Here is a 72,089-nt window from a genome sequence, read left to right on the forward strand (position 1 = left end):
AACTCGTTTTCACAATGTTCATGGTAAATCATTAACATTAATGTAAAAATAAAAAAAAAGTTTCAAATTAGTTCTAGTACTCCACTTTTGTCACCTAAATGCATTTTATTCAAATTATTTTTTTTTCCAAATGGAAATGCATACAGCTGTTTTAAATCGTCGATTTAAAATTTTTTTTTATCGTAAACAGTCAATATTTTACACACAATTGATAGAAACTGCCATTGCTCTCCTCCACAATTCTTAACATTTAAATTACTCTGATAACTAACAACATAATCTACAAATGCAAAGACGTGAAATTTTATACGACAAAAATTAGCCTTCATCTTTGTGTACGAATAGGAAAAATTTTAGAATTTTTTTTCAAACCGAAGCATACGATAAATGTTATAAAGAAAAAAAAATCACATCAAGCTGGGAAAAATAAATTCTAATGCTACTAGTGAAGTAAAATTAAAACGCATAAACCACACTGTGTGTTAAAATGTGAATAAGATGAAAAGGTTGAAAAACCTAGACATTCAAGTTTAGCTAATCGCTGATCTTATTTTAATAGTTAATCAAAAAAGTTGAAGTTTGGACGTAATCACTAAACCATTTAAAAACGAATCAAAGATAGATTTAACAAATTCGAGCTATACCGTAAACGCGGGCTACTTAGGCCCAGGTTTTGAAGTTTTTCTTCTTCTTTTCTCAATAATTTTACAACTATTCATATTTTCAAGCTTTGGAAACTTATTTTACACATCTAGACATCTCTTAATTTAATTTTTGAATAGTGATCAGTTGATTTCCAAGCATTTTTACCCTTTATTATTGTTTTTCATTTGGGCCAATGTTACTCTTGCGTTTGGGTTGCTTTGGTCCGAAGTGATTTTCCCTATTTAAAATCATTGTAGAACTAACTAGAGCCAAAGAAAGAAGTGTGCTCATAGAGAAAAATATTCATTTGAAAGAAAAATACATTTTACACGAAGTTTGAGTCACACGTTGTTGTTTTGAGGAAAATCGTTATTTTTTTTAATGTGTGTGCATACCTAGCTATTGTCTCGGCAATTATCGACGGAGAACAGTCATATTTTAATTACTTTTGGAGGTTGAATAATTTTATTAAAATAACATCATTCTTAAAGTAAAGGATCCTAAATTTTCGGTCACTTCCAAAACTTTTTGGTGCATTCCATTCTCTCAACATTCGCTCCTTCTTCTCTCGCATGAACAGCAAGCTATCTTTGGAAGTCTGAGCTCATTCCATTATACAATAATAAAATTTCGTAAACTTTCCAACACATCTATACATATAATAAAATAAGATGTTTGTGTGTGTGTGTGTGTGTGTGGCGCGCTTCCCGGGAAAACGGTAAGGCCTAGAAAGATGAAATTTGGTATACAGGTACAGTTTCTTCCGAAGATGTGCACCTCGGGCTTCGATTTTTGATATTTTAGTTGGAAAAAAGTTATTTAATGTTTTATGTGTTTTTTTGCACTTTTTAGTACTTTTTACCTCACAGACCCCAAACCAATCGCACCACACAAATATTTTTTGTACTGTAGTGTTGGAAATTTAATTTTAAATACAATGAATGAAAAAATTTTGAAGATAGAGGAATTTTTGTATTTTTTATGAATTTTTGAAAAAATCTTCAATTTGCATTTTTTCCCGGGTTTTAAATTTTTCTAATATCATCCTGTGAGAAGTATCACAGCCTCATTTCTAAAATTTAAGTTGGTAATAGTAAAAAGATTTCGCCCTCTTCAGAAGAAAGAAGTTTTTAAAAATACGCAATAGTTTTTTGTTTACAATTTTTTAAATGCTGAACACATCATGTCTTTCTACGCATCGGTCGAAAAAGGCGTTCTTCAATCTTTTACGCTTCTGACGTCACTTCTTGGATTTTGATTCGATATTTACGACGGAATGTTAATCGGAAACAATGTTAATTTCTTTTTTGCTATATAGCTTACTTCTACATTTTATGACGTGATGACCACGTGTTTTTCCGGCAGCGCTTGCTTTTTTCTTACCTTTTTTTGTTTAATTTAGGGATTGCATTTATTTCTTTTTCCATTCCCTCCCCCCAAGTTGGACCTTTTGCTGTATCTATATTACATTACATTTCATTGATGTGCGCATTTAATTCAATAAAAACAGCGAGATTTTTTTTTCTTCGTCACTTACTTTACTTCGTTACTTTTTGCACAATACAGGAAATTTTGGAGATAATTTTTTTTTTGCTCTATTTAAATAAAAAAAGCGGTTTTTTGAGTGATCTTCGTTTTTATTAGGAAATGAGCGGGGAAGTTAAAATAAATAGAGATGGATAAGAAAACTTAGAGATAGATCGTAAAGGTAGATAGCCACCGAAGGCGGCATTAGGTAGACACAGAGATTGAGATTTAGTGGACAAAAAATGTCTTTTTCGAATTAATACTTATATAAATAAAAAAAGTTTGTTAATTACTGTCAGATATAGATATGCATAGATCGTATAGATAGATAAACAAATATAGAGGTCGATACTGTAAATGGACAGCAAAGAAAGAGGCATGCCCGTCATTTAAGGAACTTCAACGAGGTGTCAATGCCCCCCCCCCTCACACACACACACACACACACACACACACACCATGACTTCGAAAAAACAATGCTTTCACATAAAAGTGGAAGTGCGTTTTGTTATTTTTCGACAAAATTTGCATGAAGAGTACGCCGTTTGTGTCTCCCCTCCCCCTCCTATAATAATATTCCAAACAACGGAACTGGAGATAGATCTAGAAAATATTTTATTCAAACTACTAATGATATAGATAGATATAGATTGATTGATACCGCCACAAAGTTTATTTAAACAGCCGCCGAAGGCGGCAACATTGGCGTAAAAAGACGAATGATAATATTGATAATATAGAGAAAAACATTGATTAATACCGTCGCTAAATTTTCCAAGCAGCCGTCGAAGGTGCCAACCCTGGCGCAAAAAGGCGAATGGAGTTAAAAGGCGGACCAGCTGGTCGCCGCAGGCGGCTAGTTTAATAATATTTGTAAGAAGTACCTGCAACTGGGTAAACCTTTTTCTTAACCTCCTGCAACTTTTAATTTCTCTTCATCTTCCGTAATGAAAGCCATGCAACCGAGCCCTGTGAATTGAGTCTGCAATCTCTCTCTCTTTATCTGTTGCTGAGAATTCCAGAGTTTTTCTTGTTTAGAGTCTTAGTTTCAGCTATACTTTACTTTTCCAAATCTCTCTGGCGGATTTTTTCAAGTTTTTATGCTGTGAGGTAACTTTTTGGGTTAAGGGATATGTTGTCATTGTCATCAAAAAACATAAATGAATGATACAACTATACTACGGCATAGAGTATTAAATAAGACTCATAAATTGCCCTGTTTATTAAAGAAGTAACTACAATAAACAGACACAAAATATATTAAGCAATTTAACTTCCATATTTTTAAATGACAATGTTGACGTTGATTAAAAATTGAGTATTCCAATGTGTTAAGATATCAACTTCTTTCAAAATATCAATCTTCTCTTTTGTGGGGAAGATACACCAATTCGGCATTTTTTTTAATTTTGTTCAACACTTTATTAGTAATAATATTTCCTCAATATCAAAATGTGTGGATGTTCGATAAATTCTGTACCTCAGAATCAGAATGACTTAAGCCACATTATGGTAATTTTACAAAAGAGAGGAAAAACTTTTTTTCTGACGCATACTAAGGATGGGACGCGCGCTCTTTTTACCCTGATAAAAAATTGAAAAGGATTTTTTTTAAGAACTACGTTTTCGTGGCTGGATGCGGAACAAGCTTCTGCATACAATGCATTAATAAACGGGAAATCGCAATTTTTGGAAGTCAGTCTAGCTCTGAGGTACAAAATTTATAGACTTGTTTTCCCTTTATAACCTAGAAAAATCCATTTTCAAGGTAAAAGTTAATCTTTTTTTGTGGCATTTTGCCTTTAAGCTTTGGTTTAACGCTGTAATTTTTTATTTAAATAAATGAGTTGTAATTTAAGGGTCCGTCTGCAAATGACGTCATGTTTGAGGGACGAGCAGGGTTCCTAAAATTGCGACAGTTTGTGAGAAGCAGAGAAAATAACATGAAGTGTGATATCGCGCAATTTTTGATAAACATTTGCTAATGAAAAACTGTCAAATGTGAAGAGAGGGACAAGGTAAACGTGACTCTGAAACGCTGGGGGAAATGGGTAAAATGCTTCGCAAAGAATTTGACTAATATAATTTATGGACAGCCCCAAAACAGAATAAGTTAAAATGGGCATTATGCAAGTAATTTTTCACCGCCATATTCGGGATTTATGTGAAAATTGGGCCTAAATTGGAATTAAAAAAAAGAACTATTTATCGATTTTCTTTCGAACCGGCCTGCAAACCTTTTCCAGACTTAAAGAAGTAAACTGTGAAAATGTCGGAGAAATCGGCCGGGTAGTTCTCGGGTTTTGCGCGTTCACACACAGTCGCTTTTGAAGACTTCATTTTATACTATGTAGAGATGCATTTCCCAGAGAAATTCAGAATTAGGTAACATAACCATCTAGTTTTTATGTCAACCAAGTTATTTTAAACTCTTTGTGGCGGATTGTTTACTACATGTTTCACAACAACACTTTATTTACAATTCACACCGCATAACAACAATAACAACAGACATCGCATCAAGCGCATGCGAGTTACAAGCTAGTTGCGTCTCAACTGATTGAAGGTGGCGCTGCAGTCCGCCTCATCTTCAATAGTTTGATTCCATCGAAGATCTTCAAGTCAAACTCAGAATTAGGTAACACAATCAACTTTTTATGCAAACTAATTTATTTCAAACTCTTCAATAGTTCGATTCCGTCTAAGACCTTCAAGTTTCTTGAAGCAATGATTACAGACGTACGTTAATTTATAACGACTTGCCAAATGTAATATCTCGAGGTAATGTAGCACATCAGTCGAACCGACCTTCGTATCACTTCAAAGACAATGGACACTGTAACTGTTTTTCCACTCATTTGTGCAACGGCATTGTCTATCGCCATTTCATCTTCTGTAAGGGTGGCCTATGAGGAGGAAATGAAAAAAGGGCTTAGCCACACACATTTACCTGGCTTCATGTTAATATTACTATTTGTCAAAAATCTTTTTAAATGCTTTTCACTCCAGCTTTTGCACTCGGATAATTTACTTCTGTTTCTTCGTCCAGTGGCATCGTCGAGTGGCATGTCATCGTCGGTGGGCGCGGCCGATGAAGAGGAGGAGGAAGAGGGTGGAGACTGCTCCGTGTTCGAGAACAAGACGGGGCTAGCTGAAGACCTCAAGTTCCTGGCCTCAATGCCGGAGCTCTGTGACGTCACCTTCCTGGTCGGGGACACCAGAGAGCCAGTCTGCGCCGTCAAAGCCGTCCTTGCCGCCAGAAGCAGGTGGGTGATACTATGTCTGAAATGAAACGCGTATTACATAAAGCAATTCTAACAGCGTTGATCAACTAAAGTTCTTTCTCTGCGCTCTCAAAAATTTTTGCACAATGAGTGGCACGAAGGGGATGACATCACAGTTTCAAGCATTCGTAGCTTCTTCGTTATCTTTTGCATGTATTCTCTCCATAAAACCAAAAACATGAATCAACTTTTTTTCTGCTGATTTGGCGTGGCCTTGCAAAGCTTCTATTTTTTCTCATAGGAATAGGAAGCAGCAGCTCTTAGCACTGGGGGTTCAGCTACTTCGTGTAAAATTAATGCACTATTCTTAAAGTTTATACTTTCTTCATATCACACTACATGACATAACTCCCCAAAGTCCCCTGCACCTACCATTTTTATGGTTCATCTGTTTTAGAAGTCGGGGAGTTCCCCCGACAAATGAGACTTCAGGAACAACACCACACTCCACTCCAAGGTTATATCCGTGACTACCATTACACGTGGTTTAAGCGGTTGAATGGGGCCCTGAAGACAGCTCCGTTTTTTGATCCAGAAATGGATCTGATTGAACACTTTCCGAGGGATGAATGTGGGATGAAACTTAAAGGACCTTGCGATCCCGACAGATTTAATGTGCACAATTCACTATTAGCGCATATCTGAATACCTTCGATCGACAAGCATCGAATCCACGACTTTCCAGTTACAAGTTCAATATCTTTTCGATTTATATTCTCTCTCAGCATCATCCGCCCACATTGTATTCAAACATTTTATGAATAAAATGTAAACCATTTCAGTAATCTTTTCAGTTAATGAATTATTTTTGAAAGTAAGTATTTGAAAAACAACTTCTTTTCATGGCTTATGAAAGTAATTAGTGACGTTTATACCTTACTAGGGGGCTATCGCCCCCTGCTCGCTATCGCTCGCCAACCCCCGGAACTGCTTACGCAGTTCCCTGTGGATCGCTTCGCGATCCATGCTCGCTTCGCTCGCTCGCTGTATGCCAATACATTAGCCTAGCTAAAATTTTCCGTAAAAATTAAAGTTGGTAATTGCATTTAGGTCACCATCCATTTAACCAATATGAAAATTACGTTCATAATGTTAATTTGTCTGCTTTAGCCAGATTTTCGACAGTTTAACTTTGCTGTATGTAAGATGACTGCCTTGGCAATGTGCACAACTTTACCATTATAGATACAAAAGTGTCTGTCATTGCTTTGGAGAGATTGCACTTCTACCTGTTGGTCCGCGGAAGGTATTTTATTTCCCTTCTACCACCCATTGGAAAACCAATGAAGGCATTCCCCTATCCGCCACCTGGGGACGCGCCCTCTAGGGGTTACAGGCTCCCCCGAGGGATGTATTTACATTATTTACACTCTTATATATATTTACATATTTACACTCTTATATATTCTAATCTGAGAAAACTTCCTCATATACACAATTAAAAATGTCCCGTTTGGGAGCCACAACTGACACTGCTTCAAAAGATCTTGTTCTTGATAATGCCACATAGAGCTGGCCATGACTAAAAACAGGCTCAGAGAGCACCAAACATATTTTCTCAAACGTTTGTCCTTCTTGTTGTTATTCTGAATCCTTGCCACGTCACGAACAAAAAATGGTTTAACTAAAAACGCGAAAACTCGCCAAGGCTACTTTGCTTGCACAATACTAAAACTACTATAACCCTAAACAAATTTGGCGAAACCTTTCAGCTGAGAATAAAAGGAATAAAGTAAATTCTTTCTCGGTTATTCATTTTGAACTGAACTGTCGTACTGAAGCAGAGAATAGACGACGCTCAAAGCGCCTACGCGTTCAAAACAACATTGCCGATGAACATGATTGTGGAGCAATGTGTGAAGAATGCGAATTTTGTGGTGCTCTTTATTGGCAGAAAGAGCGTAATACTGCAAATAAATATACTAAATGTTGCCATGACGGAAAGGTGCGGTTACCGGCATTGTGTGACGCACCTGATCTGTTGAAGGAACTGCTGACTGAAAATTCCCCAGCCGCTAAAAATTATCGGCAGCGAATCAGAGAATACAACTCTGGAAATGGCTCGTCTTAAATTGGATTCAAGAACGGTTTCCTGCCTTCTTTGAGCTTTTCTTTGCTGATTAAGGTTGAAATGGGCCACAGCCCGACTCAAACTCATCTCAAAAAAAAAAAAAGTTCGTTGAGTATTCTGTGATTCAAGATTTCAAAACAACGTAGAAGTTTGTTTACATGATTTATCGGCGAAGTGTTGCCAACAGAGGTTTAGAAATTTACCCCTTCATTTGCCGGCACGTAAGAGAATTATATATATAGATTTGGTGCCTTATTCTTGGCCGGTTTGGGGCTTTTTATTGGCATCAAATCAGTTTCAGAAATTTTTCAATTGGGAGGGGGGGGGGAGTCATTCTTCAGCATGACTCCCTCCCCCACCCTAAACTAATAGTCTGTATGTATCTGCCCCTGGCTTGAGGGAGTACTTCCCAATTCCCCTTATCCCAATAAGAGGCGATTTGGGATGTCCTGTCCACTCCGCTGATTTGGCCTTTTGCTTTTTTTTTTGGGGGGGGGGGTGTTTTGGTATCTCGCGTATGAGAACCGTCCAAGAACGCTACAAAGCCTAAAGGTTAACAAACGGGCAGAGAGTGCCAACGTTCACTTATATGTTTGATGGGGTCATGAGAAAGGGCAGAAATCAACTTATCCAATGCATAGACAATAGGAGGTTTCCCCTACCAGACTTGATGTTCAAAATTGCGGAAAACAAACTTCACCTACAATGATAAAAAAAAATGTTCTGATTCATGAAATGGGTTTTAATGAGATTTGAAGTAAGAAAGTTATCTTGCCACAACCTGTATTATATCTCTCAACATAGTTTAATTATAATTTGAATGCAATTTTTATTGTTGATCAACAAAAAACATTCATAAGTTTTATCCTTTTCGCTTTACGCAGAACGTGATGAATTCAGATGACTGTCTGTTTCGCGAAACTTCAAACTACCATTTATTGACTATATCAGATGAAAAAAAGGCACAACTTTTGATTCCGTGACTTTCTTTGCAGGGTGTTCCACAAAATCCTGTACGGAGCGCAGCAGCAGACGCCCGCCAGGCCAGAGACCTCGACCCCCAAGTCAAAACGCGAGTCCACGCGAGAGACCAAGCTCAAGATGTTCCTCAAGAGGAGCTCCGAACCCATTCTCAACATCCCTTTTCAGCAGGTACATCAGTTTCATTTCCTATTTCTATTTTTATTGGTATAATGGTTAAGTATCAACCTTTTATGCCTTCAATTAGTTATCTATTCATTAAAACAATCAAAATTTAATTCAAAGTACAGAGTTTGTCTAAAAGACTCATCGAGTTTCAAAGGACCGTTTCGTTACAAGTTTATGATGATATACAAACACAGGTCATATATGAAACGACTCTCTCCAAGTTTCTGATTTTGGAGAGTGTCATTACCGGAAGAGGAAATCATAAGTTCAGTATTCGGACACAGAAAGAGGATATGGGGCTCTCCGCCAATAATTTATCCAAATGAAGTCTCACAAAAATTTAGGCAGAATTTGTTTACTTTAAGGGGGATCATGAGTCATAGATCAAGAGCTCGTGAGCGCCAGACCATAGTATAAAGGCCGAAAGTTTTTCTGCGTAAGCACATCACAGCAGGTAAAAAAGGTTCGCTATTATATAAGCTGAGTCGCGCTGGCTTTGGCAGGAAACAGGTAGCAAAAAATACGTCAAAACTGAGTCATTCCATGTCAAGCAACATCGTCGTCTCCACCGACCATCTCTGATTTGAACGAAATTTTATAAGGGTGTAGACATGCCTTTGAAACTCACATTGGCAAATTTTCAGCTTCTAAAAATTCTAGGATTAATAAAAAAATAAGTGTTTCAAAATGGCGGGTCAGCTTTTTGAAACGAATTGCCATGTTCAGCACGATTCCCCCATAGGGGGCCATTTTGGAGCCCACTTTTTTCTACTTTTTGAGGTATCCCAGATCCTCATGATTTGTGTCTTGGAAGCTGAAAATTTGCATAGGTTAGTTTCAAAAGATCATCTTAATAAAACGTTTTCAAAATCGGAGACAGTTGGATGGGGACCACCAGGTCACGTGGCATGAAATGAATCTATAATGTTTAGCTTCTGCAACAATTTTGCGCACTTTCGCAACTTGTTTCTTGCCAAAGTCAGCGCGACTTAGCTGAAATAATAGCGAATCTTTCTTAGCTGCTATGATGTCCTCTCATGGATCTCATGGGTTTTTGGACTATCATGACCCTCTAGATCCGCGCTTGCCCTTGACCTTGTAGACAGGGCCAGACTGGACCGTTAAAACGGTCCGAGCGATTACACAAAACCGGCCCATAGCTCAGGGGTAAATCGACCTCCCCCCCCCCCCACCCATATGTGCACAATCTTGCAAGTTTACGGGGTTTTTTTTTAAATGGAAGAAAAAAAGAGCAATAAAACGAATGCAGGGCCATCGCAAGGTCAAAAACTGTGGGAGCGTATGAGTTTGGCCACCGAGTAGTGGCCACCAAGTGCACCACTATGGAATAATATTGTGGGCCTACAATATTAACTACCACATTTGAAATTCAATGAGCATATTATTGCACTACTCTTTCTTATTAATCCAATTTTTAGAAAATGCCAGAATGTCAGTTTGTTAAATTTTTCTCCAAACCTCAAATTTGATACACCAGTGGCTGTACGTGAGTCATTAGTGGCCATATTGTTGTTTAGATGTGGCCACCAGGTGGCCACTACTAGATCACACAATAATACTATATCAGAAATGAGGCTCGTTATTATGTAAAGAGATTACAACCTATTGAAATGAAAATCGAGTTCATTTATGAAAAACCTTCCTGATTCAGTAGTGGCCACTCGGTGGCCACTTTTGAGTCACCCAAGTTTTTTGGTACTAGTAGTGGCCATATAAACTTTCGGCCAAGAAAACAACTATTTTGAGTTGAAAACGTTCCAAACATGATCTTTCACATTTCATAACATGGTTACAGCTCTAAAAATATTATTTTTGAACATTGTTCTATTCATAATACAACACGATCACGATGTTTACATACCTCGTTATGGAGAAGCGTTAGAAGACAGCTGAAAAAACATGAACAATCAAGACGACCAAACTGAATAGTTGATAACAATTTTCCATGATTTCCCTACTCCTCCTTGAACTGCTCACTACAATATAGCCTGAGCTCTACCTTATGCAAATTTGAATCCATTGGGAGACCTGGAGTCCTTATTTTTCAACTATAAACATTAAAGTGGCCGCTACTGGTGCGTTTACCTTATATGCTGCTACTTACGTATTGTATACCTATGTGGCATCCCTCCCACATAATGAGGGGAGATGCCAAATTTTTCAAACGTGTAATAAAGGAGTGTGTTTTTTTTTTTTTTTTTTTTTTTTTTTTTTTTTTTTAAGAAAGCAACAAAAATACGCGAGGAAGCATACAGTTATTATGGGGCAGTGGCGTGAAGATAACTTTATTCTGGCTATTGAAAAAAAAGGAGAAATATCGAAAAATGAAGCTCAAAAACCTTATGGAATGCCGTGGGAAAAGCTACATCAGTTTTAAAGCTTGAGGAATATTCCTTCTCAATCCTAACGCTATTCCAGATCATTTTTTTGCTATATCTGATTTAATTGAAGTAGCTACTCCTGACATTTCTCTTGAAAGTGCTGCCACATCAGTTCTGTCTCCACAAATCCATCAACTTTCAGACAAATATCCATTAGTAAAGAAATATCTACAAAGATTCTTCAGAAGTCTTATCCAATCCCAAAACTACCCTCGGCAGTAAAGCGAAAACAAGTTGCTTGTGTGCGCAGAATGCAGGGAAAATTATCAAACGGATTGTCACACCTAAAAGAAACACAATTCAGTGAAAAATGACTCAAGTATTAAAAAGATATCTGCAGACATTACCAAAATTAACAACTTGAACTGGGCATTTGCGCTCTTTTATCTCATAAAATACTTAATATAGATGTTCGTATCTTTACAGATGCCTGTGACCTCATTAAGTTTTTTTCCATAAAGCTAATTGAGGCAGTGAGAAGCAAAGAAGTGGCAAAATTAAAAATTTGGAGATAACCAGTACAAATAGAAGAGGCACCTCTCGTTTGTTTTGCCGCAAGAAATAGAATAAGTAGCCCTGGTAGGTAATGCTGTACAGTGTGATTTATTCAAAATATTTAATGAAAGCCTACCTAAGACGTTATCTTAAAACGTATTTTACTCAAAACTTGAAAATGTTCACATACATCTCTTTGCTTTTCACTGCCTCAATTCAAGTTGGGATTTGAATTAAGCTTTATACTAATATTACATCGTCGGATGAATGCTATTCGTAGGGAAATACAATTCAGTTTACTATTTAAGGGTCAGTGAAACTGTAAGCAAAATTGTACACATTGGTGACTTTTTTCTTTTTTGTATGAATTATCATTAGTGATTCAAGGTGTCCACGAGAAGGAGGGCAGGGGGAATTGCACAAACTAAGCTAATGCAATTTTTAGCTGAAGGTTATTTTAACTGGCTCTTTTTTTGGGGGGGGGGGGACTACGTGGAATTTGAGGCGGTGCTCTTGGAGGGATGGTCACTTCCAAGCTTATGGATTTATGATTCTGGTTTGTGTAGTCAAATAATTAAAAACAAATAATTTGTATAGTTTATTTCTGATAATCAGGAAGTCCTTGTTTCTGGTTTTTTGTTCTAAATAAAATTTAGACGGTAAATATTGCAATCGTGTGCTTTATTTTAAATGAAATACTCTCTCAATATTCTATTGTAGTATTTGCATTAGACATTATGAATGCTTTCTGATAAAGTCATATGCATCAATTGCAATTTTTTGAAACTTTTTAGAAACTGATATGGAACAAGTGGAAAATTTATTTTCCTATTTGCCGTTCCTGGATTATGCCTGCAGCAAACTGTGTTTATACGTTGTAAGGCCATTCATTAATTACCTAAGGCTGATTTTGGAAATTTTTGACCTCCCCCCCCTCTACCCTCCATGGAGGGGAACGTTAGATTTTTCAAACCCAACCCCCAATTCTTACGTAAGACCCCCATTTCGCTTTTCAAAACAAAAAATGTAGTTAGAAAAGTATCAGTTACACTGAAACTTCCTTTTTGACGTTCATCAAGCATTTTTCATTTTTCAAATACATTATATAATGCGATATTAATTGTAAATCGAACATATCATACATAGTGTAATTCTATTATTATATTTTACACTATTCATTCTTTATAAAACAAGCTAAAAACAGCTAATCCTCATACGTTTTTTCCTTCTAGACGCAAATGAAATTTGTTCCCTGAAAACCACTTGACCGCCTGATTTCTAATATAAAATATCGACTTGGAAAATATTACGTATGAATGAGTTTGCTCCCCCCCCCCCCGAAGTAAGGATATGTAGAGATTTTTCTAATCCTCTTCCCCTCGGGACCCTTATGTAATTAATGAATGGCCCCTTACAAGTAACCGTAAAAGATTTCAAGAAGCGGAAAGATTAAAATTTGCAACGTATCGCATGCAACACTCGCTAATAAATTTAGGGCGCCAAGGAGCTAAACGTCTGATGCTCCCCACGTGACCTGTGCTCACGGCAGCTTCCTCCCTATTTCAAAGTGGAATTCAGTCTCTACCCATCTTCACTCTGAGATACAAACAGAGAGCATCTAGTTGTCACGAAACTTATTTGTGACTAGAGAACGACTGCACTTGCATAGCACCCAGATCAAAGATCGTAATTTTTTAATTTAACTCTGTGGCAACTCTGTTCTGATTTGATTAGAGATCTCGTAGGCTTTCTGAAGGCCTTACCATAAACCTAAACTGAATAATTTCAACAGAGTATATAAACATTTTAGCCAACCAGGTGTACACATTATTCTTATCAAGAGATATCATTTTCTTGAGTAATGATAGTCCAATTCATAGAACTAAACTTGTTCAGACTTGGTCTGAGGAACAAGAAATCACACATGTCCTCTGGTCATCACAACAACCGTCCCTTAGTAGTAAGGCTCAATTTCTAGACGTATTCAGGTTATTTTACTTCCGAAAGGTGCCCCCAAGACTTATTAACTAATGTTTTTGCAATAGTTTGAGATGTTTTTAATGCTTTCTTGGCTAATCCATTCATACATATATGTGATAAGTAGCCGCCAAGCAGCATACGCAATATTCACATTGTTCTGCACAATATCCTCAACAAGCGGACGATGTCCCCCCTACCACATCCTTACGTGTAATATCGGTGTGAGCTAATACTCATGTTTCTTTTTTCTATGCGTAGATTCCAGGACCCGGGGTGGGTCACCAGACTCTGATCGTAGAGGAATTCGAACCGGATGTCTTCCGGCAGCTCATCGAGTACATCCACACCGGTTGTGTTACCCTACAGGCCAGGACCTTGCTCGGTGAGTCCCCGTAATCAAAAAGTTTCGAACACAGACACACACACATATAGATATATAACATATTTCTTTATAAATATAAAACGTGAATTACCAAAGACATGATTGATTTCACTAATCATTTAGAATAAAGCAGACATCCATTCCATTATGGTGCCGCGTGCAAGAATTCTCTGCAAACTCGATCTTCAACCAGAATTTTACACCTTCAAACCTATACAAATTGTTCTCAGCAGCTTGAGGCGTCTAAACATTCCTTAGGCAATTTATTGGCAGTGAAGCCATTTAACACATATAGTAGCTATGAAAATGCTCAAAGGGTTTTCTTTCTAGAACGCGTCTTGCTGATGGAACAACCTTTTTTGGACTTTCAGAGCTTGTGTTAGCCTTTTCTTAGTGAAATCAATCATTTTTTTTTTCTGTAATTTACAATGAATTACTTTATCCCTTTAGTTACAACACCGTTTAGTAGTTCATAGTACAGTAAAATTAGGCCAAAAAATGACCAAACCCAAACATCCAAACAAACAAAAGAAAAACTTTAAACCTGTTGCAAATTACTTCTTACCCTGCCAGTAAGAACGGGTGAAAAGTCCCAGCATTTTGTGCGTCGGGTTTGGGGGGAAAGGGAGGGGGACAAAATAATCCTATTTAAAAAAAAAAAAAATATTTTCTATTACTTGAAAAATTTCCTCCAAATCGCAAACACCAAACTCTATAATAGTAAAATATAAAACTCTAATGGATAAAAATTCTAATTAACCAGGGGGCACAGGCGGGGGGGGGGGGGGGTCCATAGCACAGATTGCGTCATTGGAATTTTAAGGTAGTTTTTTCAAAGGGTATTTCTTTCTCTTTTGAGTGCTTTTATTCTGAAAGGGAACTCGGTAATGCTTGAGGGGTGGGAGACATCGCTTGGGGGGGGGAGGGGGAGAACCCTGCAATTTGCATTCTAAAATCAACAATCGCAGTGAAGTTCACAAAAAATTTCACTGATTTCAAACTTTTCCGAAATACAAAATGCCACACAATGATGTAGTAATGTCAGAAGGCTCATCATGAAATGATCAAAAGCGAGCTCAGTAATTAATTTAGTTGTGACTGGAGTTATTTAACTGTTTAGAGCGCTGGAGAGATATCTAAAACTAAATCCCTGCGCAGCCCAAAAAAAATCCGAATTGACTGAAGTTTCCCTCTTTCTTAATTAATTTATTTCTACTTTTCTACAATCTTTTGCCACCACCGTAAGGGGAGATAAACCAAAATTGCTAATAGTGAGACGGGCAATGCTGCACCCTCTAAGTCGGTGGGAGTTCTCATTTGCAAACACCAAGCTGCCTCTCTTTTACGCAGCTAGTTATATGAATTATGCTAAACATGCGCACATATACTTGCAACACTATCTAAAACTTTTGAGTACATTATGCGATAAATTTTTTTTGACAGAGGTGTTAAATCAGCTACCCAACGATCCAACGCAGATACAAATTTAGGTGGTCCAGCAGAACCTGTAGTGATTCAACGGTAGAAGAAGACTTGATGAGAGCAATGACCAATACAAGGAAGGAGGGGGGGGGGGAGAGAAGGGATGCTCTCTAATTTTTCGAAAATGAAAATGATATGTCATAGTTAGGCTCAGTTGTAGACCGTCTTTGTTGAAATTACGGGAAGAAAAGGGATTCGGAACGGGATTCCTTTCCCCGGAATTTTTTTGAATTTGACAACCTAAAGACGCAATTATAGGCCATCTTTGCGAACATTAGGGAAAACAGTTTGTATTTGGAGTATTAATGTAATGCAGGATGTAAAATATCTCCTGGTATTTTTTCGGAGTTGAAATTCAAAAAACGAAATATTAGACGAAGTTTAATAGTGCGGTGTAAGAGAGGATGGGGAGTACTCCCAAGAAATTTTTTCGCAATTTAAGTTCAAAAAAAAAAAGAAAAGAAAAAAGAAAAAAAAAGAATGGTACGTAGGTTATCTTTGATGACAAGGGGAAATGTTAGAAGACACTCACCTGTTATGGTTTTGCAATTTTAGCCCTAAAAGCTAGATTTTATATGTTCTCTAAATATGTGAAGGAGGACAGCAGGCACTCCCCTGGAATTTTTTCCGAGATTAAAATCCTAAAAACCCATTTCTTGGCTATTTTTGATCAAGTAAGCGGACGGGATGGAGTATGGGGTTCTGGGTTTTTTTTTCCAGAATATTTCCAAAATTAAGTCTTAAAAACGGAACTACAGAACATCTTTCAGGATATGAATCGGGGTTCAGAGCACCTTGCATAGAAATGATTCGAAATTGCAGTTCCAAAAACGGAATTTTAGACGGGTTTGGGTGATGTTAGAGAGAGTAAATTCGGGACTCTTTTGCGGAAATTTGTAGAGCTTGAAGTCCCGAAACCAAAGTTCAAGATAACCTGAGAAGACGTTGGAGGGTCGAGTACTCTGGCATGAGAGTAGGGGGGGGGGGGGTTGCTGACTGTAACTCTATAGTTCTTCTCCTGAATTCGCGATTGCGCTCAAGTATTGATGATACTCTGAAATGATGCTATTCCCCCCCCCCATGTATTTTATTTTTTAAACTATGCAATGATGCATTTTTAAAGGAAAGGGATAATATCGCGACCCCTTAATTAATGCTTCGTGACCCCTTTGTGGGGTTGGGAACCCCTGTTATAGATGGTAGATACTTTCTCCATCTTTTTTTTTTTTTTTTCGGTAATGATTTGCAAGCTTCAAGGAAATATGCCAGCAATGCAGTGCATTGCATATGTCACTTGCAAGTATGAGAAAGTTAGTAACATTTTTGATGGGTAGAAAGAAGGGGAAAGCACCACAGAAATATCATCTGCGTCCTATTTCAACAGCCGATCCCTCTGTGGCTCATACACTCCTGTTTGTGAAAATTGCAAAACAACTAAGAACTTACGCGAGTGAGCTGAAAATTGCAGGAAATGTAAAGTAGGGCATGGTATGCAAATGATTAGAATTGCAGACGGGTAGCGCATGCGTATGCTGAGCAGCGCCCTCTGAACGGCGGATCGAACCGAATATAAATAGACGGCTGTAGCGAGGCGTGTATGATTATCGGTGGTTACATGCTAGAGTAAACGTTAACTGAATCTTTCTTATGCCTCTTCTTCGAAAGAAAGCGAAATTGGAGCAAATTTCGGAGTTTGAACGGAGCAGAATCATCGGCCTTCGTGAAGCTGCATTGTTTTATCTTGCAGTAGCCGTTCGTGTGCAGCGTAACAGCAGCACAATCATGCGTATTTGGAAGCGGTGGACGGACGAGGGTCGGACAGCTCGGAAATCCGGGAGAGGACCCCGAAATGTGACGTCAGCTCACGATGACAGACACCTGGTGCGTATGGTGCTGGCGGACAGCACAGCATCTTCTAGACAATTGGCAGCACAATGGTTAACAGCTACAGGTGTTTCATTGTTTGCTTCATCAATTCAGAGACATCTGCTGCAGCGTGGGCTGCGCGCAAGGATTCCTTTATACAGGATTCCTCTCGCGCAAAACCATCGCCGTCTGCGGCTACAATGGGCCAATGTGCATAGGAGCTGGCGTGCTGATTGACAGCAGGTCGTCTTTTCCGACGAATCCCGCTTCAATTTGTGGCACCAAGATGGCCGAATTCGTGTCAGGCGCTATGCCGGTGAACGGCACATTCCGGAGTACATTATCGAACGCCACAGTGGACGAACACCCGGAGTTATGGTCTGGGGTGCCATAGCATATCATGGACGATCACAATTGCTACGAATTGTGGGCAGTTTGAACAGTACCCGATACATAAACGAAGTTTTACAGCCTCAAGCTACTCCTTTCCTGCAAGGATTGCCAGCGGCTGTATTCCAGCAGGATAATGCCCGTCCACATGTCGCCAGGACTATCAAATCCTATCTTGATTCGCAGCAGGTACAGCTTCTTCCTTGGCCTGCATATTCCAAGGATATGTCACCGATTGAACATGTGTGGGATTTCGTTGGGCGGCGTCTTGCTCGTGATCCTCGTCCTGTTGCTTCGACAGCCGAACTTTGGTTGCGCATACAAACAATAAGGAATACTCTTCCGCAGGCAGATATTCAAACTTTGTTTCACTCCATGCCGCGTCGTGTAGCAGCTCTTATTGCGGCGCGTGATAGCCACACACTATACTAATTTCTAACTTTTTTTATTGTTTGTTTGGTTTGAAAATGTAATCATTTATTTGTACTATTATCACTCAACTGTGTATTAAATTTCATTCAACTATGATGCTTCTTTCATGGTGTTGCAATTTTCACAAACAGGAGTGTATCTTGTGCTTGCTCTGAGAGGTTCATTGGATATAGTGAATGTTTGAAAAGTCTGAAAGTGGACTGAAGTGCTCAACTGTATGCACAAACTGTGTTAGACATAACTGCAACAACAAAGATTTTGCCCAGATGTGTACTTCCAGTTGCAAAAATGTTCAAAATCAGATGCAGAGTTAAGATATTGAAAGTTTGAAGCAAAAATAAAAATGATTAAAAAAATTCGAAATTTAACTTTTTACCCGAGTGCGCGTGCGCGACGCAAAGGAGGGTAATGTGTTTATAAGCCTATGTATGTATGTTTGCTCCTATGTGGCGTTGTAGGGGCTAAACACCTTGGCCAATTTTGGTAATTCTTACATCAGTCGATTTGTGGGGTGTCACTAAACATATGACAGTAATCAAAACTCACCATATTAACAACAAGTTGCCATTTTGTCAGTTCAGGATCGACACAGCGTGCGACAAATGCAGGTAGCTTTAATTGCCAGAATTTTTCGTTTACTAAAAGTTTACTGATTGGGGCCACAGTGGTTGAGTGTTCTAAGCGATTGCTTCTCACACTTGAGGCGGTGGGTTCGACTCCCACCCTGGCTCCGGATGTACTTTCCGCTTTTTCTGGTGTAAATTCTTTCATGTGCTGTTTATATGTATTCTGTACTGTAATAAAAAAAATATCATGCGTAAGGGAGGCAAGACACTGAGATTGTAGTCCTCATCAAAACAAACCCGTGCAATAAGCACAAAAAAAAAAAAAAAAAGGAAAGTCTACTAATTCGATTTTTATCTCTAACGTGTTGCATTTGTTTTTGTCGTGATTCAGGGGGCTGAGTTTCACGACGTGTATTTTCTTGACAGGCTGTTTTAGTTTTGCGAGAAAGATTTGACTGACGATATTTCTTTGCTCGCGTCATCATGAGTTATACAGGCCGTTTATAAAGCTGTGCTATGGTTAACTTAAGTTCACGCATTTTTGGTGAAGGTTAAGCACATGTAGCTTTAAGCCGAGTTATGTCCCTAGAGGGACAAGTTATCAGTAGTTTAGACAACCGCAAGTTACTTAGTTTAAAAATACTACAAACTCTCTCAATGATCAAATCAGATTGCAAAATGTACCGTCTTATAATCACAATAACTAAGTCAACAAAAATTAACTAAAAAGTGTGGAATAAAAAAATAATAAATAAAAACAAAACACTCGACTGCGTAAAAACCAAAAACACTTAAAAAGAAAAATGTATAAGCTCAGTAGTTTAGAATGTTATTAAGTACTACTGAATAACTACACCATTGAAATAGTTTTATAATCGTACACAGATAAGACAAATCATAAATTCAAAAGCAGAATAGAATGATCAACAGTCGGGGCCCATTCCTTTATGAATCAAGGAACCCCATCAAATTTGAATCGGCCCCGACTGTTGATGCTTCTATTCTGCTTTTGAATTTATGATTTGTCTTATCTTGACGATTATAAAACTGTTTCAATTGTGTAGTTATTCAGTAGTACCTAATAACATTTTAAACTACTGGGTGTACGATCATAAAACTATTTCAATGGTGTAGTTATTCAATAGTACTTAATAGCATTTTAAACTACTGGGTTTATAATACATTTTTCTTTTTAGTTTTTTTTTTTTTTTTTTTTTGTTTTTGTTTTTACGCAGTCGGGTTTGTTGTTTTTATTTAATATTTTTTTATTATACGGACCTTAGGTCCCCTAATATTTGGAGAAATAATCTTTATTGAAAACTATTACTGACAAAAAATAAAAGAAGACATTTACCCGACCAAAACTCAATTAAATATTCCAGTTCAAAGTTTTAAGGGACCATACAGAAGATGAGATTGGAATTTATCGCGCTTTCAGAAAAATGACAGGTTGTCAAAGTAAGAAAAACAAGGTATGTATATTTTTCATTGCTATTCAAAAATAAAAGCAAATGTTATGCCATGATAAGCAAAAACACGCTACAAAACCTGGAACAAGTTGAAAAACCACACTCTGTGCAAACATATAATTTTTAACACTTGTTAACCACTATATTTTCCCCCAAAAAGTTTTATTGACGGTGAGTGATAAGAGGTTTAAGTCAAACGCTGCGTTTCATAACACGGTGAATATTCGTCGTACTAATTTCAAACTTTTTGTGTTGGAATTATTTTTCAATGGAGATAACTTCCCTGTTACGGAACCTGGGGCCCGTATAAAAAGTTAAGTTTTGTATTTTTAGACTTATTTTCATTTTCACTTCAAACCTTCAATATCTTAACTCTGCAACATTTTTGCAACTGGAAGTATACATCTAGGACTAACTGTTGCAAAAAAAAAAAGGTCTCGCAGATTAAAACGGAACACTTTGTGTATGTAAAAGAGACCAGTAACTGGAAAAACATTTTATTTGTAGTTAACTATAACTAGAGTTACTGTTACTACCCCAAATGTACTGTTTGACCACGGATTGTATGTAATCTGGCAATCTGCCAAGTAAAGACGATTCCATATGATTCAATCTAGCAGGGAAGATGGGAAAATAGCGATGGTATATTGATACACGAGTTTTATAATGTCACTAGTGCCTTCTTCATTTATTGCATTCTCAGAAATGAAGTAAGGGGAAACAAAGATAGTTACCGTAGAAACAACAAAAAGAAAAGAAAATATTTTCATTTCGTTCAGGAACGTAAAAGCAAAATGGTAAGCTCAAAACTTTGTTGTGAATAAATAAATCAATTAATTTTTGCCGTGAGAATAGAGATCAAATCTACTTTAGTTTAAAAAAATGTTGCTGCGAGCAAATTTTCATTTTTACAAAACTAAGGCTAAATAATAGAGATGCAAAAGTGCACATCTGAAACAAACCAATTAACACTCCTATAAACTAATAGATACGTCCATTTCCGCCTATAAACCGGATATTAGCCTTTCCATGTAATCGATGGTCAAACTGTAGTGAATTACAACTAAAGCTAATTTTATCAAAATGTAGTGACTGTAAATTACTTTTGAAATGTAGTCGCTACTTTTAGGAGAGATGAGTTTTTCTAGAGTGTACAATTTACACTCATTTTTCAAAGAGGACAAAATCAAGGTTGAAGATTGAAAGAAAAGAATCGCAAAAGGTTACTCGCTTGGCTATTTCTTTTTTAAGTAGTACGCTACACTACAAACTACGAAAAAATGTAGCGACTACAGTAATTTCACTATTTGTAGCACGCTACTTCTAACCTTAGAGTGAAAAAATTATCTTGATAATTAAAAATGCATATGAATACATGTGGCTATAACAAGGACGAAACTGTAGTCTCCGGATAAGATAACTGGGTTGTCGGTACATCGCATTTACTTCCGCCTTAGCCCTGCCTTAGGGGTGGTAACTTAATACTAATACACATGAAGAGTTGCTTCAAGGCCCCCGCGATTTTCAAAATTTTTGGGAGGGCGGAAAGTCTCTATTTGCCGAATAGAACTCCAAACTCTGCCGAATGATGATAATTTTAACGAATCGTCAGACAAAAGTTGTCGAACAAGGAAATTATTGGGAGGTCACAGTGACCTCCCATCGGGGAGCCCCTGAAGGACTCTCTTCCGTATAGTATGTATTATCGTTCTGTAATTCCCAGATTTAGTTTCACTTTTTATGTCCTACTGACAGAGTGTCTTTCTGCAGGTTTGATGAACGCAGCTGACTACTACGGCCTGGAAGAGCTGCGCAAGGCGTGTCTGGGATTTGTGCAGGCCTGCATCAACGTGGACACGGTGTGTGCTTTACTCGCCTCCGCAGAGAAGTACATCCAGTACAAATGCACAAAGTCTCTCGTTCAGAAGGTGAGTTACCTCATTCCTTCTAAAAATAAAAAAAAGAGTTCGAGGCCTGTTGTCTCTGTATGTCCAACAAAGTTACTCATATAGTAAGAAAAATGTTGTTCGTCCTTTACTGTGTTTCAGACTGAAGAAACGTTATAATTGTCAAATCGTCACTGTTGTCCAATTCCGTTTAAAATTTTCAATATTTAGTCCAGCATACAAAATTAGACACATGAAGACCATTTCAAGCTGACTTCTGTTCGGTTTCCTTTATAGCCGAAATGCACCTGACATAATGTCCTACGTCATGGCATACCACAGTTACTGTAAACACACCACTAATTCGATATAACTCATTGGCTGTCCAATTTACCGTCTCAAGTCATCCCAGATATGCTAGATTTGGGACAAATCAGGGATTGTGTAGTGATGTGCCGGATCGTTAAAAAAGTAGATCCGCGGATACGGATCATTAGTGGCAAGATCCGCGGATACGGATCTCAAAATGTTTTTACCCAAATCAACTACCCAAATGTAGAATTTGCTACGGAAGGTATTCCCGTTAGGGTAATGGCACTGTTTCTTCAAAAAATGTCATCTACGGCGAAAATATAATCAAGGCTATGATTTACTCTTTAAAGAAATCTCCGTCAAAATTGAGAGGGAGTAAGCTTATTTCTAGATAGTTTGGTAAATGTAGGATACAGGAGCAAGAATGTAAAGCTGCTTCTGGACAGGCTAGAAGTATTTTTTCGCATTTTGTTTCAGCATAAATGCAGCGCTGACCCATTCCACCCGACTTACCCCGACCGACGAAATAACAGAGCCGAGAACACCTTTACAAACAGTGAATAGAGAACTTAGTCTCACTTTTTTGAAGGATGCCGAGAAATCCAAAAGGAAGAATAACATAACAATAGCAAAAACCAATATTGGGACAAATCAGGGATTGTGTAGTGATGTGCCGGATCGTTAAAAAAGTAGATCCGCGGTAGTAGATAAATACAGATCAAAATACGGATACGGATTAAACATTTAAATATATATATATATATATATATATATATATATATATATATATATATATATATATATATATATATATATATATATATATATATATATATATATATATATATATATATATATATATATGTATATTAGGGTGGTCCTTATTTATATGGGAATTTTTTTTTTTCGGAATTCAACAAGTGACGCCCCTTAGTTTTGTGACACTATAATAAAAAGTATTCGGTGCAAAATTTGAACTCGATCGGTCAATAATAACACATGCCCCTAGGACGTTGAACTTTAGCACTTTTGATAATTTTCTTACAAATCTTCGAGCTTTTACTTCAGACCCCGTTCATCGTTTCTCCTATGTTTGCAAAATATTTTTTTACAGCGAGGTAGCACTAAAATTAATCTTTTTAATTACTTCATATCGTTTAAAGATTTTACATTGAATAAGAATGAAATAGTGCTTTAGAAACTTTACCTTAATCGTACGCTTTTCTCAATGTATCTCAATCGTGTGCATTTTTTCCCGATAGTCTTGGACGGTCTGTAAAATACTAAATTGCTTTTGTGACTCATATTTGGTAAATTGATTGTGAAATTCTCCGATTAATTGTGCTCCTCTTTCAGTTGTATCATTCACAACTTTCAGCATTTTAACGATATCTCTTCCCTTTAAATAGCTTCCTTCATTTTGCCATGAATCAAGATCAAATAGGAAAACATCTTTTGGTGTTTGTAACTTATCAAACAGTTTTATTGACTTGTAATTGATTCTATAAAGAGGAAGATCTTTACTAAGAAAGTATTCCAAATCATCTACTGTTACCTGAAATTTTTTATACAGTCATCAGACACGTCTTCCTATTCAGCAAGAATTTTTTTGAAGTAGTCTTATCCTATCTTCAAAGAGTATTCCTTCATCCAATACGGACAAAGCTACTATTTCATCCCCTAAGTCCCATAGGTGATTTATGAATTTTTCAATCACTGCTTCTGCTGCATGTTTGTTATCATTTTGTACGCTGCAGGTTTTTTAGACACTAGACTTTACATTAATTTAAAAGGCCTAGAATGGGTTGCTGCGAAAAACTGTATCTTCATACAACATTTAACTGTAAAACAGAATTTACGGGCATTCTCTTCATGTAAAGTCAATTTAAATAGTTTCCTAAATATATAAATATTCAAACAATAAATTCTTTTTGCCACCCATCTGGCTCACAGATAAGCTCCAGGTTGCCGAAAACATATCCCTGTAGGAGGGAGGACTTCACCAAGAAATATTATTACACGTTATGAGAATTCTCTGTAATATTTCTTAATTCCGCTTTCTACGAACAATAATATGTCATCAAATTCTTCTTTTAGAATTTAAGTGGTATGTGTACTTTTTGAATTTTGAAGCGCTTAAATAATGGAATATCGAGTCTAGAACTAAGAAAGGACTTTAAAGACACTCTGCAGTACGATTTCAAGTGCATGATGGTAGTAATACAAATGCAATATATCACCGTTCAGCTTTTTCTCTAAAAAAATTACATGCACAATTTATACGGCCGGTATTGTAAGCCGCTGTATAAAACACTACAGCTTGAACAGTTAGCAATAAAGAGCAATCATCTAAGATATCATATACAACTGAAGAAATATCTCAGAAATTCTGAGTAGCTGTTCAACATTGGGACCTGAAGCTATCATGGTAAGCCTATCGGCGTTTTTTTTTTTTTCCAGTTACATCTGGATGTAGCTTTGTATCCCAGGGAATAACTAAAAAATCTAAATTTAAATTCATGAAATCTGATTTTACATCTCGAAGATTGTCTCTTGCTCTCTTAAGGGATGTACGATTGATTATAAGGTTATTTGGATTCAAATTTACTGCATCTACATAGGCTGTTAATAAATGAGCAGCATCTTTGTCCCTAATATGGCACTTGTCTAACATTGATGAAATTCAAGCAGATATCAATAGTTGTCAAGCTTTTTTGCATTGTGGTAGACCAGATATAGAAAAAAAGGTTCAACAGGTTAGGATAGATACCCATTTCGGTTTCTAAATCTTGTGAATTGCAAGAGGAATTTCAGGGGCGTAGCTAAGGGGGGGGGTTGTCCCCCCCCCCCGAAACGTTAGTCTCAAAAAAAAGGGAAAAAGAGGGAACAGAAAGAAAAAAAAAGAAGAAAAAGAAAAAAAATCAAAACGACTTTTTTCTGAGTAATAAAGGTCAAAAAATCACTTTGCTCCCCCCCCCAATGCCATTGAAAATCTCTCCATGTGTGACCCTCAAGCATAAAGACGCCTCCCTCTGCTGCGACAATTTTTTGATAATTGAGTGAAATTTGACACTTCGCTTTAGAAATGAGATTGGTTTGTTAAATCCACGTATATGCAGCATTTCTTTGTCATAGATTCTGCAACTTGTTAAATATGTTTAATTTTATGAGCCGCGCAGTGGGAATATTGCATACAGTCGAATCTGTATATTTCGAATTTCACATTAGAGAAAAAAATCGATATAAACAGGTTTTGAAATACGGGAGCTTTAAGAAACTTTTTATAGAAATTTGAAACATGATAGTGAAAATTTGAAATCAATACTAAAGACAATATGGGCTCTTGATTAAAATTCCTCTTTATTGGTTTTGTTAGGTATTTTTTTTATTATTACATTATTAAGTGCTTTATTGCGAGTTTAAGGAATCATTTTGACAGTAAAAGAAACTTTAAGCATATCTTTTTCAAGAAAAAGTCTTTTATTGCTTTTTGGTCCCAGATTTTTTTTTTTTTTTTTTTGATTCATTATTTATCCTCTTGAGGTTATCAATTGCAGCAAATTTAACTTGGCCAGTATTCTACGAATTTCCTTTTTTCATTACTTCAAAAAAAAACTTACTTTCTTTTCACTCCTACCGTTTTGGCTTTCTAAGTAATCACAATTTTAAGAAAGAGAGCAACCACAGAACAGTACTAATCCAGATAACAGAGCAAAATGGCTTTTAACTTGAATGACCTTTAACCATGAACTTAAAATGTTCATCTTAACATGTCACACCTGTGAATTTCACCCCTTTACTCTTCTTCCAAGAAAGTGCGCGAAACGACTGTCCTTTGGTTAATCTTCATGGAAAGCCTAATTCGTGGAACGCATTTCTCCCTTTTTTCCACTGCCTCCTCAGCTCTTGAAGAAAATTCCTCTGTTTCTGAGTTGAAGAAAATGTTTTTGTTTGCTGCTTTAAAGATCATTGGGTTTGGAATCCGAAAATGATAGCATAACCGGAGTTTTAGACGATAGAGGTTTTTCTTGGTCTGGTCTCGTGTGTGCCATAGGTCATAGTCAAAACGACCTTTGCTAACCAGAGTATCCATTTCAATCACATTGATTTTTCAGCCAGTATTTACTGCGTATTCTTTTTGAAACGTGCAGTCTGTTTAAAATAGTACATTTCAAGTGAAAATTGTAGCATAAATGAAGCGAGGAAGACCGATAACAAGCTTTTTCAACCCAAAGAAAAAAATTAAAATGACGAAAAGGATTGCTCTAAAAAAATTTTTGAAAAAAAATAGAACCGACTTCAAAATTGCTCTAAAAAGTGAAAAATAATTTTATTCTTTAAACACCATCGATAATACTTTTAAACATAATTTTTGAAGTTCGCGCAAAAACGATCGATAAAATCATTCACAGCCATAACTCAACTACAAGTATAAATTTTACCAGGTCCAGTTTCTTCACTACCACATGCATTACGCATTGATGACAGCATATTTAAGTAGCGATATAAATGTTTCGTTCCTAACTTTGGATGATTTTTTGATAAAAATATGAACGAAGCATGGTTACAATGGATTTTACGTTTTGTTTTTGCGCCAACTTCAAAAATTATGTTTGAAAGTGTTATCGATGGTGTTTAAAGAATAAAATTATTTTTCACTTTTTAGAGCAATTTTGAAGTCGGTTCTATTTTTTTTTTTTTTTTTTTTTTTCATTCTTTTTAGTGTAAATGTAGATATATCAGTAAAAGTAAGAAGTTACCTCGTAAGAAGTTCGGTTCTATATCACTGTATTGCTTTAGAAAAGCCTTTATTCAAAATTATCATTACAATTACTATTAATGCTACTGTTATATGGCACCAAACTTTTATAACAATGAGTTTCATATTGTCGCGTAGATGAAGATAGCGAAGACAATGTGAAAGCCAAATGAAGCAAATACTTGAGAAAGTGCTGGAACTTTCCAGACTTGGAAAGATACAGAAATTAAGAGAACATTCGAGAAAATACGGGAAACAGTAGAAACGAAATTTTAGTAAAATTCACTTTGTCCTAGTCGGGATTTGAACCCGAGCCGCTCGTGTGGGAAGCGAGAATTCTACCACATAGCCACCGTTATCCACGGATGAAAAGTGCGAACTTCGCTACAATATCATTTTAATTGCATAAAATTTACTGTTTTTTGCCCATAACTTTTTTTCTAAAGAACAAATATAGTCAAACAAAGTAATGGGACCTAAGTTGAGCCATCCCCTATCCATTAAAAAAAGAATCATCAAAATCGGTTCACTAGGTGAGACGCTATGAGTGGACAAAAAAAAAAAAAAAAACATACATACGGTATGAACTGATAACCGCCTCCTTTTTGAAGTCGGTTAAAAAGAGAAAGTTAATGTCGTCTGAAGAAAACGAAGTACAGTCTGCAAAGCAGCATTAGTCCCATTGGACCCTTCTGAAGGTAATTTTATTTTAATTCAAAAGAAAAACTGCATAGCATTACATGAATAAAATGTTTAAAAACGAGATGAATCTAGATTATTTCTATTAGCTTGGTTCGGATTAAAAAGTAGAAAATAAAAAAAGACTTCTGTTTATAATTCCCGAAAAATGCTGTTGTTCTCTCAAATAGATATTTATGTAAATTCTAAAGCAGCTAATAAAATTAAAAATAAAGACTTGAAAGGAGAACAGATGGTATGCATTTGAGCGAATAACTTTCTACCCCCTATACTTCTTCCCTAACTTTTTTTATTCAAATCTTATCAACTGCTTTAGAATTAGCATAAATGTAAATACATAAAAAGCAACATATAAATATAACGATATGAAAAGCAATTTCATTTTTTGCGGATTATAATTCAAGAAGTCTTTTTGTTTTTTATTTCATACTTTTAGTGCAAACCAAGCTAGTAAAAATAGTCTTTATAATCTGATATATATATATATATATATATATATATATATATATATATATATATATATATATATATATATATATATATATATATATATATATATATATATATATATATATATATATATATATATATATATATATATATATATATATATATATAAAAGAAGAATACCCCCCCCCCCCTGAAAGTCGGGTCTAGCTACGCCTCTGAGGAATTTGATGATAATAAAGGACTATGTACTGAAATAGAAGACAGTTTAAAGTATAGATTTTTACATTATTCCGATCTGGAATTTTTTAAAGTTTATATTTTAGATATGGAAAATAGAGTTTATTTTTATGGTAGGGTAATCGAGGATTTTTCAAAATTTAAATTATAAGAATGCATGAACATTTAAGTATATAACTAAAGAACAGCGAATTAAAATATAATTGTCATTACTTATATTTATAGCATGCAAACCTAGTGACCCTATTTGGGCGCTACTATTTGCCACACCTATTACGTACACAGAAATTTTTCTAAATCAACACTCCCAAAGCCTGGAGGAGGCAATTTGTTGTTATCAAAAATCATTCATTAATGGCTTAGGTCATTCATTAATTGCCTTTAGAATCAATTGTGTCCATCTTGGTGGAAAAAAAATGTTCCCCTGCCGCTTGGTTTGTAACGAGCGCGAATAGCTGTATGCATGTCTCAAGGCCATTGGTGTACATGTACCCTATGTAATATGTAAAATTTTACAGAATGAAAGTGAGAGAATGGTTGGTCTGGAAGTAGCAACATCTATTGAGGTTCAAAATTACTTTAAATGTGAAACCTAGGAATATTTTTACATAAAAATGAGAAAATCCGCAATTTTTTCTTCGAAACTCGAAAAATGGGGCCCTAGGGGCACGTGTTCATGGATTGACTTAAAATTTTGCATGGATCATTTATTTGTATAATAGAACAAATTGAGGGGGGCGTCGTGTAAAATATCTACAACTTCAAAAATAAGGACCACCCTAATGTATATATATATATATATATATATATATATATATATATATATATATATATATATATATATATATATATATATATATATATATATATATATATATATATATATATATATATATATATATATATATATATATACAGGGTGATTATAATTAAAGTTCCATTTTCAAAACGCTGTAAAAATAAAACCACTGGTCAGAATGACCTCAAATTTCAACGGAATATTATCGAAGAAGGGGGGAAAACGTATGACAAAAGAAAAATAAATAGTTGGAATTTTTAACAATAGATGGCGCTGCAAGTGTCAGAAGATGTAAATCAAAACACCTGTCATGCGCCCTACTCATTGAAGTTGTTATGAAAACGTCAAATACACGTTTTTTTTTCTCATTTCGCATCTGAGAAGTTCACTATGGCAGTCTCAATAAAAGACCTGGCCGTCCCGATCACCTGATCGTAACCCGTGTGACTTCTGGATATTGGGCTATCTGAAAGCTGTTGTGTTCAGTGCTCCGATTTCAAACTTTGTTGAGCTGAAGGCACGCATTGCGCGACACATTCTAAACGTGACCCCGGAAGCACTTCAATCAGTCGTGGAACATGCTGTTTCTCGATTTCAACTTGTTGCAGAAAACGGGGTACATTATATTGAACATCTTTTGCGCCAGTCTCACGAAAATTAAAGACCGATTTGATTTTTACGGATGCTTTTTATGCGGTTTTCGGTACAGGACAATTAAAAACCAATTTTCCCCATCCGACGTGATATGACCTCTCCGTGTTGGATGGGCTTACATAACAGTATCACTCCAATACCCTCGTGCACACTGAGTAATACGGTGTTTTAACGTATAGTTTACACCTTAAATAATATTTTTTGATTTATTTGTCATTTGTAGTCGACCACTGTTAAATATGATGCTTACAGCGCCATCTATTGCTAAAAATTCCAACTATTTATTTTTCTGTTTTTTTTTTTTTTTTTTGACTTATCTCGAGCATGTTTAGCAATGCTAAACAACCCCCATGAATCCAAATATCTGCAAAAAATCCAAGAACAGCAATGGGTCACTAAGGACCTCGTCCTTCGTAAAACCCAAACAAGATAGAATGTGCTCAGGTGAAACCTCTCCAGCAGAGCACCAGTGACACTCCGGAAAAGTCTTGATATTCCCAGAGAATCTAAGAGCTTTTGTGTGGCCACTCAGGAATCTCGAATATGTTGTCTGGAGGAGTCTACCCTTGAGTCTAAAGGACTCACCAGGACATTTTGCAAAATACCAGGCGTGTCTGGGAGGTGTTTTAAATTGGCGATTGAGCTCCATTTTTGAAATTGTGGAGATCTCACTGAAAGTAAGATCTCCACAAGGGCTCACACCCTCCGCAGCAGCAGATCTAGCCAAAAAGTCAGCCCTTTCATTACCCTCAACTCCAACGTGGGAAGGGATCCATTGAAAGTGAATTGTATGTCCTGATGAAAGAGTATGTAGTAGACTCAGAATGTCCAGGCTGGTCTTGTCGCCCACATTACTCCAATTAGCGAGGTGCTGTATTGAGGCACGACTGTCAGTCAAAATCCAGATTTCCTGGAAACACTCCTCCCGCTGAACAGCACACTGCAGACCCTTCCTGATAGCAATCAGTTCTGATCTAAATACTGAACAGAAATTCGGGTTTCTGATTTTAAATTCCAAGGCCCCAGAGGGAGTAGGAATGAATACTCCACTGCCCGAAACGCCATCTTCTCCCCTGCTTCCATCTGTATAGATTTTCAAGGAGAAATGTGGTATATTATGTATAGTTTCCAGGGCCATTTGTTTAACTAGGTCCGGTGGATCTGAACTCTTGATCACACTAGTCAGGAGCTCGTCATGGAAATAAATTCCCTCAAGCTCCAATCCAGCTCATTTGGATTTCATTACTTCAGAAAAAATTAACCCTCCCACCCAAGTCTTCTTTTGAACGAAAAAAGCAACTGTCAAAATCGGTTCATCTGTTTAGGAGCTACGGTGCCACAAATAGACACACAGATACACACTTTCAAAAGTTATTACCCCTTCCTTTTTGCGACGGGGGATACAAATTTATTTTTCTTCTGTCATCAAGTTGCCCCCTTCTTCGATAATATTCCGTTGAAGTTTGACGTCATTCTGACCAGTGGTTTTATTTTTATAGCGTTTTGAAAATGGAACTTTAATTATAATCACCCTGTATATATATATATGTCCCAGGGCCGACTTTATACTGAGATGAACTTCGTGGGTCAGAACACACATTGCTGACAAATTTGAAGACAGCAGATAGAAATTTTAAATCATTGAGATTTTCCTCCTTATCTTCCGACTATGAAATCGCTACCAATCACGCGTATAAAGGCTTAGAATAGCATTTAAAATTTACTTAACAAGATTATAGTTCCTACTGTATAATATAACTTGAAAGTTCCAAATAAATATGAAAGCAGAAAACTTCGTTCTTTCAATTAGGGTCAATATTTTTATGTACGGGTAGCTTTTACCAGTGGCGTAGCCATGCCATGGGGAGGGATAGGGGGTTAGAACCCCCCATGAGCCCCCAAAATTTATATATATATATATATATATATATATATATATATATATATATATATATATATATATATATATGTGTGTGTGTGTGTGTGTGTGTATGTGTGTGTGTGTATAAACTCGAGGGCATAGCTTTACTTGAAACTTCAGAAAAAATTAACCCTCCCACCCAAGTCTTCTTTTGAACGAAAAAAGCAACTGTCAAAATCGGTTCATCTGTTTAGGAGCTACGGTGCCACAAATAGACACACAGATACACACTTTCAAAAGTTATTACCCCTTCCTTTTTGCGACGGGGGATACAAATTGGCTTCGGAAATGATCCCTTATATTTTAAATACGGAATAAAACCGAATGTAAATGGAATTTGAGTCTCTTATTCAAATATTTAAGAATTTTTAGAATAGAAAAGATCCGTTTAAGATCCGCCAAAAAGTAACGGATACGGATACAGATCTTTATTTTCCCTCGGATATCCGCGGATACAGATACGGATATCCGGAACATCACTAGGATTGTGTAGGCCAGAGAAGGCGAAATTGTGTAAGAAGCCCCCTGACACAATTGCTGTGAGTGACCAAGTATTGTCCTGTTAAAAAATAGCTCCTGGGATCGTCGCCAAAAGCGCCAACACATGTGATTGAAGCATGACACTAACGTATCGTTATGCTGTCATGGAGCTGTGGATCAATATTACAGGTGATCATGTTTCTTATATAATAGCAAGCACCGCATAACATCCCCCCAGCAGTGGGCGCGGTATGCCGCTGAAATAAAAGCAAAGGCACTATTTGGAAATTCACAACAGGTTCTCCATAAGCATACAAAAGTCATCGCTTCCGAAATTCGATCTGGATTCATCGCTAAGACGATCTGGATTTATTGGGTTGCAGTCTAATCCCGTCGAACGTTATTCCAAGTTGAGGCGACAGTGTGGATGCTCTCCCTTTTTCGAGTTTTTCCGTTTTTTAGCTTTATGGTAGTGACGGACTTCTTGAGAGCTGACTGTAGATAATTCACCAATTGATAATGGTTTAGCTTGAGGCCACTTATATTGTGAAACATTACTCGTTCCCAGCCTGAGCATTGTCATTTTTGTTATCATCTATCACTTCTCAGTCTGTTACTGAGCTTGAAAGGAAACCCGCGTCAGAAAATACGTCTCTGTTAAAAGGAGAAACTCCTGCAGCTTGGTAACCAGAAGCTATGTTTGTAGAGGTTATGGTCTTTGGAAGCGCCGTTTTAACAATACCAGGGATGTCATATATAATGATTCGATCCAAACAAATCCAAAACAAATAAGCAAGGTTTGTCCTTTGAAGATTTTACATGATTATGAAAGCGTTTAATAAACTTAAAAAAAGATTCACTTGTTAGCCAGCCTGTTGGATAGGAGTGCAGCCTCGAAGCCCGCTCATTATAAAATGATCCTTAAAAACACTCTCGGAAAGATGAACATCGGAGTTTCCGATTGCGTTTACACCAAGGACCATTGTGAGTTTGTCCTCCTTCAGCTGAGGTAACTTTTCCTATGCATGCACTCCTTTTTGGCTACAATTTTAGTAGGTCTCTGAACAGTTTGCACACCGGTCTCATCAATATCCCAAATATCCTTGAATTCGAATTTGTATTTATTTAAAACACATTTTAAGTTATCGAAGAAAAGATTCACATTGGTTCTGTTGAAGCTAGTCGCTCGGCCTAGATTAGTTGCTTCGGGCTCTCTGATTGAAAGTCGAGGATGTCTTTTCATGAAGAAGGTGAACCAATCCCTTGCTGCCGTTTGATAGTTAATCCATGAATCTGGCACTTTAATAAGGTGTCTGTTTGCCAAAGCCAGTTCATACGCCAGGGTTTTAATATTTTCTGAAGTTAGTCAGTAACAAATTTTGGAAGAATGGATTATGTACTGCTCAAGTTCAAGTTCTAAGTAATCTGGAAAAATTTGTCTAGGCCTAACATAACCCATTGTAACAATTTGTTCATTATATTCATCTTTTTTTTCTAATGTATCTACAAAGTGTCATTTCATCAATTTTATAAAAAATTGCCGCCATTCTCAAGCTTATTTATTTTCCTTTTACATCTTTATATGCTTAATCAAACATTTGCGGTGGAGTTTTCCCTCGATCCCTCTTCTTTTTGTAGTGTTGCACCATTCTCCTTTAATAAAAAGTCAAGTGATATAGTTCAATACATGGGGTACGTTGATACGTTGTATCAATGTGCCCCCAATCAAATGCATCGACTTGCCCCCCCCCCCACTGCATTCTTCGCGTTTAAATTAACCTAACAACTAAACTAAGAAGGTTGTAAAATTTTAAACTATCGTAAATTACTCACATTTAAGTACACTTTTACGGGAAGTAACAATGAGCTGTCTGGAATATATTGTCTTCTTCAGAAATCCACTCAAACACAACTCTCAAGAAATACATTTGCTGATTAAAATAATCTTTTGGTTACAACACTCTGATAAATGGCTCGTTCACTTGCAGACGCCGTCCGGTACTAACTTGAAGTAAACTACAGTTTCTTCTTCCTTTACAGACTGTCTGGGTGTGCGCGTTTGGTCACAACGCCATCTGTATCAACTTACCGGCGTATCAACTAGCCCCGCTGTACCCTATATATGTTTATCCATATACGTTTTCAAGTATTCTCAAATCATCCTTGGATCTGGGGACATGTCCCTAAATGACAATTTTTCCTTCCAAAACGAGGAGTGGCAGTGAAGAAGGTGTTCCTCCTCATACCACAGGCTCCAGAGTTAATCCTTCTGCCGCAGACGGTATTTCACGTTAGTTATGTATAATGCTTTTACTCACTGCATTTACCAAACTGTGGCTAAGTGTTTTGAGTAGCGTCAGATCCAATGGTGAAAATTGAAGGGGATTTAAACATTTATTTATCCATTTGTAAAATTGTTTCATTTTTCTCTTGCTCATTAGTGTACATACATTTTTGAAGTTGCCCATTTTGGTTCTACACAGGTTCTGGAGTTCGTGGATTCGCACGGCGACGCGGTCTTGGGCCTGGGGTCGTTCGCTCTGCTGCCTGAGCACGTGGTGCGACTGATCCTGTCCAGGGAGGAGCTGAGAGCCGACGAGCTCAGCAAGTTCCAGGCGGCTGCGCACTGGAGTCGCCGCTTCTGCGATGCGGAGCCCGGGGCAGACCTCAGAGAGACCATGGCCTCCTTCCTTGAGTGCATCGAGTTCTACAAAATCCCGGCGTCCACGCTGATGCGGGAGGTGAATCATATTTATTGCCCTTCAGATATAATAAGTTACTTTAAAAACTTTCGAAACTACAAATTCTTAACTTATCGTATCATACAAATCTTTTCGAAGTTATGATTTTGCAAATTTTGTTGCATTAAAGTGAAGGGATAAATTTCAGTCGAAAAGAATTTGTACTCATGAAACCTTACAGAAGCTCGAATACGGGTGAAAACACTGATAAACGATATATATTGGCGCAAACAACTTATGTAGGCATAAAACTCAACAATTTTATTTAAATTTATTATGTTTTCATAATGATTATTATACTGTCCATTTTATGGCCCCTATGGCAGACGATATAGACGTGAAGGTGAGCGGCAAGTCCGTCAGGGTTTGATATACGGACCTATGTGATGCTAACCAAGTACTTTAACTGTTGAGCCAAAAGGATCTCAAGGCTCGGGGGCAAAGTAGGGTTATGAATTCTCTGAATGAATGCCACAGATGTAAGCGGACTTTTTAATGTTTTAAGTAAAACATTTGCGAAGTTCAAGCCGCAGGTAGGTAGGTTTTCATTGAAAAGATTTTATAAATTATGCTATACAGCAGCATCACTAGGGCTGCTAGAGTAATGAATTGTCTCAAAACAGATGAAAATGTTTTCTACCATCTGTACAAGTTATCACCATTTTTTTCATTTTGGCACTTACACCCCTTTTCTTCTAGGTGCTTCATATGTGAATATGTGATCAAAACAATAAGAAATAATAATCGATAATCTTAGAGGCTTTTTTTAAGCTTCAATGTACACAATTAAAAATTTTAATGTAAGACTATTCATAAAGGCTTAATAATGAAATCATAGGCATAGCAGTATTTTCCTTTGGTCTTTTCGAGTTCGTTATCGTTATGAGGAGGCGTGACTATAATTGAAAAAGTATTTCAAAGCAAGAATTTTAAAGTTACTCTATAATAGTACAATATTATGGTTAAAGTCGGTGATGATTCTAATTGGAATCGATTCAGAAGGTTTAGTGATTGCAGTTGTAAGATCGGTGCAGAAAAGCTAGTTACAATTTGCTGCTCTCGCGTCCACGGTTATATTCTAAAATTAAAAAAAAAATGTCCTAAGCAGTTAAAAAAGTTTTTAACTGCTTCGCTAAGTTCGCTTCAATTTCCGAAGATTAAAGAAGTTGTTAGAAAGGGTGACGTGGGTTTATAATCTAATGGGAACACGGATGAAAATTTGAGACAAAAAAAAGTTGAATGTTTTCAAAGTAGACGTAGCTGTATTCATTTTTCTTTTCCTTCGACCAAATTTATGATTTTCGTCTTTTAGGTGCCATGATTTTTGACTGTTTGACATTGTCTTTATTCATTTGTTGAAATTCTATCCGGGAAGTTCATTATTTTTATTACTGGAACGGGGGGGGGGGGGGGGGGTTGAGGCAACTTGCGACAGCATTTACATCAAATGAAAATATATTCTAGATTTGCTTTTGTCAACAGAGACATTGATGTCACTGTTTTACTTTTTTAAATAGAATCAAGGGTGTAGCAAGAGAGAGATTGGAACCTTCGGCTTACACACAGATTGCCAATCTGAATATATCTATGTTTTTTACTTATTTAAGGATTGCTGTGATCAACTCTCCCCTCCCTAACCTCTCAGCTGCGAGACAAATTCTGACTGCGCTTGTGCATGGAACAACGACCCTTTAAACGAACAAAGGATATTAAACACACACATTCATCGAAATCTGAAGAGGAAACCAGACACTGCCCTTAAACAACCCCAGAACCAGCTGATGTGCACAACCATCTTACAGAAGATATTAGAAAAATTCAATATTTTTCTCTCGTTTCTGCGAACGGATTAAATTTCAAGTTACAGTGTTACTGTTAGCTTTTTGAACAAATACGCTGATTTATACTCCCATTCATGTGTTATCTTATACCGTAAAGTCATCAAAAAGTTACTGACAATAATTTTAAAATGTTCATATTCAATCCTCAGGAAATGCTAATATCATCATGAAGCCCCATAGCCAGGAATTGCGATACTGCATCAAAAATTCAATTCCGGTATTCGGTATTTTTAAAACGTGATACCCGGAATACCGGTATTTTAAATTTAAAAAAAAATGCTTGAAAGCATACTGTTCTGCTGCAACATTTCCTAATTTTGTACAAAAATTGTATTATTTCTGAAAACATGGTGAACAAATATAAAATGAAGGAACAAATGTCATAATACAAATACAATAAGAGTAAAAATGTGTGTTAAATGATTATGCGTATCATCTATGTTATTTTTCAAGGCACTACAGTCGAGCCCGCTTATTAGAATATTGTTTAAAAATTATCCCGCTTAGTATAATACATTTTCAATGTACCAAACCAATGTAATGTGTTATTTTGATTCCGGTTAGTGGAATACCCCGCTTACTATAATACATTTTCAATGCCACAAACCAATGTAATATGTTATTTTGATTCCGGTTAATGGAGTAAACCGCTTATAAGATTATTATTATTATTATTATTATTTGTGGCAAAATGGCTATTCCATTTAGTGGGTTAAACTGTACATAATTTCTAAATATTATCTTACCAAGTATAAAGCGAGACATGACAACAAACCAATACCAGTGACAAAAAATTACTAATTGATTTACTAACGAGAAATTTCTAGAGTTTCTTTTTACCAAAATTCAATACAGTTGAGATACATACTTTTAAAAAATATCATAAAGTATTACTGCATTTGATGGTTGTAATAAATTATTCATAGAACAAATACATTCGAAATTACACACGAAATTGACTTTCACAGCCTCCTTTTTGCGACATTTTTGAAGTTCAAAACAGAGAGGGCAAGAAAAGAACATGTTTAGGTGCACAAGAGATTAGATTTTAATCTCTTATTCTGGTTTTTTTCCACTTTGGTTAACAAGTGAAAGCTGATCTGTGTGCGAACTAAATGTTCTATTGTTTTTCTCTTGTTGTTTCTCTCTATTTTGGGGTTTCTCTAACAAAGATTCCTATATTTGTTAATGCTGAGGTTTACGAGTGGCCAGTCGTTGTGAAAGGTTTCAATCGTCTTTCTCAGAGGTATTTTAACATTAGATATATATGGGGGAAAATCGGTGCCCCAGAAAAGTGGTCGTTAATGTAGGTGGTCGCTATATAGAGGTGGTCGTTCACGGAAGTTTCACTGTATTTATTATTTTCAGCTAGTACCCAAAATACCGATATTACCTCAGTAAATACCGGTTTTTCGAAATCGCAAAATTTCTCGAAATACCGGTATTCGGTATGCTAGTATTGCAATCCTTACCCATAGCTTACCCAGCTCAGCTGATCGCTCTCAAGTGTGACTGTTTATTTATTGCTTTAATAGTCAGTTATATTCAAAAACCTCTATTACGAGATCGCTTTAAGTACTTAGCGAATTCCGAAGGAGCAAGAGATCCAAAGATGCTTCACATTGAACATTAAGTACGCAAGGTAATTGCTTCTCCTTTTCAAGCCTATCCTCTAAGAGTGGTTAAGATCAACGTAAAAGCTCAGCTTAGCAAGCTAATATTTCGAGCGAGTCATTAGTCACTTTAGTTCGTATATATCGTTCATTTTCAAAATATCTGTTAAGTGACTGTTACTCACTGGTTATAACCAGAAATTACCAAATTCTGATGAAGCAAGAGGTTTAGAGTGATTTCATTATAAATAGCAATTAATGCGAGGGTTTCTCCCTTTCAGGTGTATCCTCTAGGAGTGGTTCCGGACAACATCATCATGAACGCTCTCGCTTACCAAGCCGATCCCTCGAGTGTTGACTTCCGGAAAGTCGGCTCTCCAAACCGATTCCGGAGGATGTCACTAGTGACTCTGCCCTCTCAAGAGACTGGCCCCGCCTCACTGCTTGGCCTGCCATCGGACTCGAATCCGCCCATACCAGAGGGTGGAGACGAATCCGGCCCCACCGAAAGCTCTACCCCAGAGAAGAAGGCCACACTGTCACGCTTCTCCAAGTCTACCAGAATGCGCCTCTACAGACGAAGCAAGACACTCGCAGAGAGTTAACAGCACGAGAAAATCCGTTTTTGTTACCTCTCTTCCTACATTCTGGCACATCTGTGAAACGGAGTCAACAAACGTTTGGTACTAAAATTCGCATTTACACGAGGCAATTGAATTACCGATGTCTATAGCAACTCGTTGTTCTTCCAACATAAATAAAGGGTTGCCCTAAAATCCGGCGATTTTTTGGGATAATTAGAAAAATTTGCTAGGTGTTACTTTTGGTTCGGAGAGGGAAAACCCAATGATGTTTAAAAACATGTCAGCTTCTTTAAGAGGAGGAGTCTGAATGGCTATGTTTTGAGCATCTTGCTCTCTCTGCAAGAGGAAGAAGCACGGCGATCTTTATACGACTAGAATTTTTTCCCCCTAGGGGGCCATTCATAAATTACGTAAGGATCCTGAAGGGGAGGAGTTGTTGTACAAATCTCTACCCTTGCTTGGGGGGGGGGGAGGGTCATACCCATTCTTACGTAATATTTTCCAAGTAGATATTTTATATTAGAAATCGCGCTGTCAATTGGTTTAGCAGGGATCCTATTTCATTTGCTTCTGGAAGGTTAAAAAATGTGTTTGAATGAGCAGTTTTTTACTTGTTTTTCTCAAAGAATGAATCGTGTAAAAAAAAATGTATATATATTCGCACTGTGTATGGCATATCTATTTTTTAATTAGTATCGCATCATGTACAAAAAATATTTGTCGAAAAAACATGCAGTCAAGATTTTTTTTGTAAATGTTTCTTTGCACAAAAAGGTTTTTAAAGAATAATTAATAATAGTGAATTTAATAACGATTCCAGTGATGTAAGATTCATTATTTTATTATTTTGAAAATCGAAATGGAATCTTACGTAAGATGGGGGGGGAGGCGTACAATGTTACGTACCCCTACATGGGGGAAGGGGGTCAAAAATTGCCAAAATCAACCTTACGTAATTAATGAAGGGCCCCTAGTTGCTGATTTTGTACCAGGATATCCCATAAAAATGTTTCAAATCATGATGTCTATACCGTGTAATAACTAATCGTTACTGTAGCTATCGGTGGTTCCAAATAACAACACTAATGTAAAAACTAAATTTCATTAAAACTTAAAAGATAATGAAGATAACAAGGTTGTTGCTCGTTCTTGCCACTATTATGAGGGCTGGTGGCTCCCTTCAAACTGATGTAACATAACAACACCTAACATATGCCAAAAGATACAAGACAGCTTGCTTAAATAGATGAGGAATACGCCCTCTTGCGGCAATTCGTAACACTGTGCTCCACCATCAAACATTTACTACCAAACTTTAGAATGTGTAAGACAAGCTTTTCAGTTGTTTCTAGGAGCTATTGCAAGCCATGCCACATAAGCTTAACTAATCATAACTCGCTTAAGTTAAAACATTACACGCAAAAAGTTGTGCGACATAATTACCAAAGAATTTCAATCTAAAATGTACATTTGCTGACAACGCTGACAATTTTAATACGTTACATTACACAGGGGTGCAGAATGCGCCATTGAAATTTTAGGGGGTCTTTATACCGGTATATTTTCGTTGCTAGGAGGTTTTTCGTTCTTGAGGGTGGGGGATGGCTCAGTAGCATTTGGAAGGGGTGCGCCATCACTCTTAGGAGGCATCCTCACATTACGAATCCAATATTTATCTAGTTCAAATGCTTGTGAAAAAGAACATTAGATTAATGTGCCTTTCAAGCTATTTTTAACAGAAAATTTGATTGTTCCTTGAGAAAGCCGGCTACAGCAGCAACGAAGAATTTTTCTGCATGATTATCTTTAAGTTCAAAATACTGTCAGAAATCAGAACTACTTAACTCTGCTCAAAGAGTTATACAACCAGCATAATATCCGAGTTACAATAAAATCACTAGAGCAAAACGCATAGGATTAACCATGAGAAAAATCAGCAGATAAGTCAATTTTTTTTTCAAATACATATTTAATTTTGTCATTTTATGCCACTTTCTTTTTTTTCTCTCATGAAACACCCTTAAATTTCCTGTCGGCAGTCTACTTTATTACTTTTCGAAAGATAAAGTTTCAGGAATGATATCACCGATAGGTGAAATGAAATTTCAAATCAAACACTCTGTTTTCCACAAATGTGCCAGTTGTATGTAGATCTTATAGAAACTCTTCCCTTTATCCTTGCATTTTCAGATGTGCATATTTGTATATAAATGTGTGTTTCTATATAAATATACGAAAATGCGCAGAGCTCGTAAAATTTGAACTGTTATAAACAAATGTCACTCATTCGTCTGTCAATGTATACGAGGGTTGGAATTTTAAGAATAGTAACTATTTATTTACATGTAATACAAAAGTGATACACGTTACCAAGTTTTAGTCCTTCAATATAATCACCAGTATTCTTTCATCTTAGGGATTAAGTCAGAAGTCCCAATGACACAAGCACTTGACTTATTCCGTAAGATGAAGGAACCACTTCGTGATATTCGCTTCAGAACTGTTTCAGAGACCCTTGCGGCAGCAGATCCTCCCCATTTGAACTATTAACAGAACTGGTGCTGCTACAGGTGTCATATGGCTTCCACATCGTTGGAAACGGATTGTTTAATAATGTTGGTGACTATTTTAAAGGACTAAACCTTGGTGGTGTGCATCACTTTTGTATTACATGTGAAAAAATAGTCGCCGATGTTAAAGTTCCATTCTTCGTATATACTGTACAACAGAATACAATCGCTAATCGGAATTTTACTAATTCCAAATCTGTGTGCGCTTGCGGTTTCTTGGTTTTCAATTCCCAGTGATTCAATCCATAGTACAATTGTGACAGGATAACAGGATTACGGACACTCTTAGGCATGATTTACAGTAGTAACTTTGAATCGCCGATAGATGCAGAACTCAAAAATCAGCAATATTCAGTCACTATTTCAAAATTGCTACAATAGTTCAGCAACAGCTTCTGACATTTTACCAGTTCTGCGCATGTAATATGTGATGGATGTAAATAATATGTTTGTACATAGGATATAATATGTGTGAATTGTAAAAAGCGGTATTTTATTCTGTGTCAATCGGGTATGTCTCATGTAACTTTTGGCAACATTGTGCACTCCTTTTCAGAACGCTTATAGAACTGAAAAGGATGCAACAGCACTTCTGACATAAGTCCTTCAAAAGCCAGTTATCCCCCCCCCCCACACACACAATTGCCAATTTTCGAACGGTTTATGTGGAAAGGATACAACAGCACTTCTGATATAAGTCCTTCCAAAGCCAGTTATCAAAAAGAAAGAAAGAAAGAAAAAGCACAATTGCCAATTTTAGGAATTAAGAATATTCAATTTGAAAAGTAAGATGAGCTCACAAAAATTAGGAAGATTTTTTTTCCCAAGTGACAAAAGTTTCTACAATATTCCAAACTTGTTCGGAAACAAAAATAAATCCTTCACATCAATTTTTTTGCCATTGACAATTGGAAACACCAAAATTGCTTTAAAATATGTAAGATGGGCCAGTTTCTTTGTTTTATACTTCAGTTTTAAACTTAATACTATCAATTGTTTGTTACAGTGTGAAAAAATAAGTCACCCTCAAACATTGATTTCGTCCCAAATAGGGGTCGGAATTAACAGAAACGAAAAAAATACTCCCCCTCCGTGCTGAATTATTTTCTTTGAATAACTTAGTCGTGATTATTGATAATGATGATTTTATGATTTGGTTTGGACATTTTCTGGAGATTTCTGCGATCAATTAAGAACATTTACCTACCCCTGCCAAAATTTAAATGAGCACCAAATTTGTTTCAAAAATCCAGAGTGTCATAAATCTACTCTTAAGCCGCTCCCCATTTTGTAAGAACTCAACCATTAGTATACCACAAAGGTAAGTTTTTTACTGAAATTTGGGTTAATTTTCTAGAAGATAATTTTTGCGATTACTGGTAGTAGAATCTTCACAAAATCAGGAATGGCTGAAGAGTTTAGTTAACTCAGCAGTTTTAAAACTAATTTGGTATTGATTTAAGGAAAGAAGGAGGGAATGGTTAGGTAAGTTAATGTTGTTCACTGAGGGCATAGTTCCCTAAAATCTCTAAAAAATGTTCAAATAAAATCCTAAAATCATTAATTTCAGTATTCAGATATACAGATATTCAAATATAGCGGCTAACTTGGGACAAACCTTTCGATCAAAATGTAACGATTAATTTGGGAGAGAGAGATTATTACGTTAAAATGGTATAAAAAATGTAAAACGAAAAGATGACCTAATACCATATTCTGGTTTACTGGAGGCTTTGTAGCTGCAAAATAAATGAAAAAACAGTCGCATACAGCAAGAATAGAGCAAACTAAAATTAAAAAGCTAAAATTGTAAAATTTTAGAATGTTCAGTTATGAGTTGCTCCTTGCTTAAAAAAGGAATCCAAGATTTAAAAATCAAGTAAATAAAATGAGAAAAAGGAAAACTTAGAAGATGTTAACTTTTGATTAAAAGTTGGAAATGTGTATATTGCTTTGAAGTTCTGGAGACCCGACCGGATCTATAAATTTTGGGTACTTCCCCAGAGGTCTACAGTATATATTTGCAATGTTAATAAGTCCCAGTGCTAGTTTTTTTTCCCAATTTCTTGAGTTGTTTGGCTCCCTTAAGGGCGTCCCCCCCCCCCCCCCCCCCCCCCCGCCGCCACACAGTGGGTACGCAGATCGGAGTCTGAAGCTTTGAACTCTTTCACCGAAAACGGAGGACTTTGCAAGTGTGCTGTTATGTCTTTTAGTACAATAAGCATCCAGAATAATGAATTATTAACAACCAGTTTTAATAAGTAAACCAGCAAACATTTGTGAAACCTTTCTATAAATCAGGCACTAAAAAACCTTTGTTGTACATAAGATCGTCTAGAATAACTGTCAGCAGCAGTCAATTCCCTTGACATTGATTTTAAAAAAATCTCTAAAAATGTAAAAGTTCTCGAGCCTGTTTAAAAGTTCGAATATTGAGTTTTTTGATTCACGAGGTAAAGCAAGTCAATGTCTTTCAAAAACGGAATTTAAAGTTACTTTGGAAATAGTTTTGAGAAATATTAAATTTTAATGGTATTTTCTGAGTAATCTTCTGAGTTTATAAATTCAAAGGAGTTGGCATGTCATAAACCAGTATAATCTGTGAGTTGAATTTTTGTTTTATAAACATGAGTGCTGTGAACTTCATTCAAAGCGTCAGAGATTGCATTTATTTTTAAGCCATAAGAGAGACATCTCCCCCTACATAACCCCCCCCCTAACATACAGTATCAAGACCGACGAACTGTTTCGTGACGTCATCTGTCACCATTATGTGCGTGTTCGCTCTTTGCAATGTGTCATTCTAAATGTCGAGTCAGCACTTAGCACTCACTCATCGTCAACAATTTCTTACAACAAAGAAGTGCCGTTCTTAATGACAGAGGGATTCTGTCTAGCTTTACGTGTTGTTCGTCGTGTGTGTGTGCGTGGTTTGTAACATCGCCAGGACAGCAAAGAAATGTCTTTTATTTTATCGCTGACAATCAAAATGGCGTCTTTCGACGTGACTGTGTTGCCGCCATAGTGATATCATTCGAAACTCCTTGCACTTGTACTTGCGTCTGCCATTGAGCTTCCCTTTCAGTTGCAGCTTTTTTTTTCTTTTCTTCTTCTTCTTATTATTTTTTAAGTAAGGATCACGGAGTAGCGTAGTAGATCTAATATGTTGCATGGGAAATCGACGCACAAGTTTTTCCAATGTCAACGTTGTGAACTTTCCTTAGATGCGATGTAAACATTCCACAATCAATAATTTTTTTAATGATCAGTACTTAGACAAATGAAGAAAACTTGAATCATGACAAAAATTAAAACTATTCTTTATTTGTAGCAATATACCAAAAAACCTGGTTATCACAGCTAGAAACTGCAGTTTCGTGCTTATTAGAACTCTTCAATCTAGCATAGTGAATAACCGAGCCGGAGGTAGATGTCTGCTCATTGAAGCTGAGAGTGCCAACAAACTGGTAGGTAGAGTGAATCCATCTCACCAGCGAGCATCCGCAGCATGGTGCGGTTTGACTCGTGAATTGAAGGCAAAGCTTGGGTATTTAGCAGTAAATTACCTCCCTTAAGTTAGGGCTAAGGCAGAACTACTGGCAGTATACCAAACAGCCAGGTTATCACAGAACATTGAAAGTAGTTCTGCTTTAGCCCTGGCTTAGGGGGGGGGGGTAATTTAATGCTAAATATTCTTTACTTGGTATGCTATAGTGTGGCTCTGATAAGTTGCGCTATGACCTTGGCGATATTTACTGCTTTTGGGGATAATAGGAAAGAGTAGTTAGAGCTTGAGTTGAGTTGCCTTATTTTCGTAGTAATTTTACCAGAGTATTCCAACTCAAATCCGTTCCAATAAAGCATTCCTTTTTCATTGAACTCCCCAAAAAAGAGGTAAACATAGTCAATGTCATAGTCAACACACGATTCCTTTTTTTCCATTGAAATTTAGACATCTTGCCAAAAGAGGGGAAATTAACCCAGAGATAGGGAACTTAGCATAATAATTTGCGTTAAGAGTTTCCAAAATTAAAGACAGGTCCATTATTTCGAGTTTTTCCAGAAGGGGGCATAAAGGGCGTGAACTCAATGAAGTTTTATCAAAAACCACAAAACCACTCCCACTCATATGTAAAACGTTAGTTTTTTAAAGTAGGGTGGGGGGCATTGACCCCTTTCACCCTAACCCCTTAAAGGAAGATCCTAGTTCAAGGTGTGGTCTAAGACCGATGATGTGAATAAAAATTCGAAGTATTGAAGCGTACGTATTAGGTATGTAGCTACTTTGTAACGTATCACTCGTATTAAAGGAATTTTATGTAAAATTCTCAAAATTCAGGCCTTTTGCCAGAGCAGAAAACAATAACTCACAGGCTTGAAATTTTAGGCAATAGTTTGTTAGGAAGTTAAAAACTTACCGCAGTAAGGCTTAAAGTTTAGCGGAATTTAAAATATTTTATAAATTTTCTCTCTCTCTCTCTCTTTTTTTTTTTTTTTTTTGATGTTTTTCTAAAAATCTCAAAAATTTAAGTCTCTTGCCGGAGCAGAAGACATCAACTCAGAGTCCCGAAATTTCTCACAGTAATTAGTGTTATTGAGTTACAAATATTCTGCACTAAGGCTAAGTGCTCTGAAAAAATTCGATTTGCCTTTAAGCACACTTAATAGTATGAACACACTTCATAACGCGTAAAACATAAAACAAGAATTTACTGAAGGTGTGAAAATTAATCTGCATAACATAATTACTTAAAATTAGGCGGTGAAGAAAGAAAACAAACAAAAATGAAGAAAGGTAGGAAAGACAGGAAATGTAAAAGTGAGAGCAGTCGATACAGAAAATTCTAAGTTATCCTAAATTTCAAGTACATTTTTTGTTTCGTTTAGATTTCGTTTCTGCTCCTTAATGTCAGGAACGTAATCAACTACCTTTCTTGAACCAGTATTGAATTTCTTAATTTTAAACGTAAGCTTGTTTTCATGTACTCGATGACTCAAATGAAAATACCAGTGTACCCTTATTCACAATTTTGGAAAAAAACACTCCTTTGGTGTACCGCAAACAACTATCACCTTGTTTCAAATTTGAGAAGAACCAAAATATATATATATACTAGAGGACCCGACAGACGTTGTTCTGTTCAAACCTTGTAAATTGAAAAGTTAAAAATTTTCAATAAACTATCAAGTGTTTGAACCGTTTTGTTGAAAAAAAAATGAGTAAAAAGAAAATGTTTTAAGCTGCTTGGTGTCAGAATGCGTATAGTATTTATTACAACTTGATTTATCCAATTTCCCTATTGAGCAGTTGTTTTATTAACTATTTTTTTCCCCGTACTTGATGGTTTGTTCCTTCAGCCATACTCAAAGGATAAAAAGCGTCCTCAGATATTAAGTGTAAAAAACTAACTACCCATCTGGAACAAACGGGAAATCCCGCTGCAACGTCCGCCATAAGAAAAAGAACAAAACAATCGAAAGGATATCGTTAAAAAAAAATGATAAAGGTAAAAACAGTTCTCTGAATAAGCGAAGCCCCCTCCCGATGTAAAATAAACATTCTTCAACTAAAATGATTAAACACTCTTCAAAAACGAAAAACAATTCTTTGCAATTTGAAATATTTCGCCAAACAAAAAATAAAATAAAGTACATTAACAGTAGCTTTAAAATGTAAACAAATAATCACGCAACTCTATTGCTTATATCTAAAGTCGCCAAGCCACCATTTTACTGTAATCCAGCCGATCAGTGAGCAAAGCTAACTCCGGCCGATTAGCGGTTAGATCTTTTGAACGAAAACTTTTAAAACTTCATATATTGCCTAATTTGTTCTTTTCACCAAAGATAATTTTCCACTGCACTGATCTTTTGTGTTCAGAACTAACCTGATGTAATTTATCTGGATGAAAATAAAATTTGTTTCGTCTTTAAATTCCATTATCTTTTCCTTTAATAATGTACTGATTAGTTAGGTAATCCTTAAAGTATTCTTGACATTGGTGCCAAAACTCAGATGGATTTGAGCCGAGAAACAAATGTTGCTATGTACGGTACTTTCTGATCATTTGGTTAGGAAAGTCGACGCATCAGCTTAAGTTTAGCCATTTTGGATAGGATTTTTCATTGTTGCGCAGTTAGGGTTAAAGCAGCAAGGTTTCGGATTTCGCCAAATTTACCGAAAAAAGTATTTTATTTAATAAACAATTCACGTGCCGCTAATAATTGCTCACAGTGAACATTCACTAAACGCGATAACTCGCCAGAAAAGACAATCACTCAAACATGCGCTCCGATCCAAAATGACTAATCTTAAGCTCAGCTCGTATATAGAGGGGCCTCGCTGATCTGGTCACATACTTAAAGTTCAACTACGAACGACAGAACACACGTTTTACGTGAACCTTCCAGTACTTTACTTTAATATGTATATCGGGACCTAAAATCGTTGCTTTCAAGAAATGAAGGCTTCACTCTCATATCACAGTAGGAAATTTCATTACAAAAAGCAGAGTTGGCTTTCTTATTGTCCTTTGGCAATGGGTTAAATATTTATTTCAGTTCTCGCTCAACAATAGGTAAAAATAAATATTAATCATTTGGGAGATATAACCATACAATGTTTAAATTAATTAATTAATTAACAAAAACGTTTCCGATTCGATCCATCGCGCTTCGAAACCATGCTTGCCACAACTTAATAGGGAAGTTTTCGATTGTTCAATTTTATTTTTATATAATAGAGTAACATGTATGAACATCATAGGTGAAAAAATTTTTGCGATACGATAAGTAGTTTTTTTTAAATTAATTTTTAAAGTTCAAACGCCTGTGACGTCAGATGGCATAGGAAGTGACGACATGCGTCTTCCGGTAGGGGAGAAGTCGAAGGTCACGCATTCGACTTCGAAGACGAAACGTAAAAGGCTTATCTCCTCGCATTTAACTCCTCGCGTTTCTGTAACATTAAACCTCTCATCCTCTCGGAAATATTCGAATATCCTCATTGATGTTACAAGAGGAAGATTATTTAGATTGTGCTTTAACGAATCCGGCCTCCATAGTGTGTTCAAAAGGATTATTTAATTTCTAAAAAATAAAAATATCAGCGCGCTCAAAATGTTCCTAGCGAACACAAGGGATCTTCGGCGGAAGGCTGCCCATTCGCGCCCTGTGACGTAGGCTAGTGACGTTTCAGAAGCGCGCACTTTTGCGCGTGGATTTTTAAAAATTCATTAAAAATCAACCACGGTGTTTTAAAATTCGGCGATGGTGAATTTTTTAGTTTTGAGGGTCAATTAACAATATCCAATAGCCAAAATATGAACATTTAATAGGTTGCAACTTCCCTATTATACACAAAAATTTTGATCAAAATCGGTCCAGCCGTTTAAAAGCCTTATGGTGACAAAGGTCCGCACAGAAGATTTTTATATATTAAGATATATATATATATATATATATATATATATATATATATATATATATATATATATATATATATATATATATATATATATATATATATATATATATATATATATATATATATATATATATATATATATATATATATCCGTTCTAGCCCTGAATATTAATTTTCTCGTTGAATTGTAAATTTTTCCTGCCTATATGTATAAAACAGTTTCTGAGGATTCAATTTTAATATTTATAAAAACATTTTTTACCTAATCATTAACAATAGTAGCACTTACAAGGAAAGGGAATAAATGTTAAGAACTATTCGTTACATGATCTTAGGTTTTCTTGCCAAGATCTTGGGAATTTCATGAGTCTCATCTGGGGTTTTGGCGAAAAATAACATTGGCAGCTCTGGTACAGTATTTATAAGCACAATTCAGTTGAAGTGTTTTGATTCAGTTGAAACTCATAGAAATTTCTTTTTTGCACGAAGATAACATTCCGTGCCATCTAAAAACAAACTTGGATAAATTATATATATATATATATATATATATATATATATATATATATATATATATATATATATATATATATATATATATATATATATATATATATATATATATATATATATATATATATATATATAGTATAAAATGAAGTGTCCAAAAAGCGTCTGTTTGAACTCTTAAAACTCGAGAACTACCCGGCCGATTTTGCTGAAATTTTCACAATTTGTTCCTTTAAGTCCTGAGAAAGTTTGCAGACAAGTTCGAAAACAATTCGATGAATAGTTCTTTTTTATTCCAATTTAGGGAAAATTTTCAAATAAATTCCCGAATATGGGGGTGAAAAATTACTCGCAATTAGTAATATTATATATCGTTGGAAAGAGAAGAATTTTCCGCGTTCTACGCAATTTGTTCCAGCGCTCTAACTTAATTGCGGCGGGAGTTATTTACGTTTTTAGCTCGAATTTGTTTAGGCTTAGCTGAAATTTAGGAAATTAGAAAAAAAGTTACAAGCGAATTAAATGAAGTTCAAAAATCTGTTCTCTATTCAAGTTTTTAACCATTTTATTTTGCGTTTCCACGGTAACGCTTTTTGAATCCATCATTTCCATCTTTCTCATTTTCAATTCTGAAACTTATTTTACTTTGTGTTTCCATGGTTACGCTTTTTAAATTCATCTTTCTCATTTAAATTTCTTAAAAGTATTTTATCTTTCTTAAAAGTTTTTTATGTATATTTATATTATTATTTTTTTAATATATTATTGTATATCTCTCGTCATTGTTTGGAGGGGAAATTTTGCATGATGATTTTTTTTCTTTTATTTATGCCTGATTGTTGAATATGCGTCACTTGACACAATTTTTGTTTTCAAAATAGACCGGGCAAAGCCGGGCAACGCAGCTAGTGTATATATATATATATATATATATATATATATATATATATATATATATATACTCATTTCTGAACGGGAAGACAATGGAAGCGCAAGTTCGACAACCTATTTCGAATTTACATCACTTAATTGTACGTGTGTGAATGTGTTGCTTCGTTTCGAATTTGATAATTATACAATACTGAAGGAAATCATTCCATTTAATTATGAAGAAAAAGAGAAGTCTTCCGCCACCCTTGAAACACAGACGGAAGAGAAACAGAAAAATGGGGAGAAATATATAAATTTTCTTGTTTATACGTCAATTTTTAATTTGTGAAAGATGTTTCTTGTAAAAAAAAAATGATGAAATGAATGAAAGTGAACCCATGGAACTATGGACACGAGAATGCTACTTGTCTATTGATTGTTTTCGAATTCTAACACGAATCTATGATTTGAATTGTACAAAATCAACAGGTGTAACCTAGATCATTAGGTTTTGAAAATGCTTTATAAATATTATTATTCCAGAGTATTTTCAATAACAGTCAAAATGTTTCAGTTTTAAAAAATGTTGTGATTTTTTTTTTTTTTTTTTTTTTTTTTTTGTGAATTAAGTGAGGTTACGCATCAATGGAATGTGTCCCACTACAAAAGTAAAATCCATATATTTTTTTTCTTTTTTAATCTCAATAAAATTTTTAATTGCTTCACTATAGTATTAATATAGTGGATTTAAGAATGGATGAAAAGCGTACTAGTCGTTATACATGTCATGTAGAACTATTTTCGTGTAGGCTGTTTGAAGACGAAACTTGAAAGAAAAAAATGCATTAGTACTTGAATTAAATATATATTTTCAAAATGATTTCTATGTCTTTTTATATTGCCCTTCTATATAATAAAAAAAAGGTTTAGCTAAAAAATATTGACTTTGGATATAATAAAAAAGGCATTTTTCTAACTGCCTGTTTTCTTTTAAAAGATTATTCATTTTGTTCAAAGGAATGAAATACGTGATTAAATATTCACGTCTAGCTAAATCTAACTATGCTTATATTGCAAGCTGCAAGCCTAATGAGTGATCGTTAGATGAAAAAAAAAAAAAAAAACTGGTCTTACGAAAAAAAATGAGATTGCTCCTTCTTACACAGCAGAATAGTATGTCAGGTATAAATATTTTTAAGTTGACTTTTTGAAAACGGAACATAAAGTTAAAAATGGGGCTGTTTCCTTCATTCAAAAAGTAGTACTTTTTGTCACTGAAATTGAAAGAATAAACAAAAACAAAAAAAAAAAAAAAACATGGACTCAGAAAATACTTTTATTTTCCCAACAGTTATTTTTTAATTAATTTTTTTAAAATGTCTGATTCTTCAAACAAGGCGTGATCTTGATGACGTCACAAATGATGCACTTTGCCGCATCTTTCTACCGCATTTCCACGTTATGATAATCAAGAAGCGAATGACAATTGCACTGTAAGCTTGCTATCAACCATATCGTTGCCAATACACGTGAGTAAAGATGCGAATTAAATATTTTGAACCGTTAATGGCAACACTGAATGGCATTTCATCATTTGTGATGTCATCCGCAGAAGCGTTAAACGATGAAAGAGCACCGATTTAAGTCATTTTTTAAAAATATTAAACTTGAAGAAATTATTTAAAAAATGGTCAGATTCTATGTTTTTAAGCATGCTCTTTCAGAAAAAAATACTTTTAAAATTTTGGAAACGACCCTATTCAAAAAACAACAATCATATGAAGGAATAATTTCTCTTTATTTCAAAGCTCAATAAATGTATCGCTTCGAAATTTCTAAAAAGTTCAGACTTCCTTTTTGAAACATAGAAGCACAAAGTTAAAAAATTCAAAAACAAATAGTATATGCTTGCGTTCGATGAGCACGACTGGTAGCGACCGGTTAGTTAATCACGTGATAGCTAATGATCACGTGCTCCAATCAACCAATCAACTGCTTACAGAGGCGTAGGAAGTATATAAACGTAGGGGGAGCTGGGGCTTATGATAGGGATTCAAGGGACAAAAGCAGTAGAGCCACCAGATTTTTTTTTTTTTTTTGGCGGGGAAGGGGGGGGGGAGCACTTGAAAAAATGTTCTTATTTGAAATGATTGTCGATCCTTTCGTCTTCCTCTCCCTTTCCCAGTAATGTTTTCAATCATATCTAACATATAAATTGAGGCAGTGAGAAACAAAGGGATGTAAGTGGATATTTTCAAGTTTTGAGTAAAACGCGTTTAAAGATAACGTCTCAGGTAAGCCTTCATTGATTTTTTTTCTAAATCATGCTGTACAGCAGCCCCAACCAGCGCTACTAGTATTATCTCTCACCCCAAGACAGAGGAAAGGTTCCTCTACTATTTGTACTGGTTATCTCCAAATTTTTAAGTTTGCCATTTACATCCTCTTGCTTCTCACCGCCTCAATAGTATATGGAGAGAATGAGGTGATAAAACTTCTGGTTTTTATGGAAGGGGATCGGTCAGTTCTCGAAGATGAGCACATATCAATAGGGGGGTCCTGCGGCTTCAGCTCCGGAAAATTTCCGAAATCTTAGTTCTAAAAACGTAGTTTAGACAGTCTTTGGTAATGTTAAGGAGAGAAAATATTCGAATGCCCTCCCTGGAAATTTTTCGGAATTTATGTCTTTAAAGCGCGAATTCAGACCATATTTATGACGTTAGATAAAATGATATGACTCAAGGATTGTCCTCAATCGATTTACATCTCTTTCCCAATATTTCAAAATTGAAGTTCCAAAAACGCAATTGAAGACAGTCTTCAATGATGTCAGGGAAAGGGGGAGGTTCTAGGGCTCTCAGGACTTTTTTAGAAATTGAAGTCTTAGAGAGCGTTCCTCAATGAGGTTATTGGAAAAGATTCCTTCCCCTTAAAGTTTTAGAAATTGTAGTTTTAAAAACTGAATTTTCATCCTTCTTTTTTGATATCAGATAGGAGTTTCGGGTGTCGCTCTCCGAAAATTATTCGAGATACATCATATTTGTTAATGTTAAGAGGCATAGCAATGTTTTGAAATTGAACGGAATATTATATAATCTATCATATTGTAGAGGGCAAGGTGTTCAGTCATGGGTTCTCTTCCGCGAATTTTCGGGACATTGCTCTCTAAAAACGAACATTGCAACGCTTTTTAATAATTTAGGACGTAGGGGAGGGCTTCTGCAGCGTAGCATTTAGAAGACTTTCTTTTATGAGAACTAGAAACAGAGGAGAAGAGAAACAGTGCGCCTGAAATGTGTTAAAATAAAACGTTCGTTGTATAGTGCAGATAAATGTTAGTAAAAGTACTTCAGAGAAACTATGAAATATTGTAGGTGCTTTTTTCTAACAATAATAAGTGAAAAGGAACGCTTTTAATCGTGAAAATGGATATGAAAAGTTTCCCAGAACCTCAAACATTTTGAGGAGTGCTCAAGTGCTCTCTTCCACATGCATTTTTTTTAGCATAAAAACATATATGTGACAAAAAAAAAAAAAAAACCTTAATTTTGAGAAAACAAAAAAATAAGAATAAATGTAACTTCATAAAGTCTTAATGTTCAAAAAAAATTTTGTTTTCAATAAACTCGCAGTTTTTAACATCGTAACAGTGTTTACAATTATTAAAGTTTTTTTTTTTTATAAATATTCTAATGGAGATTTCACTACCGATTTTGATTAATGAGAAATTTTGTTTCTGTGTTGTTACCTTAGAATACCTTATAAATACCTAATATACTTTAGAATTCTTTAAATTATATTTATCTTTGCAAATTTTTAACTTCATGAAAAAATCAATCCCTCATGGTTTAAATATAACAAAATAATGGATAAAAAGTTTTTTTTTTTAGTTTCTACCGTGGAAAGGGTATGCAAAACTAAGAACATAAACTGAGCTACAGTGTAATGTGTAATACACTTGCGATAGACGAGCTCAAAGTGGAGAGGGCGGAAAACACCCCTATGTAGATAAGTTGTCTTTAATACTTTTTTCTTCTTCCGGGAATCGAGAGGTTTGAAAAGAGGGAAACACAAATGTACTGACCGTACTGACCACTCAATCTCTCCCCTTTCTTTGTTGGTTATTATGTGGAAATTCCTAAAAAAGGTAGATCTCATTTTTGAAATCAGGTTTGAGATAGACAATGTACTGCAAAAAGCTATACGGTTAGAATTTTTCCGGGGGAGCTGAGCCGGTCTGAAATATTATAGAGGGAGCTCAAGCTCCCCCAGCTCCCCCGCTTCCGACGCCTATGACTGCTTAGAATGGTAACCGGTTGATCATAGAACGCTGCTGTCAGTAACTGGTTACTTACCGGTCGACCGGTGAGGTTCGTCGAACGCAACCTATAGCAAAAACTTATCGTATTCTCACCTGATTCAGTTCTAAGCCTTCCGTTTCACAAGATTCAAAGCAAGCGGATTGATTCCTTCTTACATGTGTTACTGCAAGCGTGGCGGCAGGAACACTGGAAAAAATTTCCCTGATCAAGTTCACCAAATTTTCTTGATTTAAGTTACCAATAAAATTGGTTTCTGCTCATACTTGAAATCAACTGTAAGTTTATATAAAATGCAGTATTTTTAACATTTTAAGTTTTTTTTTTTTTTTTTTTTTTTTTTTTTTTTTAAAGATGCTGCTTTTTTTTTAAATGAAAACATAGGGTAAACCGGGACACATTTACGCGGATTTTTTTCAATGAATTTTCTAAATTTTATGTTTTAACTTAGGAAATTTTAGACATTGCGGTTTTGTAAAGCAGTTAATGAAGTCAAAATTGGTATATTCAGTTGTTGCTCAGCTTGTGTTTTTAACCATTAAAAAAATAATTTTTGAGTCCAAGTCGGTGGCGTGGCTTGCCCTGGACACGGGGCACATTTATGCATATTCATTTTGACACCTAAACTGAATTACTAAAGAGTACCTAAACTCTAAAAACACTCTTAGTGTTTTGAACATAATGTCTTACCATCGCTAAAATAAAGCAAATTTATTACAGACAGAATAGTGTATAAAGTTGAAGCTGAAGGGGCACTATAAAATTCTAAGCTATGAGATACGAATGTGTAACTTAATTAAAAATTAAATTGTAATTTTCAAACCTAAATAGCCAGAAAATACTAAAAATGTTTGAGACAGTTTGGAGCAAGGGCGTACATAAGGGAGGGGCTGAGGGGGCCCGGCCCCCTCCAGAATCTGGAAAAAAAATTAAATAAAGGTATTTATTTTGGTTTCAGTTTCCCACAAATAATTTCCAAACTTTTAGCTACAAAAGAATAAATAAATATGATAGTGATAATAATAATTATAATACGTTAGATCGCAGATTTCCGAATTGGGTACCACAGTGAGAGGGGACGGGAGCCCCCCCCCCCTTTTTTTTCCTTCCTAGTCAGTTTGAAAAGAAGGGTCTTCAAAATGTTTCTCGCCTTAACTCTCGTCCCCACCTTTCTGGAGGAGGGTCCCCGAACCAATATCCTTTCACTAAGGTTACTACCAAAAATATTGTGAAATTGTTCCTTTAAGATCTCAATTTTGAAAAGCTTCAGAGGAAGATCCATAAAACCGTTCTTACTTCTAAACGTCTCCAAAGATGAATTGAAATTGCGTTTTACCTTCCAGGGGAAGGGATTCTCGAACTCTTCCTTACCAAAGGTTGCCTAATGTAGGGGGAAATCTGAATTGCTTTTGAAAAGAACTTTATAATAAAAATTTTCAAAATTTACTGACTATTGATGAGATAATTACTTCCTTTTTCCTAGTTGGTCTAAAAATAAAAAAAATCTTCAAAATGCTACACTTCGCAAGCCCCCTCCATCCGCTAAAACCATTAAAGAGCTTCTCAAACCTCGGTTTCAGGGCTTCAATGTCGAAAAAATTTCCAGGAGAAAATTACCAAACGCATTGCCCTCTGAAAGCTTCGAAAATCGTTTAAGATTGCTTTTGTTGAGCTTCAATTTAAAAAACTTGCTGATTCCCTAACGTTTGCGCTTTTAAGACTTCATTAAGAAAAAATTTCGGACGAAGGTCCAACTGCTTCCGTATGGAATCTGAAAATGGAAAAACTACAAGTTCGAAAAATGTAAGGTGCAAAGCGTTTAATCCCCTCCACCTAGTATCACTGAATGTCTCTTTAAAACTTCGTTTTTTGGGACTTTAATTTCAAAATATTTTTTGGGGAGAGCCCCAAAATCACCCTGCTCGTAACATCATCGAAGTTAGTCTGAAACTACGTTTTTTCAACTTCAATTTCGAAAAAACGGGCGGAGGGGTGATAGATTTCTCTCCATTAAAAAAAAATTAATCGGGGTTGCTTCAAAAAGTCCCATTCCTTTCATTACACTAACGTCAAAAAATATAACCTATAATGGCGTTTTTAAGATTTCAATTTCTAAAAATTTCCGCAGAAGGCCCCCCCCTCCCCCCGAATCTTTCCTCCCCGTAGCATCACCAGAGACCGTCTAAAAATGCGTTCTTAGGACTACAATCCCAAAAAATCTCCGGGGGAGAACCCCCGGACCCCCCAGATGCGAGATTTTTTTAAAGAGTGCACTTCTAAAACAATTTTTCGGTTGCGCAACTGGTTGACAGTATGAAGTCCTTGCCCCAACGCAAAAAAAAAAAAAAAAAAAAAAAAAAAAATAGAATATCAGGGCACTGTTGTTCCCCTCCCCCTCAGAAAAAAAAGAGAAATTACAAGGGAAAAAGGGGGGGGGGAGAGCTAATCTTGATATATATGGGCCCTTTCCAAAATAAAAACATATATACGCCACTGGTTTGGAGCGAAAAAAGTGTCAGGACCACGTTTAAGTAAGAGACAGTAAGAACGATCGTAAAGGTGCTCCGAAGTTCAACGCGTAAACTTGCACCGTCGCACAGTGGGGCGAAAACGACAGAAACCGCTTAAAAGGGTAATTTTTTTTTCTATATTCAACCCACTGCGGATTAATAAATTTGCACAGGCCTATATCTTAGGCAATCAGAACTGGAATTTTAGAGCCTTTCGTCCACTACAAAGCTAAAGATAGCCTTTAGAAGGTGAAGAACCATGAATGAAGGGGATTTAAACAAATTGCTTTGAAGCAATCTATATATATATATTTTCTTATTAATAGCGGGTATATTTAATTTCTCTCGTGTCCGACGATAGTAAAAGAAGAAAAAAAAAAGAGAACATTCAAACAGATAATAGGTTTTGATCAGCACCAAAAACTGGGGAAGTCAAAGTTATTTTTTTCAAAACGCTCTACAAAAAAATGTCCTCTTATGTCCTCTTAGAAATTAATAATTATTAGTCATCAGTGGTCTGTAGAAATACCCTGAAAAGGAATTAGTTGCGTAATCCTGCGAACTTTGGACTTAGAGCCCAAACAAATCGAGAAAAATCCATTATAACATGCCTGAGTAAGCAAACAAGCGAGAAAGGTTTAAAAACACTTTTAAGCGCTTTTTGGCGTTTTCGTCCCACAGTGCGTCGCCAAGTTTGGACTTGCAAAAAGAATTAATAACATTTCAGTTCGTACATATACAATTCCAAAGAAGGATAAAATTCTGTTAATTTTGATGTAGTATTTATTTTTTCTTAACTAAGTATTATTCAAACGTTCAACACAAAATTTACTCAACTTGGTAGAAAATAGATTATTCTTTCTGCATGCTGGTCCAAAGCTCGACTAATGCTAAAAACTTGTGATAATATTTTCTAGGGATTAGCATCAATCTGTTATGACTGTTGGCTCTCCTTTGAAAAAAGGGCACTACTTAAACGTGCCCCGGTCTATTTTTTTTTTTTAAAGAGTACATCAAGTGAACTTCCTTGAAGGAAAAAAAAACTATAAAACAGTATATGAAATTACCTGCGTGGGAATATTATAGGAAGTTTAAAACAAATAGGGGAACATGGAGCAAAGTGAAATGGTGGAATACTTTCTCTGCTTTTTGCTTAACCTATCTGGTATTGTTTTAACCAGGACCGTCCGAAGAGCTGACGGCGCCCGGGGGCATATAAGCTACCTTTACTCCTGTTCGGTCATAGGAAAATTTCAGGCTCTCTCATTGGCTTATTCGAGTGTCAATCAAAACTTCAAAGACAGCATTGTAATGTTGCTAGTCGTCTTTCGCACTGTGTTTCTTGTTTGTAATCTGTTAAATACGAATAAGCATTTGCAAATGATATCTTTAATTGAATGTTGCTGGCAAAAACAACATTATTATTTCCAACCAATTTCATTCTTTGCAAAACAAATGAAAGTGCCTTTGAGCAACTATGCTTTGAAATAAAAATAGGTGGCGCCATCTTTGGGCAAAAAATGCATGTTTTACGACATTGTTTTGATTTAAATTGAAGTTATTTTTAAAATAATTCTCATGGTAAATTATTTTGTAGATGGAAAAGAGCGAATTCTGCATTTTTTCAATATTCTTAATGATATTTAATTCAATTGAAACAGCTCTTCTTAAAGAAATGATTACCATTTAACTTAATAATAAATACTTCTAGTGGATAACTTAATACATAATAATTTCTAATATAATTTTCTCTTGTGCCAATTTAGCTACTTTCTATTGAATATGAGTTAGCATTCAAGAATAAGACCTTTAATTGAGTAGTGAGTGCATCTGGAAAAAGTTCCTTTTTGTTTTGGAAGAATTTCCTTCTTTACAAAAAAAAAAAAAAAAAACTAATCCTTTACTTCAAAGATTATGTTTAAAAGAATCAGCTGTTCGCGCACTATTATTGGATAAATTCAGCTGAACAAAATATCATATCGTTATTGGTCAAAAGCTTTATAAAGCTCTCTAAGAGGCTGTCCATTTTTTTATGTTAATCCTTATTTTTGTCTATATATTGTTTATCTTATCGTTCATTGGTTGGATCGCTTTATGTGTGTCTTCACTGGTTAAATTCATAATCCTGAATTAAATAGTCGATGTGTACTCTTTATAAAATGCTTAAACAATAGAGATATCTGTATTTAAAAAAAAAAGGCATCCACCTTCATTAAATTCAATTTTTTTAAATACTACTTAAAAAAAATTTTCAATGAATGTATGATATTTAATGTATTTGAATGATTACTTTCAAATTGTTTCAGAACTATTCATGAAACCACGAAGGTCTTATCAGCAGTACAGCAAAAAAATAAAGAAAACTTTTTTGCTAATTTTGCTGAAAATATTTAACAGCTGCAGTTCTCTTCATGGGCCAGTCTAAAAAATTTCGCCGTATTTTTTATTACAATACATTAAAAGTCATATATTAATTTCAAAATCGTCTCAAAAATGGTTGAGTTTTCAAGTTTTAGAATTTTGTGAAACTTTTTTTCCCCCAAATGTATTTAAGTTAAATAGATAATGAAACTGCATGAAATTCTCTTGAATTGCCTCATCAACTGTGTGTGATAATTTTTTTAATTAATAATGAATGAATTTCAGGTAACAAACGGTGCGATTTCTGAAAGTTTGACTTGAAATAACATATATATAATTTTACATTATGAAACATTGCTTTTTAATGTTATTTTCAATTATTTCATTCAAGAGCTTAAATTACCTATTCCTTTTTACATAACTTTAAATATTATGAATATTAAAAGATAAAAAATTTGTTGTTTACTTAAAAAAAAACTTACATTGAGAATTAGTTGACAAATGAGTTAAATTAAACTCCAATAGCTCCTTATTCAAAAGCGACATTTTTTGCTTAAAGATAATGCTATTTATTCGTTTAATTATATATTTTACAGGTTTTTTTTAAAAAAGCATACCATTATTTTATTTTATGAGTTATGAAATTAGAAGGAAACAAGAAGGATATGTTTGCCAGACTCACTCAAAATTCAATTGGAAGTTTTATTCTTGAATGCTAACTCATATTCAATAGAAATTAGCTAGAAATAAATTGGCACAAGAGAAAATTATATTAGAAATTATTATGTATTAAATTATTCACTAGAAGTATTTATTATTAAGTTGAATGGTAATCATTTCTTTAAGAAGAGCTGTTTAAATTGCATTAAATATCATTAAGAATATGAAAAATTGCAGAATTCGCTCTTTTACATCTACAAAATAATTTACCATGAGAATTATTTTTAAAATAACTTCAATTTAAATCAAAACAATGTCGTAAAACATGCATTTTTTGCCCAAAGATGGCGTCACCTATTTTTATTTCAAAGCATAGTTGCTCAAAGGCACTTTCATTTGTTTTTCAAAGAATGAAATTGACTAGAAGTAATAATGCTGTTTTTGCCAGCAACATTCAATTAAAAGTATCATTTGCAAATGCTTATTCAAATTTAACAGATTACAAACAAGAAACACAGTGCGAAAGACGACTAGCAACATTACAATGGCGTCTTTGAAGCTTTGATTGACACTCAAATAAGCCAATGAGAGAGTCTGAAATTTTCCTATGACCGAACAGGAGTAAAGGTAGCTTATATGCCGCCCGGGGCGAAGGTTTCCTGGTACTCAGCTTCAAATGTAAAACAATTAGCGCTAGCCAAACAAGACAAAGAAGTATCATCTTCCTCTTTTGATAACACTGGTAAACAAAGGTTTGGCTACATGAAATATTTTTAATGTTTTTATGGCCAGAATGAAGATGTAGTTTCATCAAGAATTGATAAATATCGAATTCAACATCGTGGAAATGGCTGCTTAGAACTACGAACTATGTAATTTGCATTAATTTTTGACGTTTAGTAATGCTTCTTGAATTCGCACTTCTTTCTACGTGGGCCAGAATATCCACAAGACTTTGACAATTAATTTGAAAAGAATAAAGCGAAAAAATCATGCATACGAACAAAATTTACTAGGCTTATGAGCATTTTTTACGCTATGGCGTACGTTTGTTTTACCTTTTTCATCCGCCATTAGACGGTGGCTGCAGTGCCCCCTATAGTTTGTTGGAGTTGCGAATCAATATTCTCAAAAATAGCTAAAATCGCAAATTGTTTCAAACATAATTTTTTTAATAATTTATGCTGATTTCTTGGAATAAAATATCCCTCACTCATCTGAAAAATTAGATGCGAAAACAAAATCAATAAATAAATTAAATAAATAAATAAACGAACAAATAAAATAGCAGCACCTTTTAAACAAAGCAGCTAATACAATTTTTTCTATTAAAAAATTCTTTAACCGCTTTCAAAAAGAAAAAATAATAATTAAAATTAATAAGCTCATTAAAACAAATACATCATATCAAAAAAAAAATATTTTAACTTTGAAATTTTGAATCCAAATTATGTTTTTCGCAATCACGAACTGAGATAGGACGCTACTCATTGGAGTTATTCTTTCTAGAAACGGCTCCTGTCCCCCCAAGCCTGCCCCTCCTTCTGGGCGATTACGTGTGCATAGTTGTGTGTGTGTGTGTGTAGGCTTGAGTGTGTGCGTAGACCTGTGTGTATGCACGTAGGCGTGTGCGTAGTGTATGTGTGTGAGCGTGCGTGTCTGTAGGACATGGACGCCTCCGACCAGGAGAAGCGGATAACTCAGGACCGGGAGACAGCCACGCCTGGAGGACGGCGGGCGGTGGTGCTGCTGAGGCCCCTGGTCCAAGCTGAAAAAATAACCACAACATCAAAAAACGTCAAATGAGAACAATAAGCAATTGTGACTGCTCAAAAAATTCGTTTGTTTTACCCCTGTTGCCAAAAAAAAAAATTTTTATTGAATAAATGTACTTTCCAAAATAAATAAAAACAATAAAATATGTCAACTTAAAGAAATAATTTTCATTGTAAAACAAAGAAAAAAAAAAAGATCGTCTGCGCATACATTTATGTAGAAACATAAAGGACTTCGAGTTTTTCCGCCGAAAACTGAATACAGTGGCTCCCAAAAGTGTTCATACACCTACGATTTTCAATGAACTAGGCCATTATCGATTGGATAAAATTATAATTTCGGAATAGGTATTTTATTATAAGATCTATGATCTATTTTTAACAAAACTACATGAAAATTTTTAATAAAACATTAAAATATAATTAGTTAAAAATAAAAAACCAAAAATTGCCGGAAATTTTATCTCACAAAAGTCTTCGTACACTTTGAAAAAAATGTCAAACATTTGAAAAAATTAGTAAACAATCTAATTTTTTTACAAAGTTATTATTTAGTAGAATATCATGCAGTATCATCAACAGCTTTTAAACGTCTGGGAATAGATTTCATTGATCTTTCTTTTTTTGTGCTATTTCTGAGTAAGTGTTCAGCCGCACCTCGAGTCTTACTGTTTCTAGTTCGCTTTTCGTTTTAATGGTGTATTTTCGTAATCTAGCGACCATATGTCTTTAAATATGTTCCATTAAGTTTGAATCTAGCGATTGAGGACATATTTCTAAGCTTAAGGACAATTTTTGAGGCACCAAACGCTAACGTGTGCTTCTTATCGTTACCTTGATAAAAAAACAAAGTTGTTTCCGATGACCTAATTTTGGGCTAAGAGTTTGAAATTGTTTTTTTTAAATATTTAAATGAACAGCATGATTCATTATTTCATCAAAAAATTCCGAATTTCCAAGTCCTGATGCTGTAATGCACCCTAACACTAGAACACCTTCACCGTCCTGATTAAATGATCAAACTAAGTTCTTAAGATTAAATTCCTCATTTTTTCTTCTATTTACAATTATACAACAATTAAAATCCAAAATGTTGAATTTATTTTTAACTATGAATAAGTCATTGTTCCAAAACGTTTTGAGTTTAATTTATCATTGATATTACAACGGAAAGCGTAAGCTTACTGTTTTTCGCACGAACAAGAAAATTTCTGCGGGAAGAGGTCCTATTTAATCCAGCTAATCAGAGAACTTGGCAAATAATTTTAAGTGAAAATGAAACGTAAATTGTTTTATTCAATTCTGCAGAAACTGTTTCAGCACTCAAATGTGTATTTCTCATAATTTTTTTAACTGTAAACCTCCGATCACGCACTGCTAACTTTAAAAGTTGACCTTTTCTTAACTTGTTTTCGATCCGATTCTTGTCTTTATAGCATTTTATCAAGCACTTCACTACAGAATGGTATAAATTAACTAATTTAGAAACATTTCAAACCAATTTATGGCTTCTGTAAGTGCAAAAAAAAATCAAATTTCAAATCGTGTTTGTTGTTTTCTACGCATACCTTGCCATTTAAAAATAATAAGCAGAATATTAGGGAATAAATATACAAAAAATTAAAGGCAAATGACTTTACAGTTTCAGTTCAATGCAAAAATAATAAAAAAACCACATATGATAATTTTAATCATGAATTATTCGAAAATATTTGAGTGTACGATAACTATTGTGGCGTATTATTTCTCTGTCTCTTCGTTTTTTGACAAATTTCAAAAATAAAATTTGTTAATATTTTGAAAAAACTACTGGGTTTTATTCAGAATGGCATAGGAATGGTGTGAAAAAAAATTGGACTTCATATTCGAATTCAGTTTTGCGTTATTTTTATTTTACTACAAAATTTCAAGGTGTACGAACACTTTTGGGAGCCACTGTATATAAATTAAAATTTGAGAGTGAAAAAAAAAGGTCACATTAATAATAATTATTTCACAGTTAAAACCATGGCTGCGGAGTCGGATTCAGAGTCAATCTAATTTGGGATAAAAGAGTCAGATTCGTGAGTCGAAGGTATTTAGTTCCAAGACTCGGAGTTCGAATCGGCCATTTCCCTCAGAGACCGCCACTCTGCCAATGCTTGTGGAGTCGGACTTATTTTGAAATAAAGGAGTCGGAGTCGAATATCCAAGAATCGGAGTGAGTCATTTTTCCTTCGTGTAAAAATTTTCGCCAAAGCTACGAAGTCAGAGTAGAAGTCGGGGAGTCAGAGGCCGACTAATTGTCGGGCACATGAGTCGGAGTCAGGTGCCCCATTCTCGGAGTCGGAGTCGGGAGTTTGCAGTCAAGAGCTATTTCCAACAAAATTTGTTGGAAGTAAATCCGCCTTTAAGTGCGGAATCTACATTGACTTTCAGTTTCCCCGTAGGCGCTAATGTTAAGGGATTTGAACTGTTCAAAATTGAACGGAAAATTGTTCAAAACAAAAAGATATTTTATACACATGTTTTTCATCAAAAGCTTTTTCCTATGCAATTTGTTAGAAACAAATTCGCCTCTAAGTTCGGAATTGCCTCAAATTTCCCCGTAGGCGCTAATCTAAGTTTTTTTTTAACTGTTAAAAATTGAACGAAAAATAGTTAGAAATCAAAAAGTGACGTATAGAAATGATGTGTCCTCGCCGAGATCTTTCGAACAAAAAAAAAAATTAGTTCGAATCGGAGATTCACTCAAAAGTTATTAGGGGGAACAGACAGACAGATATTTTTTCCCATCTTCAATACCCTACTTTCCAGTTTTTAATTATTCGATATTTATTTAGCAATCACGAATTGCTTATTGTTATCATTTGTTTGTTGAATGGCGTCCGCGCTTTTTATACCCCCCCCCCCCCCCCGCCTTCCTCTGCAGCACCACCATCGACCGGTCCCTCCCGATGCTGCTCTTAGCGAGCAACGTCTCCAGGTTGCGTCGATATCCTACACATACGCGCGTACACACACACACGCGCGCGCGCCTACACACATGAACGCCTGCACACACGCGCGCGTACACACACACGAATGCCTACACACACAAACGCGCGCCTACATACGCACAAGCGCTCGTGATTGCGAAAAACAATTTGAATTCAAGATGTCAAAAATTCAAATTTTAACTTTTTTATTTAATTATTTTTATTTTTAACTTTTTTTTTTTTTTTTGCGATATTTTCAAGATGCATTAAGCCTTCTTTCATGCTTTTTTCTTCTTTCTTTGACCTTTACTGGGAAAGTAGGCTGAAAAGAAAACATAAAGAAAAGAAAAATAAAAGAATTTTGCAAGTCTGAAGAAATAAAAAACCCTTTGCGTAACATGCGGCGACAGTAAACAATACGATGGCAAAAAGTAAAGTTGATTTTGATTTAACATTAATTTTAGCAATTAAATTAAAAACGTGAAGAAGTAATAATTTTAAAGCTTTTATTAAAATTAGTCCAAGGATGCGCCGACCAAAACTCGCTCTTGAAGCCCTCTTGTGAGCAGGAAAATTGTAAATTTGGAACAGCTTGGAGTAGTAAAACGGTAAACTTTGAGCAGTATGGAGCAGTAAAATTAAATTTGATGCAGATTGCAGCAGTAAAAACTAAAGTTTTGCATCAATTTGGAGCAACTTATGTCTCATACACAAAACATGTGTGATAAAATAATTAAATATGATAAAATAATAATAATAATCTAAAAAGGAGGTAGAAAAACACCATAGTTCCAACTACTAATTGAAGCTCTTCCAATCTCACTTTTTATTACTTCATTTGTCTAATATTTTTCTCAACTGACTAAGTCATGTCCTGTTCTTACACTTTTTCTGATTAAAATTTAGCTAACACACATTTACTTATATAATACATTGCTATACTTTAATGAACATTTAAGTTATTAATAGCTCTTTTACCTATTTTTTAAATTTGTTTGCTTTTGTAGTTTATATACAGCTATAACTGCGTCAGACATATATACATAAAATCCAAAACATTTTCAAAAAGGCTAAAAGAAAAGAAAAAAAAAAAGAAAGAAAATTAATTTGAATTCTGAAATTTTGAATCCAAATTATGTTTTTCGCAATCACGAACTGAGATAGGACGCTACTCATTGGAGTTATTGTTTCTAGAAACGGCTCCTGTCCCCCCCCCCCCCCCCAAGCCTGCCTCTCCTCCTGGGCGGTTACGTGTGCATAGTTGTTTGTGTGCGTAGACCTTTGTGTATGCACGTAGGCGTGTGTGAGTATATGTGTGTGAAGTCGTGTGTGTGTATGTGTGTGAACGTGCGTGTGTGTAGGACATGGACGCCTCCGACCAGGAGATCGGATAGCTCAAAACCGGAGCAGCCGCGCCGCGCCACCAGCAGAGGACGGTGGACGGTGGTGCTGCAGAGGCTTTTGGTCCAAGTTGAAAAAGGCACGGACACCAAAAACGGTCAAATGAGAACAATAAGCATTCGTGATTGCTCAAAAAAGGAAGAATGGTTAAAAAACTTTACCTCGACAAAGTACACGGGTTTTAAAGAGCTATTAATTAATGTATATTTTTTTTGATTGATATGTGCAAGTTATTTACTTATTTGACCTTGTTATGTAGTTATATTTGTTATACTTAACTACTTAATTAACGAATCTGAAGGTTCAAAAAAGGTACTATTGAAACCTTTTAATTTTTTTATATTTAATCATTTAATAAACAATTAATGATGACATTACAATGAAAAGATTTGATTTTGTCAAATGAAGTCATAAGAAAAAGAATTTTAAAATAATATGAAAAAAAAAGAAAATGAAAATTTAGAAAAAAATAAGTAAATAAATAATAACAAATAAAATGTTTAAAAAAGTTAACGTTTGCAATAAACTGTATTTTGAACTAGATAATGGGGGTGCATTTAATAATTCAAATAATTTACATGATTGAAAAAATTTTAAGAAAGGCTAAAAACATGGAAAAAATGCCCGAATTTGAGAAACTTGCAATGTTTGCATACTCATTACCAGAGCATAAAAGTTCCCAGATGTTTGCCTTCCTATTGCCATCTTAAATATTTCCAATCAAAATAAAAAATCAATTTAATCTTCAAAAATTCCTCCCCCCCCAGGTAAAGACTGGCAAAAAATATTAATTTTTGCAGATGGCATTGGCATAAATCAATTTGGATGCAAGTGGATTGACATTTTCGAGTGGGAGTGGCAAAGAGACGAACTTACAAGTCCTTTCTTACAGAAAAAAAATTAGAAGGACGGTTGAAAATAATGGTCAACACAGAACTATTGACTTTAAAGTGGCAGAATCACACAGTAAATTAAAACAATCTCGCAATAACAAATGCAATCGGATTTTAAATTGCGTAAAAAATCATTACTAACTCGAAAAATCGTAAAAAAACAACTGCGAATGCCTCAACTTTTTGCTATTCTGCAGAAACTGCCAAATATACGGAAGGAACTGCAATATTATATTAAATGCAAAACCAAATTTTTGGGCGCAAGTTTTTTCGATTTGACACAGAAAAGTACTTTTAGCTTTAGGAACTCCAGCCCTGCAGGTATGGTGAATGGTGGAGAAATCGCCATTAACCCTGACTTTAAAGCTTCTTTTCCTGAGAAAATCATTGATCTAGATTAGAGCATTTGAAGTAATGCCTGTTTCGTGTAGGATGTTGATCAGTTTCTGCCTCCAGACTCTGTCGAAAGCAGCCGAGAGATCAAGAAGAACAATGGTAGTTTTCTTATGGGGTTTGTTCTGGAGCCACCAATAATCGATTGGCAAAGATAGAAAAGCTGATCGACGGTACTGTGATTGGCTCTATACGCGGTCTGGTATGAGTGCAAAGTATTGTTCTCAGTGATCCAATTCATCAATCTAGAATGCATGTGTGAGCGAGATAGGTCTGTAATTTGCGTAGTTACTTGAAGATTTCGCAGGTTTTAGGATGGGAACAATTACAGCAGCTTTTCCAGGACCTGGGTAACTTGTCAGAGCATAGGTTCTCAAGTTCTTGGGTAAACCCAGGCCAGTCTGCTTTTCGGAAGTTCCAAAAGATGCACTAATATGCTGTAGTGTATGGATCGCACCTCATTAGCTTTCTTCAACAGCTAATCGAGAATAATGCAAAGGGTATTAAGGTATACTTAATTTTGCAAAAAAAAAAAAAAAAATCTTCTTCATTTGGTCTTTTTTTTTTTATCAATAAAATTTTGACTTTTTCCTTATTTCCAGGTTCAGTAGCCACCCTACATGTTCTATGCAATCTTCATATTGTACAGCAGCGGTATTCTTCCCGCGACACCCCGATGGGAGGTCACTAGAGGCATTGTGACCTCCCGAAAAATGTCCTGATTCAGTAAATTTTGTCTGACAATTTGGCGCATTCGTAGACATGCCAGCAAAATTGCATGTTAAAAATGTTTGATTGTTCTTCAGTCATTATAAATGTACTTCTGCGGCGTTCCCACCAAACTAAAGCATATTTTACTAGTTTTGATCAGATAACAGATTTTGAACAGATAAATAAACCAACGTTTTAAGAACAGGTAAAATTAAAAATGTATTAAACAGAGCAACTTTTTTAACAATGTGCTACGATTGCAATATGTGACAGTTGCAAAAAGTTTCATTATGTTCGACTTATCGCTTAACTTTTTTTAAGACAACATACTCATACACAGGCTGCGTAGTCAGAGGCAGACTGATTTTGGGGTACATGACTTGGCAGTCAAAAGTTTAAAGTTCCAAGAGTCAGAGTCGGTCATTTTCCCTCAAAGTTCGCAGCTCTGTCGGAGCTTACGGAGTTGGACAGATTTTGGAGTGAAGGAGTGGGAGTCTGAGTTGTATGTTAAAAAATATCCGAAGTCGGGACGAAAAGAACAGTTAGATGAAAAATTTTTCGTTGTTGCTTTAGTGTAATGTGATGATCTGTCAACACTAGTAAGTGTTCAAATGGCAAAAACATATCCGAAGTTGAATACATTTATCAAGAAAAATCCAAATTCAGCAATGACTCAATATCTCCTCTTTCCCGTTTCCTAGATTATACACATGGTCAGAGCCGCGCCAAGCCTGATCGGCGCCGTTGTGAAAATGTCTTTTGAGCGCCTTCATGCAGTGGTGTTCGAGGAAAATATGGTTAACACATGGAGTGAGGTTTTGCAGACAAATATAATGTGGTAAAAAATAACTGACATTTAGTTTATTAAAAAAAAACAAAGTGCAAACATTTTTTTCTTTCTTAAAATGTACACTTAAATACATTTTTTTAAAAAAATAGCATTGAAAGCAAATTTATGCATATGTATATTACATGCTGAAGACATCTAATACTAAATGAACCGATTGACTTGGTTAAGAGTTACAAAATAGTGACGCAATCAGAAATCAGTTTTAAGGGAGGGGGGAAAACAATTTTTTTTCCATATGAACTTAGCTTCAATTCTTCATCAGCTTAAACATCCAATTTTATTCGATCTTTGGAGATGTAAGAGGGAGAAAAAGAGAGTTCCGGGAATCTCTCTAATATTTTCCGAAATTTATGTCTTAAAAACGTGATTATAAACTATACTTGTTGCCATTAGCAGGGGTAGAAGTGACCGACTTGTCACATATAGGACATTTTTAAAAAAAATATAGGACACATTATATGAATATTTTTGCTATGAAAAAAGAAATAATACATATCATATATTATTCAGCTATTTTTATCAATGATTTTGTTTTAAAAAAACTTCAAACAAAATACCTTACATCTATAATGACTTTCCTGTAGTTGGAAGAATAATTTTTGAAAAAAGTGTACTTTACAGACTAAATAACTAACCAAAATTTGAACAAAGATAATTTTTATTTTTTCGTCCTCACTCATGACCCAAGTACTAATTCCACTGCTCTTAGATTTTATATCTAAACTGAACCCTTTACCACCACCCCACCCTTTGTATTAAGAACAAACAGAGCTCGGGAAGGATCCTTCTGACGTTTTTCAGAGTTTTCTTTATGCTTGAATGTTTTAGCATGCTGCCTCAATTGCGAAAATCCACTATTGTTTATGGGCACTGAAAAGTTGCAAAAATGGCAAAAAACGGTAAAATCATCTTTTCCTTTAGTGCACCATGCACCAAAATTTGAAGAATTAATGTCCTCCTGGTTCAACAACTCCACACGAAATGTTGTTAAGCAATGCGGTTTCGGCATTATAATTCCATTTATTACAACAAACTACGTTTTAACATCGTAAGGAACTAACCATTCCACGATCTCAAAATTCCACAAAAAGAAAATTAGAACATTCCGATCAGAAAATGCACCCAGCACAAAAATATACCAACAAAAACAAAAATAGAAAACAAAACAAACGGTTGTTGCCCCCCCCCTCCCAAATGCAAAATTCTAAAACCAACTATACCATACTATACTAAACTAAACCAGCACTAGTTCTCGAAACTCCACCCACTACAGAGTGACGTCACATTGCTGTAGCTGCCTGTTGCAGAATTTAGTCATTTGAGTTTTTTAATTTGAAATTTGTTTGGGCACGTACTTTCAGCGAAAAATCCGATGTCAGAAAGTTTATTTACAGTTCTTTTTAAAAGATATATATGGTATAAAACGGGAATATAGGAAATATACGACATTTTTGAAAAATATAGGACGATTTTGAGGCTTTTTTGAAAATATAGGATATATAGGACTACTTCGACCCCTGCATTAGGGAAAATAATAGGACTCGGAGAGTTTCTGATCGATTGAGCGTCTCCTCCCAATGTTTCTAAATTAAAATCCTCAAAACGAAGATTGTAATGGTATTATGAAGAAAGGATCAGAGGTTCTCCCTTTCACTTTTTCTGAAATTGCAATTTTAAGAGCTCAAATTTCGTCGTTCTTTGGTGATATAACAGGGCTTGGGACGTCCCTCTCCGTACATTTTTTGTAATTAAAGACTTATCCACGCAATTGTTGACTATTTTCTTGTAACGATAGGGTCTCGGCAATTTTTTGAAATAGAAGCTTCAAAAACGCAATCTAAGACTATCTTCAATGTTGTTAAGTGGTTCTCCTCAATAAAAAGGATAAAAAAGGAGGAAATGAAACAAAGAGAAATGTTGTTGGAGCGTAATTTAGCTGACAAATAATCTACAAAATGGAAATTTTTAATTAAAAGATTTATTTTAAAAAGAACTACAATTCCCCCCCCCCCCCACACACATTTTATAAGCTGAAATGTGAAGATCTTAACATTAAAAATGAAATGTTTCAACATTTTCCTATTTAAATGATTAAGAATATGATAAAACATTTCATGAGGAAAATACAGGAAGTTAAAACCTTAATTGACTAATACTACTCACAAAAGATTTTCATAAGCATTTAATCACTTTCAAGTATCCCGTGTTGTTTCTGTGCAAGGCGCAACCCTACCCTTTATTGACACTACGTACTTATTATGCATCTTAAACCATTAAAGTAAAAAATATGAACTAATAATACATACCAAATGTAACTCAAGATGGTGGTGGTCCTCTTTACAATTTTTATTTAAAAAAAACCTAATTTGAAGAATACATTATAATAAACATATGAAAATTTTCTCTCTCCTTTTTCGTATGTACCCGAAAATAGGTACATTGCAAATACTTAACTATGGAATACAGTATACATTTTTACTTCAAATCACAAAGTTATTTCGAGTTCAGTAACCAAAATGGGGAGTAGCAAATTGGTTGCGCCACGCCACCTTGTATGCTCACCCAGAGACACCACCACCGAAAAAGCAGTCATGGCTGCACATTAGGAAGAAAACTGCTAATTTATGCATTAGTTAAATAAGAGTCAAGTGTTTTCAGTGTAAAAGCTTGCGCTTCGGAATTGCATTTTTCGACACAACAAGGCAATAATTTTCCCTTTAAGATAGGCAGCGAAACAGATTACTTGTTTCAATGAGCAGTATAATTT

General features: G+C 35.4%; 1 protein-coding gene across 1 annotated transcript; it reads left to right on the plus strand.

Annotated features, from left to right (window-relative positions):
• The first annotated feature begins 5,238 nt into the window (after positions 1 to 5,238).
• On the plus strand, positions 5,239 to 41,666 carry LOC129234956 (serine-enriched protein-like). The gene is made up of 7 exons (XM_054868754.1): positions 5,239 to 5,438; positions 8,523 to 8,679; positions 13,812 to 13,935; positions 21,911 to 22,068; positions 34,821 to 35,078; positions 38,814 to 39,015; positions 41,533 to 41,666. The coding sequence occupies exons 1-7, from the start codon at positions 5,239 to 5,241 to the stop codon at positions 41,664 to 41,666; spliced, it is 1,233 nt and encodes a 410-aa protein (XP_054724729.1).
• Positions 41,667 to 72,089: the final 30,423 nt, after the last annotated feature.

The sequence above is a fragment of the Uloborus diversus genome, chromosome 1, assembly GCF_026930045.1.
Source record: "Uloborus diversus isolate 005 chromosome 1, Udiv.v.3.1, whole genome shotgun sequence".
In the NCBI taxonomy this organism is placed as follows: domain Eukaryota; kingdom Metazoa; phylum Arthropoda; class Arachnida; order Araneae; family Uloboridae; genus Uloborus; species Uloborus diversus.

Excerpts from the sequence above, each read along its gene's own strand:
- LOC129234956 (XM_054868754.1), top strand. The coding sequence starts at position 5,239 with ATGTCATCGTCGGTGGGCGCGGCCGATGAAGAGGAGGAGGAAGAGGGT. Across the intron at positions 8,680-13,811 it reads TCAACATCCCTTTTCAGCAG|ATTCCAGGACCCGGGGTGGG; the intron begins GTACATCAGTTT and ends TTCTATGCGTAG. Across the intron at positions 22,069-34,820 it reads CAAAGTCTCTCGTTCAGAAG|GTTCTGGAGTTCGTGGATTC; the intron begins GTGAGTTACCTC and ends GGTTCTACACAG.